The 72,089-nt window shown below is 40.9% G+C and overlaps 1 protein-coding gene, 1 long non-coding RNA gene and 1 other non-coding gene across 8 annotated transcripts; all 3 read right to left on the minus strand.

Annotated features, from left to right (window-relative positions):
- Positions 1 to 3,674: 3,674 nt before the first annotated feature.
- Positions 3,675 to 19,872, minus strand: EIF4G2 (eukaryotic translation initiation factor 4 gamma 2). 6 transcript variants are annotated; one of them, XM_065594847.1, is made up of 22 exons: positions 19,737 to 19,790; positions 17,454 to 17,560; positions 17,114 to 17,179; positions 16,448 to 16,573; positions 15,649 to 15,751; positions 14,501 to 14,632; positions 14,329 to 14,395; positions 14,088 to 14,239; positions 13,420 to 13,530; positions 12,742 to 12,825; positions 12,533 to 12,631; positions 12,188 to 12,329; positions 11,926 to 12,086; positions 11,320 to 11,433; positions 10,315 to 10,440; positions 9,977 to 10,081; positions 9,679 to 9,894; positions 8,966 to 9,224; positions 6,282 to 6,486; positions 5,355 to 5,566; positions 4,900 to 5,021; positions 3,675 to 4,500 (listed from the first exon to the last, which is right to left on the minus strand). In XM_065594847.1, exons 8-22 carry the CDS (start codon positions 14,169 to 14,171, stop codon positions 4,435 to 4,437), a joined length of 2,106 nt encoding a protein of 701 aa, XP_065450919.1. In that variant the 5' UTR covers positions 14,172 to 14,239; positions 14,329 to 14,395; positions 14,501 to 14,632; positions 15,649 to 15,751; positions 16,448 to 16,573; positions 17,114 to 17,179; positions 17,454 to 17,560; positions 19,737 to 19,790; the 3' UTR covers positions 3,675 to 4,434. The 6 variants fall into 6 exon arrangements, with proteins under 6 accessions (XP_065450919.1, XP_065450918.1, XP_065450920.1 ...); XM_065594846.1 differs by having other exon boundaries at positions 19,473 to 19,782; XM_065594848.1 differs by lacking the exon at positions 19,737 to 19,790 and adding an exon at positions 18,497 to 18,909.
- On the minus strand, positions 11,117 to 11,283 carry LOC112060212 (small nucleolar RNA SNORD97). The gene has a single exon (XR_002889522.1). It is a non-coding gene; the product is annotated as a small nucleolar RNA SNORD97 (small nucleolar RNA).
- A 3,654-nt stretch (positions 19,873 to 23,526) lies between the features above and the next one.
- LOC135983377 (uncharacterized) lies at positions 23,527 to 32,568 on the minus strand. The gene is made up of 4 exons (XR_010600968.1): positions 32,324 to 32,568; positions 28,759 to 28,882; positions 26,945 to 27,079; positions 23,527 to 24,340 (listed from the first exon to the last, which is right to left on the minus strand). It is a non-coding gene; the product is annotated as an uncharacterized LOC135983377 (long non-coding RNA).
- Between the last annotated feature and the right edge of the window lie 39,521 nt (positions 32,569 to 72,089).

The raw sequence follows: 72,089 nt of genomic DNA on the forward strand, positions 1-72,089 counted from the left end.
TCCAAAGCTTCTCTGTTTATGCTGTGCTTCCATTCCTGGAGCAGGAAGGCCTTGACAGCTGTCTTTGGATTTAAGGTCCTTCTTCTGATACAGATGTGATGGCTTGTTGGAGCTACATTTGTGGTGAAGCTCCATATCAATGTTTTGGAGAAAGAGCAACAGATGGAGCAGTTATTGGTGATCTGAGCTTCCCCCAGGCAGCAGAGACATTTGTTACACCAGTCTATCAGGGGCAACTGGATATCACACAAAAGGCAGAGAGCTTGGAATTGGTTGACTGAGGATTTTATTTTTGCATTTTGGAATTTCCAACTAAAATGAAGAATTTAGAAATTTATTATTTGTGAAAAAATACTCTTCACCTAAGTCTAAAGCTTAGGCCAAAGACTGAGTAAATTGGGCATAGGCCAGGTTCTATCTTGCTGCTGTGGGCTGTAAGAGAGAACTGAGGGAAGGTCAGAGCTACATGGCTATGCAGAAGATTCTGAACTTACATTCACACCTACAGCATGAACTATGCTGACACAGACACAAAGAATAATTTTTATTATTCCACTGATGCATCTCTAGTGTGGACAAATCCTCATGCTGCTCAGGGAATTTGAAGTAGGAAGACTTTTGGCTGCTCAGAAGGATCACACTCTCTCCAATTGTTAATTCATTCCAGATTCTTAGGAGGACTTGTACCTTTTGTGGAAGGTGGTCTTTGGTGGAGGGATTGCAAGGAACTCTGAGTTTGGGTCCCAAACTTCTGAAAAATTGTCCGCTGAAACTGAGCAGATACTGGCCTCATTCTGCCTGGCTACATCCCACAGGAAAGCAGAAGGCAGCTTGAATTGAGAAGTCTGTATTTGACCAATGGCATAGCTGGAAAGGCTAAATCTCTGTAATCCTTCCATGGATTGCTCTTCTTTACTGAAAATTCCGTGTTCTTAGTCCTATTTGAAGAAGAGCACAGACTGCTGAGATCCACTGTAGTCAGCAGCAGTTGCGGCCAGAGGATGTAAGGAAAAAGGCCCTTTGCAGGGTCCCATAATGCCATTCTAAGCTCCATTTGTGTGGTCCGGCTGGTGTATCAGGTAACTCCTCCTCTCCTGCCAGTTACTGCTATTGTAATTGTCTTTGATGCTTCATTTGCATACTTATTCTAGATGTCCCAAATTGGGCTGAGTAGAAATCTGATGCTTTAATCCCTTCACTACAATACTGCAGCACAGGACAGGGAAAAATGTGTGTAGCGGGATTTTTCCCTATGCTGTGAAGTTTAGGAAGCAGGTCTAAAAACTGCCCATCAGCTACACCAAGACAGCTCAAATTAGGCAATTTTCTAGAAGGAACTAGTATTGCAGTAGTACTTAGGACCTATGCTCCTGCACTTGGCCACCATTTTTGTAGGAACCATTTAGATAAAAAGATGCCTTTCTGCAGTTAAAAGTAATTGTTCCCCAGTCAGTCAATGATTGGTATATTGTCTATTACTACTGCAAGCCAGAGATAAACTCCTTGTGTGAGAAGAGGGAGCCATGTAAAGGGGTATTTTTTTTTTTACGCTCCTTTAATGCTAAGGAAGTTGTTCCCATGTTTGAGCCACCATCTGGAATGAGTCTGCCTGAGCTTCTAAGTTGTCTGCCACTGACTTAGATCAGTGGTCTCCAAAGTGGGGTGTGCAAGAGGATCCTGGGGGGTGCGCAGCAGGAGAGCAGCTTTTTTTTGGTGCATCGTCAGGCTGGAGTCTAAGCGGCCTTTTTTTTTTTTGCGCTTCAGCAGAGCAGGGGGTGCATGCTCAAAAATTTTTTACTGATGGGGTGCATGCTCAAAAGTTTGGAGACCCCTGACTTAATGGCAATCTCCCCCCCCACAAATCTTCAGTATATGATGAACAGTATCTGCTTCAATTTATGTCCAGCTGTACTGACATCAGGAAAGGGATGTTACTTAGACGAGCAAGGTTATAGTGAAGACAAAATCAACTTATGGTTGTCAGGTTTAAGTGCACTTTCACCATTAAAACAAATATTGGTAAAGCAGATTGGCAATGAGATGTGCAACTGTTGAAAACATTCCATAGATGCAATTTTGAGCCTGCAGTGATCAGTTTAATGATATTAAACTGCTCAAGTTTGTGGCCAATTGAATAGTCTAGAGTAGAAGAGAAAACTACAGTTGATGTTGCTCACTTTCTGCACTGATGGGAAGTAAGTATCTTTATATTTAGAGAAGACAACAATAAGGGGATACAGTTGAAGCTTCATTAGTAAAATGTTTTACAGAGTTTAAAATGTTAGTTATCCCTATGTACTGCTCATTATCCATATTACTATCATCAATGGGTCCCGGCACCTCCACTTGCCCGGTATCTAACCCAGGGGTTTTCAAACTGGGGGTCGGGAGCTGTCAGCCTCTACACCAAAGCTCCTTTACCTCCAGCATTTATAATGGTGTTTTATTTTTTTATATATATAAAAAGCGTTATTAATGTATAAGGGGGTTGCACTCAGAGGCTTGCCGTGTGAAAGGAGTCAGCAGTACAAAAGTCTGAGAACCCCTGATCTAACCTACATTATATTGCTATAGTTGCTAGACAAAGCTAAAGAGAATTAAGGATGTATGTATGGTGAAACTCCTCCCAAGAGATGTTTAACACACACACTCTGGCAATTGCTATTTTCAATACCAGCTTTTAGTCCATATTGCGCTACTTGAAGCCAGCCAGCCTCCACCCCCAATTTAAATGATATACTGAGCATGCTTCTAACCCTTGTGAGAACTGCACCCTCAGTACCAACCTAAAAATATACCTACTCATGGGATGAGCTACATTTGAGCAACATAATTCAGTAGAAGTGACATTTAGGCACTTGAACACTTTGTGTAGTCAGTTATATTCTTGCTTTCCTTAAGATCTCATCTACCAGAAAACGTATCAATTTAGTGCTTATGTAAAGTTCTCCTTTCATTAACATTTCATTTAAAAAGTTACATAAGCGTGTTTGCAAGCTTGTCAATACTATTTCTCTATTCTAGAGAAAGGCAATAGCTTGTCCTTCAAGTGAGGAAATCCTAAAATTTTAAATTGCTTGTAAAATACTATTACCATGATCATGCTGGATCAGGCCAGTGGTTCATCTAGTCCTCCTGTGTAGCTAGCATGAGACACTTCACAAAAAGATACAAGCAACCACACCACTACAAAATGCATTCACCCAGATTTCAGGAATTAGTAAAACTTGCCGTGATGAGGATTTCTTCACCCCCACCCCCTTCCCAGTATCTCATCTTTAAAAAAAAAAATTCCATTTAACAGTGTCTACATATTATGAAATTGCACTGATATTAAATAAGAGTTAATCTAAATTAAACTGACCTTAACCCATCAGTAGAATGGTAAAGGTGACATTTAAGCTAAACTGCTAAAATCAATAAGGAATATGTTTAGACAGCCACATAAACCACCCAAACTCCCTTGTAGACACTGTTAAATGTGTGTGTTTAAATCAACTTTTAAACTTGTAATAGTGCAACTTCCCTCATTTAGGAAGGCCTCAGATTTACCTCACCAGATCACCATCACATCTATACTTTGACTTCACTACATTTGGGTGAAATATTTTTAAGGAATCCAATTAGCTTTGGCTGTCAAGAGGTTCTGCTACTGGGAGACATTTGAAAACAAGTCAAGTATCACAATGTTTATTGATAGATACAAGTATATAAAATCAGGGCATGAACATGTCTTGATAAATTAAGTAGACTTAATTTCAATACTATAATAAGAGGGACCAATTCAATTTCTCACCATTTTATGTTTCACACCCACAAAAACCACTTCCAAGGGCATTTAACCACCTTTCCAAACTGATCAGTTTTTGTGCAAGTAAACCATGTTTCTTTTAAAAAGACTTGTGCACTTGCCCAGGCTCAAGGATATTAAAATCTAGCACATAAAGCCCATTACTAGAGGTAGAATTACAGGCAATATACTATTACGGCAACAACCATCGATTACAGTTAAGGATTCTCTGTAACAACCAAATGGATAATCAAATATTGCAACGACTCAAGTATTACACTGAGCAAAGTGCATTTCTACAGTATTCAGTGTTGCTATTCAGTTTTCTAACTTAACAGCCTATGATAACTGGCAGCAAAGAAAACCCTTGCAATAGACTGCTTCTGCTTGAGAACTTATGATGTAATTATTGCATGCTGCTAATACACTGTTATCTAAACATTAAAGATACTCTAAAATATTTTATGGTAGACTATGATTAAGACATACTACAAAAACCTTATGCAGAAGAACATCCTATTGACATGCTTCTGCTTTAAATATTGTGAAACATTACAGCGGAATGAATTTTCGCAGTGGTTAGGTCAAATGCAGTTACATCATAGCAACAGTGTTTGCACAAATTTAAGGCTTTGGCTGGTTCTTTAGTCAGCATCTTCTTCAGATTCTTCCTCTTCAGCAGTTTCCAGCCAGGTTAGCCACTGGTTTACCTGCAATCATATCAATGCATTTTCAGAAGCAGAAAAAGCTGACTGCATGTGCGCATATACAAAATTTCTACATCTCGTTCTTGTGGCTTTCCCCTAAAAATACTAGCATAAAAAGCATTTATTTTGGGTAGCATGCATGTCATCATTGACCTTTGCCCCTTTATTGTGTGTGGGGGGGGTGTGGGGGGAAGGAGGAGGGAAGAGGAGAGTGCTCCTTTATCCTGCCTCATATTCCCTGCCTCAGCCCAAATAAAGGTCACATAAGAGCATTTCTAAATTAAGCTAAGTACTTAATATTTTTACAATAGGGTTCCCTGAACTCATCAGCACAATGGAAGTAGGCAAATATATACTGAAAAAGATTTTTATAAATTTCTGCTCCATTATACACAGTTTTACCTGGAATAAAGCTTTGCCTTTCCCTGGAAACTCTTGAGTAATATCCTCTTTCCATGCCAAAAAGGCTTCCTCTTCAATAATTTCCATGTCATAGAAATGAACAAAAAAGCGCAGTAACATGCCTATAAAAAAAAACAGAGAGACCAGGTAAACCAATTCAATATTAGGCATATTGAATTCCTCAGAAGCAGTTTCCCAAACTATAGAAAGCTCCATGCAAGGCTGACAACTGCACGTTAAATGAAGTTTCATTAGGTAAGTACACTGTTGCACCCAGGTGGTAAACTTTGCTACATTTATAACTAGGATGTGCTTAGAGGCTGCTATTATAATAACAACAGAGTGCCCTTTGACAGACAGGTTTACTAAACACTTCAGAACATGGATGGTACTGACTAATACTTTGCCAATTTGCTACTGTATTTGAGGGAAATATGCAAATACATTATTCATACCTTTTGGAAAGTTGTTGTTGTAGCAGTGCACCTGAAGTGCATACAGAGCACTCACTTGTAGATCAACATGGTCATGAAGAAACTTCTGCATTACTGGCTTGAAGGAAAGAAGCAGTTGTTTTTCCTGTTCTAACTGCTCTTTAGAAGGAGCAGATGAAGAATCTGGTTCATCATTAGGCGGGCTCACTTCACTTGAAATATACTGCAAGAAACTGGAAATAAAAGTTGTATGAAAACATTTAGAAATTATATTTAAGACTAGTGAATTACTTTGACAATGTAAAAGTAGCTGTACAAACAAGCACTTTTGTCAGTTGGTTAAATTCACTATCAATTTTTTCCCCCACTTTCAACTGCTTAAAACTCCCCACGTTAAACCCAAGACCAACAAGGCCCTATTTGGGAAAGTACTCATTGTGGGAGGGATAGCTCAGTGGTTTGAGCATTGGCCTGCTAAACCCAGGGTTGAGAGTTCAATCCTTGAGGGGGCCACTTGGGGATTTGGGGCAAAAATCAGTACTTGGTCCTGCTAGAGAAGGCAGGGGGCTGGACTTAATGACCTTTCAGGGTCCCTTCCACCTCTATGAGATAGATAAGTTATTTGTGGGCCTGTTCATCTTCAGATGCAAGGAATCTGAATCTGTTTCCTTGGACTCTGTTAGAGCACTGAAGGATTTGAGAACAAGGTCATGATTTGCTATCTAGAGCATTCTTTCCTTCAGTTGTAGTGCTTTAAATAGCATTAAAAAGAAGTCATCATGAACCCCCTCCTTGTGTACAATCTTGTCTCTATATCCTCCTTCTGCAGGGTACACTTTATTCCAGCTATGTGGATACTGCATAAGCCATTAGTGAGCACAAGTCCATTTTTAACATGTCTGAACTACTAAAAAGTATGATAGGTTTGCTCTGAATTAATCATCTCACCTTGTCATCAAAATATTCACAAATCCCTTATCTACATGAAGTTTGGGTGAAATGTTGTCTTTAATCCATTTATAGATGGCTTGAGGGGATGGATCCAACTTTATTTGCTTTAACAGTTCCTTCTCCAGTTTCAGAAGTGGGAACAAGAAACTCAGTCCTTTCCCTTCCAAGATCTCCAGCATACGATCCTTATTCTGATCAATTTCTAAGAAAAATTGAATGAAAATTCTGAATAACTAAGACAACTTCTGAAGTCAAACAATGGACCAAACCAGCTTAGCTGAGAAGGAGAGGTTACTTACAATTACACAGTAACTGGAGTTCACAATATTTTGCTATGATGGGTGCTTCAGGTAACGATGTACACGCACCCATGCAGACTTGGAGATTTTTCTACTAATAGTGCCTATGGGTCTGCACCTGCACTATATGCCTCCTTGTGCTCTGGTATGAGAGCATACAGGGAGGAGCAGACTATGACACTCCAATTCCTTCAGAACCTCACAGCATAGTAAGACTCCAAAGCAAAAGGGAAAGGAGATAGTGGCAAAAAACATATAGGGCGAAGACATCAGGACGAATGCCAATTACTATATGAGTAGGTTTAAAGTAGTGTAAATGGTGGATTCTCTGCAACTTGAAGTCTTTAAAAACAGCTAGATGTTATGGGCCTCTTAAAAGGAATGGGTGGTCAAGGTTCTGTGGCCTGTAATGTGCAAGTCAGATTAGAGTGGGGATTCTGAACCGAGAGAGAGCGTGAGTAAAAAGAGTCACGAGCTGTTAGCCTCCACCCTCAAACCACACTTGCCTCCAGCATTTATAATAGTGTTAAATACAGTATATATAAAAAAAGGTGTTTTTAATGGGGGGGTTCACTCGGAGTCTTGCTGTGTGAAAGGGGTCACCAATTCAAAAGTTTGAGAACCCCTGGATTACAGGATCATGATGGTCCCTTCTGGAAGTCTCTGCATCTAAGTTAAGTAACCTCTTCAAGTTATTGTCCCTATGGATGTACCACATAAGTCCCAAGTACCTTAATGTGGAAGAGGGTCCTGTAAAGTCTGTGTCCACCCTGAAGGTATGGAATAAGGCATAATGCTATGAAAATGTATTAAGGGAGAGTCAGGTGGCTGACTTGCAAGTGTCCTTGGTGGGCACCTTCTTGAGGGCAATGGAATTAGATGAGCCCTCATTGAGTATGCAGTGACTCAAGGGGGTTCATCCCAGAGGGCAAAATGCACCGCCATAGCCACTTCAGTCGGAGAGGAGACTGAGTGACCCCCTCCAAAGGGCAGAGTTCAGGGAAAGCCCTTTGAAGGGCTTACTTTGATAAGGATAGAAAGCCAGGGCTCATTTTATATCCTAGGTATGAAGACTGGTTTTTGAACCTTATCCAAGTTCCACTTGTCTAGAGAAGACAGCTGAATGTCCTGACTGATGTGGAAGTGTGTGGTAGGCCTGTAACGTAACTTTGTCCGGGAAAAACAAACAAACAAACAAACAAACAAACAACATCCACCCCAGCATATGGTGGGCCTGCCATGAAGGCTTCCAGTCCCCCATTCCTTCTGGCTTAGGCAACTGCCACAAGGAATGAAGTGTTGAAGGACAGATGTAGTAGTAAGCAGGTTGCCCCATGTTCGAAGGTAGATCCTCTTACTGTATTAAGCATTAAGCTGAAGTTGTGGTCCAATAGAAGGAACCGATTAAGGAAGCCCTTAAGGAATCTTGCTGTAGGATATGCAAAGATAAGGGGTTTTTCTGAGTGCCAGATAGAAACTGGCAGCTAAATGAACCTTGACAGAGTTCAGGAACAAGCCCATCAATTTCGGGATTAGTACAAAAGCTGAAGATAGATTTCCTGCTATTTAAAAAGGACTTGCAAGAGTAGTAGTACTCACAAATCTGGTACACTCAGTATTATGTATCTTCTACCGATTCTCCCCCAGATATCTACCTACACATAGAACCAACAGAATTTCAGGAGAACATTCCTGCTCTAGGCCTGAGAAGCAGGGATGATAAGCTAGGGCAGGTTATGGAGCCCTACTACTGGGTCAGAAGGGCAGTCAGAAGAAGGTATAGAGACAGACCAGATGGGTCAGGAACCACACCAGTCTTGGCCACACTGCAGTTATGAAAGCAATCATGGCTCTCTCTCTCATTTCAGTTTGAGCAGGACTTTATGGATCAGTGAAATTGGAGGGAAGACATGTAAGAGACCCCAGGGACTAATGTGCCAGAAGACCATCTCCCAGGGAGTCACAACTGTATCTTCTACACACTCTGAGAAAACTAGCATCTTAAGTTGGAAGGCATGACAAAAAAGTCTACCTGGGGAAGGCCCCTGTTAAGGCTGACCTTTCAAAATAGCACATCTGTCTGCTCCCACTTATGATCTTGATGGCACTACTAGCCAATAAATAAATAAATAAATGGTATGCAAACATCCTCATCTCAGCATCTATATAGACAACTTGAGAACAGCATGGATACTATATTAAATATATAGTCAGTGGGGTAGAAAAAACCTGATCAATTTAAGAAATTCTGCTATGACAGTTATTTATTAACCGACATCCCCCTCCCCAAGAATGTTTCACAGCATTTTCCACCCAGTACACTTTACAGAAGTTGAAAGATAAAATGATTAATATGTCACAGTAAGTATTTTGATTGCTTACCTGGCAACATCTTCTGCATGTTGACTTTGCTTTGTTGGAAGAGTTCAGTTAGCCATTCCCGGTCTTGTAACTTAGCTAACTGCTGAAGGCAAAGCAAGAAGAGGGGGAAATGGGTGCCACTCTCCAGTGGTTGAGCCAGTTCTGAAATGCTCACCAGTTCTGAAATAATGGCACGGGCTGCAAACTGTGCTAAGTAGGATTTCACCAAAGGGATGTCTACCTCCAGTTTGGGACACTGGTCCAATACATTCAGGAATGCCTAAGAAAAAGGGAAGAATATTAAGTTGTCAGCAACATGATTAGTCTAGGGAACTACAAGATGAAAAAACCTTACACGCAAGGAATATTCTTTCTAAAGGACACTAACTACATGTCCAGTGAAAAGTGTCTATTATTCATAGTACCTATATTTACTATAGCAGTGGTTTTCAAACTTTTTGTATTGTGACCCCTTTCACATAGGGGGGGGGGGGGGAAGGGGAGACTTAAATTAATGGGGACTGGGAGTTGTCTGTCCCACAGAGCTGATAGCTTGCAATCCCCATGCAACCACCTTGCGACCCGAAGAATTATGACCCCCAGTTTGAGAACCTTTGTACTGTAGGGTATTGGGGGGGGGGGGGGGGGGGGGGGGGGGAGTGTTTTCCAGTTCCTAAGCATCAAAAAGAGAATCTTTAACTCAAAAAGAACTCCGAGGCTACAACATGGAGTACCTGCATGAAGTTGTCACTAGTGGCTATTCCTTCCTGTTTCAGTAAGCTGATCAAAGCACTTGCTTTCTCTTTATCTTCATCTGATCGGTCTAGGGATTGAATGATTACTTTGCTCAACATCTCAGGTAGGAAGGGCTTTGGAGCCCTCATTTCTCTCACACCATTGATAGCATCATTTGCATTTCCATTGTTCAGATAGTCAGTCACAACAGCTTCCTGAAATAGAAATGAATCTGAACTCCACTGATTTCTTGCAGTAGCTGTGTCCCATTTGGAACAGAGTACAACATTAACTTACAGTGAGTTTAAGCAATTCTTCCTTAGAAGGTGGCGGCTTTTTACTGATCTTTGCAGGCTTCTCTTGAATAAGTGGTGGATTTGTTTTGAGACCAAGCTGAGGAGGCTTGAAAATAAGTGATAAAGTTAGGGTAGTTTCAGAAATTAAATATTTGGTTACATTTATTCAAATCTTTTACTGAAACTACAGCCAGAAGAAAATCCTGTATTCTTTCCAACAGTTTTTTATATACGATTGTGATTTATCTTGATGCATGTGCAAGAGCTACTTTAGTTGTCAGCGCTTAAATTTTATACAGAGTTAAACAATAGTCACAGTTATCAAATTAGGATATTTACCTGTCCCAAAGGTGGTGTCTGAGTGCGTGGTGGTTGTGCACTGGGAGGAATCATAGTTATTTGGGGCTGAAGCTTTGGCACTTGGTTCTTATTCATTAGAAAAGATTGAGCAGGTCTCAGGCTAATCTGTAAGAAGACAAATCCTAGCCCATCAAATTGCTGAAGTTCCCTGGCAAGTCACTAAATAATCAGAGTATCTCACAAGCCCTGCTAATGTAGTGTAGTGACTCAGGACAAGTTTATTTTTGTAGGCCTGCTCTTGATCTCATGCCAGTTTTACACTAGTATATTCAGTGGGATTATTTCAGAATTTACACTGGTAAAACTGTAATCAGGATTAGGCCACGTGTGTAGTTCAACACCCAAGAACAACAGGATGAACTAAGGATAAAAGTTCCAATTTGAAACAAGATGCATTAATATAAGGTGCCTGTATATTTAAGTCTTGGCTGTTGGTTTATAGCATCAAAACACAATATTGCTAGTTTTAGCCTTGCTTTGGTATTTTGATGACTGCAATATAGACCCAAAGTGATCTGGTTTGGAAACAGATGCATGGCTATTAGAGAAGCCAAGATTTAAAGGAAAAATATGCAAGTTGACATCTCAGTGACTGTGTCAAATGCAGAGTAAACTTTGCATTATTGTACATGCATATCAGTTTTCACATGGACATAAACCACTCCCCAAAGCAGACAAAAAACAAACAAAAAAAAGCCTATATTGCAACCAGATGAAGAGCTCCTTTCTATGAAAGGTCAGAGGTATTGACCTTGCTTTAGGAAAGAAAAATCCTGAGAAATTGCCCTCATATCTCATAATCTTGCTCACAGGACGCTGGACACCCAAGGATAATGAGGGGTTAAAGTGAAAGTGGAGAAGGGACAAAGAAGAAAAGAGGAGGAGATAAGAAGCAGAGGTCCAGCATTAGTCCTCGTAATAACGCGTCTTGCTATAATCATTGGGCAATATATTAAGAATGCTGCAAGTAATGTAGGTATATACCTCATCTGCATTAAGCTGTCCTTTCTTAGAAAACCGAGGTGGCATATCCTTCGACTGTCCTTGTTGCTGGGATAACAGTCCCTGATTCTGGTTATGGTAGAGCTGGCTTTGCCCCTATTTCAGAAAGAGAGAGAGAGAGAGAAAGAAAGATAGAGAGAAAGAAGTGCAGATGACGGGGGTGCACAAAATATGGTAGTAGTACCAAAGGAACTAGAAGTTCAATAGAAAATATTTGCCAGGGAAGGAAGGAAGAGGAAAAAAAGTAGTGTATTCTATCCCTAAAACCAGGGCCATGGATTTAAAAGAAAAATTGACACATTACACACTTCTGACTCAAAGTCATAAAATGTGCACCTTCCCTGGCAATAAAGAAAGAAGTCTCCCTTGCATCAGTCTCTCTTCTCTCTTTTTTTTCCTTTTTTGGAGGAGTGGGGGGAAGAAACGACTGCAATGTGCAAGAAGTGCTTATTTTCCTACCAGCTGTAAGAATCTTATACAACACAGATGACCAGCATCCATCTGGAAGCCTGCACATCTGTCTCAGTGTAAAGAAGATTCCAAAACTAAGGTTTCAGATATACCTAATCACCAAAAGGTCTTCCTTACCTGATTTTTCAAAAAAGATTTGCCTAGATCTCCAAACTGGGATTGAGCAGGCGGAATGAGGTGTCCCCCATGGCCATTGAAAAGTTGATTTGAACGATGACGTCCCATGGTTGGTGAAAATCTATCCTGAATAACTCCTGGACCAGTACCAATTCCGCTACCTGTACATAGGAAGGTGAATGAGAAGGTAGACAGTCATGTACACACCTGACATTCAAGAGAATGCTGCTGCTGCCACAGCAGCTTTAGGATTTCAGTTTACCTGGCATTTGTCCAAACATATCAGCAAGCCCTCCAAGTGGGTCCCTGTCAAGTTTCATCCTGGGTGGCATAAACGGTCCCTCCAGAAAGAAGTCGCTTCTCATCCCTTGAGCCATAGGAGCAGGAATAAAGACTCCCAGATCCTTCAAAGACAGATTTAGAATCTTAGTCAATTCATATAGATAGTTCTGCAAGTCCAGAACATGTATTTACCAGTCTATTCAGATTCTAGGATTAAGATTTTAGTCGGAGTCCAGGAGTTTGACCAACCCCTTCACGCGAACATGCCGTAGATGACCAATAATACATCATTACAGTTGGTGCAAATGGACGTGGAAGTACTTACTTTTACTGCATCTTGACGGATTTGATTGATAGTCTTTGGTCCATTGTCAAGAAAAGCTTTGCGAGGAACCCAGTTGTGTTCTCTCAACTCCACAGTATCCTAAAAGGAAAAAAGCAAAAAAGTAATGGACCCCCCCCTCCAAAAAAAAAAGGGGGGGGGGGTTGAAGAGACAAAGAGGGCAAGAAACCAAACAGGACTGGCACTCTTACCTGCAGCAGGAAACGAATCCTTGCTGGCAATTCCTTACTTAACATCAAGGAGCGCATACGGGCAAAGTACTGATCCATTAAGGACTAAGAGGAGAAAGAGGCCAAGTTTAGCTTAGTTGCTTAAAGTTGCAGTTTCCCCCTCAATAGTCTCTCTTTTCAGTATCAGTATTACAAATTACATTTAAAATGTGGCAGTGTTCACATTATCTAAAAATGGTAAAGAGAAACAGGCTGTTGTCCTCCCCTTCTATTTCCCATTCCCTTAAAGGAATGGTTTGGACTGGACTGTAGCTGAATCCCTAGATTATCTTCTGCCCAAGACACTCTGAGGCAAAGGACAGAAAAATCAGTCAATACTATTTAGCTTTGTAAACATTCTGACAGTGACCAGCTACTAAAAATACCTATGAAGACAAGACAAGTCAACCTTAAGAGACATAGGGTAGGACAGTTATAGGCCACAAACATATCGTAAGACACATCATGTAACTAATTCCTTGCACTTAGAATACAATTCTACAGCATTTGTGATAAAAATTAGTATTCGGGTACATAATTGCTCAACTTTCTAGAGTGAAAATTGTGAACAAACAACGTATTTCTGTCCCCCCCCCCCCTTTTTTTTTTTTTGCAGGGAGCCATAAAGTGTTAGTACTTCAGTTTGAAAGAAAGACATACCTTGGCTTTTGCATGGTCTAGTCTAGGTCCCACTGTCCTCATTATCTGACAGAGGCACTCCAAATCCTCCCCCATATCCTTGAGTTGGACTCTCTTCTTCTTTTCCAAAAGCTAAAACATTAAAGAGGGATTATTTCCATTAAGAGGGGGATCTTTATGCAGACAGTTATGAGGTTAATTCAAAATACAGAATGCTCTCCCCTCTCTTATACAGGCCTGTCTCATCTTATGTGGGGGTTCCGTTCCACAGTTAGTGCGTAAAGCGAAAACCACGTATAGTCAAAATTACATGGAGTTGAATGGCGGGCAGAATTGCCCGCACTGTAAGTACAGTATTAAAGTTGTTATTTTCCTCTTTTTAGTGTTTTTGTCAACCGCGTAAAGCTAAAATCGCACATGTTAAATGCGCGTAAGATGCGACAGACCTGTATAGAGCCTTATCCTGCAAAATACCTGGACCAAATTAAAACCTCATCTTGGAGAATTCTTATAGAACTCTTAATAAAGCTATGTACTGCACTGTTATTAACTATTCAAATTTTCCTACATACACAGAAAAAAAATACATCTCTTAAAGCAGTATTGACTATTTTGCACTTTAATATTAGCTGTAAAGAACTATTTTACCGAGCTGGTACACACCAAATTTAGGAAGTCCTGACACTTACTGTTTTGATGCACTTATGAAGGATAGATTCATGAATAAGATCAAGCTTGCCAAGTTCTCCAATGAATTTGATGTTCCCCAGCATCTTGATCTTGGCAATAGCTCTCTGTTCCTCCTCCTCCGGGAGGAGGGGGCCATCACGCTTATCATAGACTGGACATAAGAGATGTTTGTCAACAATACTGTACAAATATACATAAAATATAAAGTCTAGATTTAATATAGAATAGTTTTAATCTTACTATCAACATTTCTGGTGCGGTTTTCAAATTCATCTTGAAGTTTAGAAATTAGGAGGCGTCTGAATGTCTACAAACATATGATTAGATATAATTAGGTTTCAGACCAATGCAGTTATCCACACAAGCAAAAGATTTAGATTTTCAGTGAGAGAGAGAGGAATAAGACACTCACTGTGCTTTGCTTCTGTCCTGGATGACACTCTGCTGATGGGCCATCAAAGTTGGGTGCATCTTCTGCCAGCCGCAGACATAGTTGAGCATACAGGGAGCTATACTTTGGCTCTTCAAGGGCTTTGTCTACGATCTAAAGAAAATAGTATGTTTCTAGTACACTAATTGATTAGAGTATCTTAAATTTTTATATTAAAATCTATCAGCATTAAGTAGTGAATATCTCCAACAGGACACTAATAGAGGGCATTTTTAAAACTGTTTTATTTGGGGCAAAGTACCCAATCAAAGTTACAAGAGTCACTCTTTATGTGTGACTATTGTTCCAGATGGACTCCTGGTATTTCCTAACCTCTTAGAGTTCTCTAAGGCTATAATGTCTTGTGTAATCATTCCAATGTTGGAAAATACCCTCCTCCTTCCCCTCCAACCATCTCGGAATCCATTACAGCCTTACAACATTGCTATGGAATTTAAGACAGTAGTTGTGTCTGAGCTCACACATCTTATTTCATGACAATGAGTGTATTTTGTTCTGCCTCAGCACCGGGGGGGGGGGTCACAGCATGGTGTATGTGTCTGTGGACTAGATATCTCTCAAAGTCCCTGCCAGCCCCACTTCAGTTCACCTGACTATATTTAAGTAATTTACATAAAGCACAAGGATGTGTAGTACAGTACAACTCTTATTTTTCACAGTATAACTACTACTAGTAGCAATGTTTCAAAAAAGCTACACTATCACTTGGCACTCAAAGTGTAACACAGAGTCCCAAGACCACCTACAGAAATATTGGAAGCGTTTGTGGCTAGTAAAGGCTTGCTTCAGATTAAAAGAAGCCTTCACATCCTGTACTACTGTAGAAATCTTTACCAGGAAGGGTTGTTTTAATATACAGAAAAAAGTTAAATGGTCATTAGTTAGGCTGCTGCTTCTCTTCAAGTTGTAATCCCAATATGTAATAAAATTAAGTTTTGGGCAATTTTCCTTCATCTATTTGGCCCTATTTTATATATCAGGAACAATTCGGAGACTTAAACCAAGATTATTCATCCTTTGTACTAAAACTAGGGTTTTTGTGTAATCAACCACTTAGATATTCTTATTGAATACTAAATTCATATGTACTTAAAATACACCTGACTTACCAGCAGTATGATCCCTTTTAGGATGAGCTTAGACTCTACACCCACATTGAGGAGCTCAAGGCATAGCTTGTCAAACTTTTCAGGAGTAAGTTTATTTAGTATGCTAGAGGAAGAAAAGTTAGAGGAACCAGTTATGTTTGTAAAATGGTCACATAGCCGATACAGTTTAATTTACGTGAGTTGGGGTTAAGATTTGAGTTGTCCTGGTTTTCTTCCAGTTATCACTTTAGACAAGAGCAATTTACTTTGTGTGTTTGTCAAATAGAGGAAGCTTTTTAGGGCACACAAGAAATGCACTCAGCAGCAAACAGAATATAGCAATCTTAAACCCTCCCCATTACAAGTTTTTTACATGATGCAGGGCAGACAATTCAGATTTTCTACTGCTCCTGCTCCACCAATCCCTTACAGGGGACAGCTACTCAGGAATCTCTGACCAGCTTCAGGAATACTCTCTTAAGTTTATGCACATGTATTTGCCCCTCCTTCTAACCCTTCCATTAGGAACCATGTATTTCAATTTTAACCATGCAAGACAGCGGTTTTCAACCTTTCATTTGTGGGACCCCCCACAAAAAACACACACAAACTTTTAACAGAGGTGTGGACCCCTTTGGAAATCTTGGATGTATAGTCTGCAGACCCCTGGCGGTCTGAAGACCACAGGTTGAAAACTACTGGTATAAAAGTACTTATACTACAGGTTGATAAAATAATATTGGGGGTGGGGGTGGAAGGTATTTTTTAGTACTCCACTTTGCCAATCGATATTAACCTTAAAAATAATAGACCAACTTACCCTCTTACTTTCCTGAAGATTGCATCATGTCGTTCTTTGTCATTTGCGGAGTCGTCATCTCGTCTAGTGCTTCGTGAAGGAATCCATTTCTGAGCGTTTTGCCCTGGGGTTTTCCCCAGGAACTCGCTATATTTATTGAAAAAATATAAATAAGGCAGTAAACTGAGAAAAGAAGTTTTTGCTCAAATGTTGTCATAAGCAGCATAAGTTTTGAATGTCACCTTAGATTTAGGTTATGAACCTGCAACTGGTTGTGCAATAGGCGCTCCCATAGCCTATGGGGACATTATGGAGACCCACATGCTTCTTTTGCGGGATTGGGTGTTCCCCAGTGTCCCCACCAACTCTTCTCCACACCCCCTTGACTTCATTTCAGTTAAATGAAATCTGCGTATCATATTAGCACTAACAAGTTAGTAATTGTCTACAGTTAGACATTTTCCTTTTTAATTAGACTGGTGGCTCTCTCTAGTATACAAAGCTGGAATAAGATTTGTCAATGTTATCTGTTAGGAAGTTAACAAAAGCTGACAAAAGTACAATCTCATGGTGTCTTAGAGAAGTCTACAGGTTTGAGATCAATAATTGCTGTTATGTATGTATGCATGCAGACTCCTTATTTACAGCTATATATGTTTTTACCACCAACATGGCAATATGACATACCTGTTGCTGGCAGTCTTGGGATAGTGCTGAGGTGCACCCCTACTACCTCCTCCGCCTGAAGAAGCACTGTTTCAGAGAAGAAAATACCCTTATTCAAGGCTTTTCAAAAGTACTCTCTCTAGCTCAGGCCTAGCTACACAATTTTTTTGTATATTTTATTTGAAAGTTTAGCTATACATCCTTCACAAACAGAAGTTAAAAGCAATACAATTAATCTGTCACTTAGCATATAAAACTAACTTAAAATTCTCATAGAGAGTTGAACATATATATTGCAGGTCATTTTGCTTTGAGTTATTTTACAATAGTCTGTCATTGAGGGGAAAAACAAACATCCTACCTGAAACGAGAAGCACCCCCTTCTGCAATCGCACTCTCCACTTTGGCGGCTTGACAACGAAGAATCTTCAAAAGAATAATAAATTGACAGGGTGGGGGGAAAAAAACCTAGAACGACAAATCAGAGTTCACATTACAATTATTCGCTTGTGCTTATAACAGTTCTTTTCTTCAGCAGGATGACATCTATCAACACAAACCACATTATTTGAGTTTAACTATGTGCTTTTATTAAAAAGGAGTCCCCCAGAGCTTAAATACACATTGAAAGTCAGTTTATTCCTTCACTTATGTGCAACACTTGATGACATCAGCAACATAAAGCAATGTAGGGACACCCTCAGAAAGCTCGATTATGTGACCATAATCGTCTCTCTTGGGGCCAAAAAAAAAGTGTCTAAATTCTTGTCTGAGACGCACCCTTTTCTTACAGGTTACTTTAACAAAAAATTCTACAGTCTGATGTCATATTCGCTTAAGAGTTTGTCTAGTTTTAAAATTAAGATTTATTTGTATTACTATGAAGTTTGGCAGGAACAGCCACGCAATAATGTCAAATCTAACAGGAATGCATCCTAAAAACTGTAGTGTGAACAGATGTGCCAGATCATAAAGTGTTTAATCCAGGCCTATTTAAGATTAGGTGAATATCTAATCCATATAAAAGATAGTCATTTAACTACAGAACCGCTTTAAGCCCCATTTGCCTCATCCCTACAAATGGTTAAGATTCAAAGATGGAGGTAGTTTGATCATGCCCGGAAACGTGGGTGGCCTTTAAAAGAAAAATCAGAGCAGTACTCATCATGGAGGTAGTCTGCTCTGAAGACAAAAGATGGAGCATCTGAACAGTTCTTTGTTACAAAATTTTGCTTCCATAACCTTTTCTACTGGCTCAACAATTTTAAAAAATTAAGTGATGAGATAAAGCATGATGGAGCCCAGAGTTCTCGTCACCAGAGGGTGAGACCATGAAAGGTGTTTCCTCCTGAGGAAGTTCCCCTCCCTCCTATGCGTGTTTGGCAGGTAAGCGCTAACACCTACTCTTTAGAGATACTTTCCGCTTGAGCAATACACCTTCTCATCCTGCCCCGGCAGCTCTTTCCCCCAGCAGCCTGCTCAGGCTGGGGGCAAGGGAAAGAATAAGAGGTGGCTGCAGCCAAACAAAAGGGCTGCGGGAAACGCAGGCGGCAGCAGCGGCGCCCCTGCAGGACACAGGCACTCCCCCCCCCGGCGCACGGAGCCCCGAGCGCCCCCTCCCCCCGGCGCCGCCCGTTCCTAGGCTCAGCAGGCCGGGCCGGCTCTTTGTTCTCGGCGAGGGAAGCAGGAAGCCCCCAGCCCGCCCTCTGCAAGGCGACGGGCCGCCCCCCCCGTTACGCGCAGCCCGCGAGGGCCTCGCGCCCAGACAAAGCGCTTCCCCCTTCGCTGGCGCAGGGAGGCACCCGGGGGAGAAAAAAAAAAAGGGGGGGGGGGGGAGTTCCTCCGGATCGAGAGGCTCATCCGCCCGCCCCCCGGGAGGGGACCCTATGGGGGCGATCAGGGTCCCGAAGGCGCGTCCCCCTCTTGGGCAGGTCGGGCTCAGGGACTCGCCCCTCCCCGGGGCAGATCAGGACCCCTCACCCTCCACCCCGATGTGCGCGAGGACAGGCAGCTTCTCCAGGGTTACCCGGGAGCCACGCTGCCTTCCCCGGAGGACTTGGTTCTCCGCTTCCCCTTTACCCCGCTGCGAGCGGGCTGAGGCGCCCTTCCAAGGGCTCCCAGTAACCAGCTCCCTCCGCCGCGCCTCCCCACGCCCGGCCCGCGGCCAGTCCCTCCCCACGGACTCTCATCCTAGCCGGACGGGCTGCGGTCTCTGCCCTTCGCCCACCGGCCGGGGAGAAGCCGGTCCCGGCGGCCGGGGCCGCCATTTTGTAGTGAAGAAAGAGGGGGAGGCGAAAAGAAGATGGCGGCCATTTTAGTGGCGGCCATTTTAGACAACAGTACCCCCCCCAGCGCTGTCCGCCGGCACCGGCTTCCTCACCTTCCCTGTGGCCTCGTCAGCTTCACGGGATCCCGGCGGCTACCAAGGGCGGGGGGAGAGGCGAGAGAAGGGAGGGGGAAAGAGGGAGCCGGGGACCGGGGTAGGGAGGGGGGGGAGCGTACGACGCAGGACGAGCCTCCGAATCACCCAAGCAGGAGCAGCCAAAAGCTTCCTTCGACCACCTCCATAGAGATCCAACTCGCAGCCGCTTCTAACGCGCACTGAGCCAGCCCCACTAACTTTATTACCCTGCGCGCAACCTACCTCGCCTCAGCACACCAACAGCCAATCGCCGCCGGAGACCCCGCCCACCCCCGCCAATCAGAGCAGAGGAAGGGGGCGGGGACAGAGCAAAGATGGGGAGGAGCGAGCAAGGGAAGCTTGGTTGAATAGCAGCACCTCCGCAGTGCAGCACCGGTATGCGCGAAGGCATTTACGCCGACGGGCTTGCGTAGCTGACTGGGTGAAAGGGGGGCGGTTGCGCAAGTGGCGCAACCATTCAATGGGGGCTGCCTGCCTGCCTCTCTTCTTTGCTGTGTGTTCCTATGTTTCTCCCATCAAGCAGGCTCCTGCTTCAGGAGGGTGAAGGAGCAGTCCCAGTGCCTTACATCGGGCTGCCCTGCTCACAGCGAGCAAGGGGAGGGGACGTTTTACCTACTACTATACTCATCCTCTCTGACCAGGTTGAAAACACACTTACATACTGTTGCCACCCACTACACCAGGGGTAGGCAATCTATGGCACTGGTGCCGAAGGCGGCACACGAGCTGATTTTTAGTGGCACTGGACGGGAGGCTCTGCATTTTAATTTAATTTTAAATGAAGTTTTCTAAACATTTTAAAAACCTTATTTACAACAATAGTTTAGTTATATTATAGACTTACAGAAAGAGACCTTCTAAAAACGTTAAAATGTATTACTGGCACGCGAAATCTTAAATTAGAGTGAATAAATGACGACTTGGCACACCACCTCTAAAAAGTTGCCGACCCCTGCACTACACGGTTATACATTGTGATCTGAGCCTGAAAACAGCTGCATGAAGGACCGTTGCCATGGGGGCTGAAGAGGTCTAGTCCCCTGCATCCAATTCTAGGGTACAGTAGATGGATTCAGCTGGTAGAGCTGTTCAGTCCATCGTATGGCATCATGCAACTGACATGGTTGACGATGATTTAGGAGGCTGATTCTGACTTGCATGGTTTATACTGTGTTTATCAATTGTTCTTGAACATGGTTGAAGCTATGATAGCACAGTTGGATGCTTTGCCAGGGAAGGACTTTTGCTACTGCTGTGATTGAGAGCACATGCACATTTCACAATGCAGCTACAAGGCAGATGAAAGATTTTCCTTAGATTATAAATCACAGTTCTTTCATCCTCTTAACTGATATTTTTGCACATTATTTTAGAGAACAGTCTTGTCAATAGTAACCGTCATTATCGGACATGCCAAACCTGCAAAAAAACAAACCCAAACCGCAGAAATTGGGCTTGTTTTTCGCTTAATTGGCTTGTGAGTCGCTTGTTGCCCAGTTTTTGTCTTGTTGCCCTTTAAAAAAATAAAACAAACAAACAAACAAACAAACACCAGCTGCTCCCGGCAAGCAGGGGGGAAAAGAGCCTAGGTGCACAGAGGGCCCATGCCAGTCCCAGACTGTACGCCAGGGGCAATCTAGGCACAGGTTTTTGCCCAGAACCGTGATTGTTCAGCTTCCAGGACACACTTCGAAATATAGCTATTCTCTCAAACTATTGTTTTTTCCCCCCCTCACTTTTCAGAGGGTGGTGGCAGAAATAAAGTGACAGGTTTGAATAAATATAAGGATGGTTATAGGAGAGTCTGTCCATAGTGTACATCATGGGCGGTGGGTGAGCCCCCATGGAAGGATAGCCCACCTACCTGGCCCCCTTCCCCACTTGCCCGCCAGAGCCCTGAGGGCCACCCCTCCCCCTGCAGCCAGAGAAGCCCTGGCCAAACCACCCCGACCCCTCAGCCATGGGCTTGCCCGAGCCACCCCTGGCTGCCAGCCAGCACGAGCCTGACTCCCCCCCGCCCCCAGGCTGCCAACTGGCTGAGTCACCCCTGGCCACCGGCACGCCTGAGGGCTGACCTAAGTTGCTCCTGGCCCTTGGCCTGGGGCAGCTCGGGCCAGCCTGAGGGTAGCATGAACACCAACAGCCAATTGAATTACTGCGGTGGCTGTAGGTCGACCTAAATTAAAATCAACCTAATTTTGTAGTGTAGACAAGCCATAAGACAATTATAGCTTGCAGTTCAGTGTTTTGGTGGGGATGAGGCTTTTAATTTGTATTGAGTAAAATTTACCCCTGCACTGAGTGCCCACCTCAGGCACTATGCATCATTTAAACCAGTCATAGGAAGGGCAGGAAGTCACATGCAGCTGGTTGAAGTCAATGGGAGTGTGCTTATACACTAGTTCAAATAATACTGCCACAGATGCAGCCATAGGTAGATTCCTAGGTCATACAGGATCCCTAGAAGCTACAGAATAAATGCTAGACTGACTTTAACCTCCTAAAGAATCAGGATCTCTTCCTTTTTAATCACAGCCCTGGATGGGTCATGCCAGAGGTTTCCTTAACACTAAACTTCCACAAACACCCACATTAGCTCTGGACAATCACCTACTGTGCCTTTTTTTTTAAATTAAAGCTGGCATGACAAGAAGCGTAGGGCAAGTGATTGAGAAAGTGACACACTAACTCTTGCACCCTGCAGCTGGGAGGTCCAAACAAATGGCTTTACTGGAGGCCTCTAATTTTCCAGAACCAATTCCTGTTCTTAATACTTTGTAGTAGGCTCTTAACACCTTATATCACTGTCCAAAAATTTATGTGAGGCCTACCATGATGCACTGATATAGGCCTTTGTGTGTTCCCTCTTCAGTAGGATGACATTAATCCAAAATATTTTCCTCTATCTAATAACAATAAGCATTAACAGTTTACCTATAAGATTCTAGATGAAAAAACCTGAACAGACTATTTAAAAAAAAAAAAAAAAAGTCATGCACAGACACATATGCTGTATGTAGGCAAACACATGTAGGGACTGTTTAAAAAAAAAAAAAAAAAAAAGAAAAAGAAAAAGAAACGAGGAAGCCCAAGATTTCTTTATGACTTAGGGTAGAGGAATATTCCCCCCCCCCCCCCCCCACTTGTGTTTTGTCAAAAGGCAGCCTCTCCAAGGAGCTTTACAGCAACAACCTGGGCCTTGAGCCTGCATGGGGTTCACACAGGCAGACCTCTGCACCTGTCCACAGCTCCAGTAATATCAGCAGGGTTCCCTGTGGATGTAGGGTCTGCGCACACAGAGGCGATTGTGAGATCAAGGCTTAAGATATTAATGCATAATTATTCAGGGTGGTACACCTCTACCTCGATATAACGCTGTCCTCGGGAGCCAAAAAAAAAAAAAAAAAAAAAAAAAAAAAATCTTACGGCATTATAGGTGAAACCACGTTATATTGAACTTGCTTTGATCCTCCGGAATGCACAGCCCTGCCCCCTCCTCCCCCCAAGCACTGCTTTACCGTGTTATATCTGAATTTGTGTTATATCAGGTCACGTTATATCGGGGTAGAGGTGTACCCAGCTTCAGTCAAGTAAAAGATTTTGAACAGTAGTACAGAACAGATCCAAAAATTTGTGTTCTTGGTGTTTAAAAAAAAAAAAAAAAAAAGAGTAAGTAGTACTCAGAATTTTGGAAAACAAAATTGAAATGAGGGATTGTGTTTTGCTTTCGATTACAGGACATTCCTCTACAGAGCTTGCAGCACAAATATTCCAGCACTGTGCTAGGGTACAGGATCCCAAAGTGGAAGTGAAGTAGAAGCTCAATCATTTGACTTTCTCTAATAAGTCTTTGTTGGGCAGAAACCACTATTTATTTATGTAAGCAAATTATGTGGGTGTTTATTAGCAGACCATTGTATCAACCTCATTAGTTTTTAAAAAAAAAAAACTACACTTCAAAATATTTACTTCTATATTATAAAAAAAGGAACATTGAACTACAATTGCTAAATAAACTAACAGAATACAGCTCATGGTGCATGATCCTTACTTTTTAAGTTGTGCTTGTTCTCTTAGGCCCTGACACTGCAAATGTGCATGTAAGTAGCTGCGTACATCAGTAATCCCATTGACTTGAAAGAAACTATACAGGCGCATAAGTGTTTGAAGAAGTGGGCCATTAATGTGAGCCTGCAAGGTGTTGAGTATCTCTGGAGAGTTGGTTTCTCTTCCTCTTTACTACTGCTAAAAATGTTGGCAGGACAAATTAGGCTTTGAAATACCAGTGTCACATATATTGCCCATCTTAATAGTACCACCAACCAACACGGAAGGCACACCATTACTCACATCTGAGAGCTGCATAGCCCAATCACTAGCACAGTATCCTGCACATATCTTACTTGAAGGGGTTTCTATATTATCCCACTTTGCTCCAGACAATCAGCCATACCTTAATCAGTTATCAGTTTCAGTACCCCCTTTGACCGGTCATCTGTGGTCCTGATGACTAATTTAGGATAAAGATTTCTCCAAACTACCTTATCCTCACCTCTTTCCTCCCCTTAAAATATCATCTTTTTTCATAAGGTCATTTATACTGAACACCAGCTACTCAATGTCCAGAAAAATCCAGAGCCAGGACTGATCTAGCTATACCTCTCCTCATCAGTTGCCTCTCTGTGGGTATGGAATAAGTTGCCTCTTTAACAAATCGTTATTATCTATAATCTTTGTTCCATGTTTTGTGCCATCTCTGACAGGTTTTCCTCTTGCTGCTGCTGTTCATTGGCACTTGGATTGTTCCTTAAGGTGGGGTCCACTGCCTTTTTTTGGTAAAGAAAGAAAAAAGGTTTAAAGAAGCCTCAACATCCTTTCTTCACCCTACATCAGAAACATGGTTTTCAACATGGACTGCTAACTCCGAAAGTAAAAACTCAGTCTGGTCCTCTAGAATCTAAATCCAATTTCAGTACCTGCACATTGTGACTAATCAGGAAAGCTAAGACCCTGAGAAATGCTTTATGTGGGTGTACCCTTACACTCATTCAGAACCCCACTAATGTCAGTGTACATCCCCATTGATTGACATAGAACAGTTGCAAGATTAGGGAAGTTTACAACCCATCACTGAACATTCAGGAATATCTTTTTATGTTATCAGAGTTTCAGGGTAACTGCATCTGTATTTCCCCCTCCATGGTCCCTCAAAGGGCACCTGCTGAAAGGTTTCTGGCTCCTAGCTGTCACCAAGCCTGGGTAGAGACCCATCTCACTCCCTTCTGACCGGGGTTTTAAGGCTGCACAACTCCCTGCACTATCTTCAGCAAGTTAGTTTGCCTGAAAGGCCAGTGCCTGTACTTCGCTTTCTCTGCAAAGGCTATGGATAGTGTATTGCCAGCACTGCAGTTCCAAGTTACCACACAACTCTTTCCAAGAATAAATGTGTTTCCTTAAGTAAAAGCATTATAGTGAAAACAATGAAAACTTTACCAGAGGTCACTGCTACTACAGCATAAGGCTCTGGTACTATCAGTCCTTCAAACTTCACAACTGTGGAATTACCCACTCCCCAGAAAATCCATTTAACATGTATGGTCCCAAAAATCTGTGCTTGTCTGGCACATTCAAAAATTTCTCGCAAGCCCCCTCTTCTGACCTTCAAACAACCCCTCCCCCCAACTTCACCAAGCTCATCATCATCCCACAGACCAGACCCTGTCAGAACAGATGAAAAACCAGTAAATACACCCCTCCCCCCACATACCTTTCAAGATCCCTCGGTCCTACATTCCTCTCACAACATGTGGTGTACCTCATCCAATGCATCAAATGCCACAACAACTATGTGGGAGACAATCATGCCGGTCTCAAATGAACTCACACAGAAAACTGATAAATGACGAAGACATTCTATCACCCAGAGATGAGCACATTTCACAAAGCAATCACTCCATAGCTGATCATTCATAACTTTAATGTTGCCTCAGTAAGTTCATAGTGTCCAACAGTTTTATGGTTCATCACTATGTGTAACACACCCTACTGCCTGCTAACCCTTAACTGCCCACTTCATTTTAAGTCCATGGTCTCCAACCTTTTTACACCCAAGATCACTTTTTGAATCTAGGGGCAACCCAGGATCTACCCCCCATTCCCCAAAGCTCCGCCCTGCTCTCTCCCCCACCCTCACTCATTTTCACCAGGCTGGGACAGGGGTTCGGGAGAGGATGTGGGCTCTGGACTCTGACCAAGGGGTTTGCTGTGTGGGAGGGGGATCTGCACTGAGCCTGGGACAGTGGGTTCAGGTGAAGGAGGGGGTGAGGGGTGCAAGCTCTAGGATGGAGTTAGGGTGCAGAAGGGGACTCTGGGCTGGAGCAGTGTTGGAGTGCAGGAGGAGGTACAGGCTCTGGGAGGGGGGAGGTCAGGGTTGGGGCTTGGGGTGCAGGAAGAGGTTCAGGGTGCAGAAGGGGGCATGGGGTGCTGACTCCAGGAGGGGGCTCAGGGTTGGGGTGCAGAAGGTGGTTTGGGGTGCTGGCTCTGGAAGGGGGTTCAGGGATGGGGTGCAGCATCCCGCTGGGCAGCACTTACCTCCGGCAGCTCCCAGTGGGCAGCGGGTGCAGTGAAGCTAAGGCAGGCTCCCTGCCTATCCTGGCCCCACACTGCTCCCGGAAAGGGCCAACATGCCCCTGCGGAGTGACAGGAGGCACGTGGCTCTGCGCACTCCCCTCTCTGCAAGTACCGCCCCCACAGCTCTCCCGGCCAATGGGAGCTGTAGGAGGGGATGCTTGCAGGCAAGAACAGTATACAGAGGGAGACTCCTGGCCCTGGGGCCACGCTGGCCACTTCCAGGAGCCATGTGAGGCTGGGGTAGGTAGGGCGTCTGCATTAGCGCCAGCCACACTGCACCACCGGAGATCGCGATCGACCATTTGGTGATCACTGTTTTAAGTGGTCTCCTACAGCATGCATGAATCTCTTACGGTTAACAATCTGTCCCTTCTTATATATAGCTTAGACACTTTGGTTACCTTCTCCCGACCTGAGGAATAACTTAGTAGAAGGGACAAGCTTTCAACCTTTACAAACAGAAGTTGGTCCAATAAAAGTGGACTAAACCTACCTTGTCTCTCATGTCCTGGAACCAACATGGCTACAACACTGCAAACAACATTTCAATATAGTAATTGGAACTCTTTACACTTCTCAAGTGTCACATCTACCCCAGATGTGTCTGAGCCATCAGAGTTTTGCTTTATCTAGTCAGCTTCTGAAAATCAAGCTCTATATAAATTAGATCAGCATCTGGATTTCCTGCTGCTGTTACCCAGCACCCCACTTAATTCTCTATCACATATATTGGCAGCATTCCTCCCCCCCCCCTCCCAATCACCCTCTTTTTATGCACTGGCCTATCAACAAATACTCACTGGATTCCTCGGATTTTACAGTCAGGATTGCGTGTGATTTTAGTGGGGTTCTTTGTAGAAATGTGGAACCAAAAAACATAAAATGTCATTGTTTACTCAGGAGCTTGCCATGCTTGTTAGGGTAAGTGCAACAACCTGACAAGAGACCAAAGAAGGCAAAAAAATTACCACCTCATAATTTCACTGGCTAATGATAAATTGTGGCCCAGCTTTACCACATGGGCAATCACTAGACCACCAAATATTAGGGGTATTGATGTTACAGCAATAACTGTTTGTGTGGATGACTGTGGGCTGCTATGGGTGAGCATTTGCTAGTTTGCTTAATGGTAGCAGAACTTGAGCCAGCCCTGCTTTAAATAGTACTGCACAAGATCTTATGCACAGTTTTGTCTATACAGTTCAATAGCCTACCAGTGTGCTCTTAGTTTCAACAATCCCATTTAAAAATTGTGCATATTCTGAGCCAAAACGCAACTATAGTAATACAAATATTTAAATATTCAAATCCTTTTTAAAAGCTAAAATAGTGCACATGTCCTCAGTATAGTTTGAGCTCTTGGGAGGAAAATGATGGCCCTTTATTAAATGTTGTCTATTGGTATACAGGACCCACAGAATGCTTAGATTCACCATCTTGTTAAAGTGACAGCATTTTTATAATATTTATGATCAGAGAAATTTCTATACTGGGGCAATTTAGTTCAGTATCCTGTTTCTGCCAATGGCCAGCACAAGATGTGATTTTAAAATTACACAGTACCTGCCTACAGAAGAAGCTTTTTTCCCCCCACCTTCAGTTAGTTAATGCTTGACTTATGCCCTAAAGCACAAGAGTACATGCACATGGGTGTATATCCCTCATCAGTTTGCATAATCCCTAATGCAATGGTAAATGTTATTTTCCATTTAAAATAAATAAATAAATCTATTTGAGACCCATTAAGCCTTTGGCCCCATACTATGTTTCAGTGAGTTCCACAGATTATGCATTGTATAAAATATTTCCTTTTATCAGTTTTAAATGGGTTGCATTTTAATTCTACTGAGTGTGCCCTTGCTAAAGCAGAATGGGTTTTGTGCTGAACCCTCCCTTTTGGAGCACTGCATATAGACCTACCCTCAATTTGTCTCTCTAGCATCTTCTTGTGGCCGTCTGGCCATCAACTCAAGCTCAACATGGCTAAAATAGAACTCTTAATCTAAACCCCACAAAACCATCCTCACTACCTCCTTTCTCAATCCTCGTGGACAACACTACCATTCTACATGTCCCTATAAGACCCATAACCTTAACCATAATCTTCAATTTGGACCTCTCTCCAGGTCCTCACATGGTCACATCCAACCAAGATCTAAGTCTTGCAGATTCTTTCTGCATAACATCTCTAAGATACAGCCTTTCCTAAAACAAAAATATTGTCTCATTGGTTCCACTTGTCTTATACTTAGATAGTAAGCTGTTTGGGGCAGATACCGTCTTCTTGTTCTGTATTTGTTTAGAGCCTAGCACAGTGGGGTCTTGGTCCACATCTGGGATGCCAATATACTATGATAAATATAAAAAACTAATAATCATACTGATCTCCTTTGTAAAGCACCTGGAGATCTCCCGATGAAAAAGAGCTAGGTATTATTATTATAGAAGTGTATTTTCCTGAGCTCTTTCAATCCAAGTGGTTTAGGGGTACATTGGTGGGGAAGTTTGCACTGTATTTGTTCTGCAAATTAAAAATACTTAATTTCTCAATGTTGGTAACCTGGTTTATTTCAGCAGCATGACACTTACTCAAATGAGAAGACTGTTTTCTTACCTTTCATGAATTGAAGTTTTTAACAACTGTAATAAAGGACCATAGGTGTGTATTTTAAGTTCTATGAATTGTTGGCCCACATTCTCTCCTGGGCTGTTTCCATTCAGCACGGGAGAGGGAGGACCTGAAAGGGAGATGGTTATAGTTACCTGATTCTCTGACCAGTTCTGAGCCAGCTAGGCTTTGCCAGCTGGCAACAGTCCCCCAAAACTATCCACCAGCCGCAGCTTGCAGGAGCACAGCACACTTCTCCACCCATAACACATTCCAATTCTGGGGCTGCAAATTGGGGTAAGAGGGCGAGGAAGGCCCTAGCTATATATGCCTACTGTGGCTTGCCTTACAGTGAGGGAATCTCTTGCTGGGGAACTGTCTAGTTTCTGTTCCCTTTGCCTTGCCTAAATTGTACAGAGAAAACAGAATTGGCTGCAAAATGTCTCCCCCTTTATTTATTTTAATCCAAGGAGCTGTACTAATTGCATAGCACACTAGTAGTTATTGTGGTTAATGCAAATGTTTTGTTGAAAGGGTTATAAAATTCAGGTTTTATGAGGCTTAGATTTTAGACCAGATGGGCCTTCACAGGAACCTCACATTTTGGGATTAGGCATGTGTTGTTTGTTTCACATTTGAGTACCTATTGGGTTCCGGAATTAGAGTTGGTTGCAGATTGAAGTCAAAACTGGAAGGAGCCTAATTTTCCAGATCCAACTAAAATGCAACTTAACTGACCTTGCAAGCTTTCAATTAATTGGGCTGATGTCTCTGAAGAGCTGCTCATAAAATTGTGTTACTGACATATTTGAATCTATGCACTGGCTTTTTTGAATAAGGTACCCGAACTCGAACCTTAAACCTAATCCAGATCCAAACAGACTCCTTAGCTCATCTCTACACATTTAACAGTGGGAAATTGTCTTCCCTTTGGTCCTCTCCTACTACATACTAATTATTTATATATATTTTATACACACACCCCTATATAGGAGGGTAAGACAGACCATATTCTTCTCCATTTAAGCTCTGAACACACAGGGCCAGATTCATCCCTTGTGTAACTACTGACTTCACTAGAGTTACACCAGGGATTAATTAGGATCACAGTACATTACACATACTATATACTTTATTGATTTACATTGACTTTATTGACTCATGAAACAGCAGTTCTCAAGTGGAAAATTAAATGAAAGTGGTGTAAAGAGAAACCTGATTGTTCAGAGTAAAGTGAAGCTGTTTCAAAAACCACAGTTGTATGGTTTATCTAGCTCCTTTAGAAGATAAATTGATGTTCCCTACTAACAGCATTTGGGGAAGATTTAGGATGATGACAGCAGGTGATTGGCATTAAAGTCCCATCAGATGAAAGGAGACAGTCTGGTTTGACCACTGCTGCAGTGAGTAAAATGACTAAATAGAACTGTCCACAATAGCATCCAGATTTCCACTTCTACCCTCCACCCAGTGGTTACAGCAATTAACTTGCTGTATATAGGTTACCTAAGTTAGTCCTGACTTGTGCTTACTATGCCCAATTAGGCAATTTGGAAAGGTCTTTCTGGAGTTCCTCACATTGGTCTCCCTAGTCTTGTCTTCCTTAAATAAGAGTTGTATGTCCTCAGCCAACTCACTATTTATTCCTCTTCCAGATTGTTACTATATTTAGAAGTCATTATAAGTCTGCCCTGGGAATTAGTACATCAACCTCTTTTCTCAATGAGAATTGGCTCATATATATATATATATATATATATATAAATAAAACACACACACACACACACACACAGTATTCCCCATCTTCTAACAGTTGTAGAACCATGACAGGACTTTACTTCTCAACTGGTTATCAATTTTCCTTAAGAGCAAGGCAGCGTGGCCCATCAGGTAAGGCACTAGACTGGGACTGAGAAGAGTTGAGTTCTAGTCCTAGTTCTGCCACTGATCTGTTAAGTGAACTTGGGGCAAGTCACTTCACTTAGCTGTGTCTCAGCTTGCTCATCTACCAAGTAGTGATGCTATTTTAAGTGCTCTAAAAGCTATGGGTAGAGTGCTGGAGTTTGGGTATTATTAATATTAAGGTCTTAGGAGAGTGGCATTATAAATCCTTCCTTTCCCCTTTTCAGCATTTCCCATCCCCATTTATGTCCTACCTTTTCATTTTTCCCCCGCTCATTGTTTTCTGCATCTGCTAGCCCATTGGAATACATCATGTTATTGTAGTTGACATAGTTTTGGAGCACCAAGTAGTGGTTTCCAGAGCCAGTTATTTTATTAGAGTTTAATAGAGTGGAGGCTGGAGATACTGATTTCAAGTAGAAACAGCTGTGGACAAAAAGTATTTATTTATTTATTTATTTTTAAATACTGTTTAATGTTCATGGGGGGGAGGGGAAAAGAGCAATTTTTCCTTGTATATACTCAACATGAATGACCTTATAGATTACAATGTTTAAATCTTACTACATTGAGAATGAAGAAGGTTGTTTCTATTTTAACTATAGCAGTCATTCTCCAACTGGGGGTCAGGACCCCTGAGAGGGTCACGAGGTTATTACATGGGGTGGGGGTGGGGGCGGGAAAGAGAAATCAAGATCTATCAGCCTCTACCCCAAACCCTGCTTTACCGCCAGCATTTATAATAGTGTTATAAATTAAACTATATTAAGGGGGTGGGGGTGTCACACTCAGATGCTTGTTATTGAAAGGGGTCATCTTTACAAAAGTTTGACAACCACTGAACTATAGATTTTCACTAGTTGTGTATTAATTTAATGTTGTGAGATACATTTCCTATGGTGTCCGCTGTTTCTCTTACTTAGCTTGTTACATTTTGCTAAAAAAATAAATAAAAAAAGTCTACAAAATGGCTACCCTATTTTTATGTTTTTGTCCTTAAAAACAAAGTGCTAAAGATCCTTCTTTCCATAACAGCAGTTTATATGGATACCTTTATCCATTCTGTTCTGATAACAAGATACATAGTACAATGGATTTCTTCTGTTCAAATGCCATTTTCAGGGAGCACAAATCAGGTTTGTTAGACAGCACACAACAGAGCTCAACTGAACAAAAGAAAGAAACTGACTTGGTACTTGGCTATCCTATCTATTGCTTCACCTTTTGTGGTTTCTAAAGGAGCAATAATATTCATATTTAAAAATACATAAAATTCTATAGGGGATACTTTGTACAGAGGGTCAACTCCAGAAAAGAAAATAGCCCCAGGAAGGATATGGTTTAAAAGACTGACCAATATTTAGTATCTTGCCAGGTTTTGTATGTTTTGGCAACCATACAAAAAAGAAGAGAAGAGTTTTTTCACCAGATATTCAGAGAAAAATGTGTGTGGTGGTGGGGAATTATATTCTCTGTATTGAAAAGAAATGAATTCTGTGTACAATATGTTCCCCTCCATCCTTTTTTCTTTGGTATGTTCTAAATTGGATTGCAAATTGGTAGAGAAAGTTAACTTGTGAAAGTGAGATCCCCCATCAAGCCTTGTGTCCAAGTTGAAAGAAATTGTTCCTCCTCAAACATATAGTATTCACAAACAGAAAAAACCTACCTGGAGTCATACCTCTGGCTGCTAGCATCTGGGCACTGGATACCATGCCTTCTCCAAAGGCCTCTCTCTCTCTCTCTCTCCTCTGACTACCAAGTTTGCATAAATTCTCCTGGGCTTCCTTAGAGTACCTTATTAGGCATCTAGGCCCCAATCCTGCCTTATAATTCCACTTTACAACACCTGTGTCAGATCAGAGCCAAGCATTAACTCTGCTTCCTAGAAATCAAATACAGCTTCTGTATCTCATCACAGGGATTATATGCACAAAGACTTTTAAACAGAGTTGTGATTTCATGCTCTGACCCTATTCCCAATAGGTTTACCAAAAATTCTGAGAATTTTACAGTGCCTCAAGTTCTGCTATTTGTGACTCTGATATATTTAACTAATTAGTGAGTCCTCCATGACTTTATCTCTCATTCCAGGGAATTTCTATTTGACAGATGTTTCACAAGAGATGATTGAGCTATTATACACACCAGGAAAATTTCAAACAAACATCACATACCATCCAGTTTTTAGAAGTTAGATTACTTGTGTAGCAGAGTTAATATTCCAGACCTATTCCAAATGTTATTTCACTGATTTAAATGTTTTTGGCAGCAAGAATTAAGTCTGGTCTTCAAACTTTTCTATTAAAAACAATCATTAGCACAGTTCCATGTTTCCAGATGTGAAGCCACATCCAGAATATTCTTTATCAGAGCTGCTAAATTAAACAGCGTGATAGTTCCAAAATAATATATATTGTTCATTAAAGTAGTGACAATTAATTTTTATGTCATAATTTAAAATCATTTTCACATGATCCATGCAAATAGGAACAAGGCATGTTATTTTCTTTGGGTCTATTTAGCTGTCGAGGGGGAGGAGAATCAATTAGTTTAGTAGCTGTGCTCTAGGCAGGTATGTCGTCAATCAGAACAGCAATTCAAAAAGATACCTTTGTGGCTTGAAGTTTTGTTGGATACTAAATATAAAACACAGCTATCAGAAAGTCCTACACCCATTACTTTTCTTTATCTATTTTTAGAGAGAGAGAGAGAGAGAGAGAGAGAGAGAGATAAAGATAAAATAGTCTTTTTACTGTTGGTACCACTGGATCTTAAAAAGCTTGGCACTGATGTTTCAAACTATTCTGCCCCTTGCCCCCCCCCTTTTTTTTAAAAAAAAAAACATAGAGGAGAAGCTGTCACTGCTGCTTGTCTCCCCTCAAAGTTGCTTCACTGCTGCTACTGAAGGGGATTCATTGCTAATAGCAACAGGGTTGGCCTGGATGAAACACTTTTGAGCAATTCTGTTGGCACCCTTTAGATGTTGAATGATGCAATCTAGCCTTAAAAGGTGCCATCTGTCAGATGCTACAACCTATTCATCATCAAATGACAAGTGACAATTGTAATTGCTACCAGTAAGAATTTATGATTAAGTGATTGTATTTGTCCATATTGGTGTACTTTTGCAGAGCTTCATGAAAGGGGCATGAGAACTCCCTCAAAAGGACCAAGGGTGCTCATTCTAGGCTCCTCAGCAATCACCTCTCTTGGTTAGAGATGTGTCTCTCTTGACTGTGTGTTTTTTCTGGCTGCATAGTTCCCTGCTTATACTGTGATATTCCCAGAAAGCCAGACTGCCTAAAGAGGCCAGCATCTGCATTTTGTTTTCTCTGAACGCTACATACAATGTCGTTGTCAGCAATGACGAGTTACCACACTGTTCTTTATAAGCAAGCACATTTATTCTTAAGGTGAAAGCATGATGGAGTAAATATATTAAAAACAATAAAAGGGCCTATACGCATGACAATAAACTTACCAAAGATCACCCTCCAACTCAAAGAAGGGCTCTGATTAGGAGTCAGTTCTTCAAACCCCACAAAGGGGTTTTTCTATGGTTACAACACACTCAGCTCAGAACCAGAATAACCATGAATAGTTCAGTCTTTCTTTTATACAGCTTGGGCCTTTGATCTTGGCCTCATGTAACAGGTGATCATCAGTCAAAGGCCCACTCCTCAGGTCGTACCTTTAAAAGGTTGGGCTTCTGCTTAATCTGGGGTGGGGAATTTGCATTCACTGCCCTTATATATTTCCCAAGAAATCCACTTTACACATATTGTCCCAAAAGACCATTGTTGTCTGCACATTGTTCAGTCTAGTCCTTTAATCATCCAGGGTCACAATAATACATAACTTTTGCATTTAATACAATTGATTCCAAAGATACTTAACTTAATTTGATAAGGTTTTTCAAGGATATTGCAGGAAATTGCCATATCCGTTACAGCTGAGACTAAAACGACTTTTAAAAAGAGGAATCAAAAACAGAGGAATGGGACAGAGGTGCCTTGCACATGATGAAAGAGGATATCCCCTGTAATTTTTAAATATGGTCATCTAGACTGTGAACACAGATCCCAAAGTTTGTACACACAAAATGGGCACATATGCAGAATGAGTAAGTGTGTACTGAAATTCCTGTGTGGATGTTCAAATGAAGGATTTGTGCAAGCATTTTATTTGAAAGGGGTCTCAAAGAATGAAATTATTTAGCCCAATGGAGAGAAGAAAAATAGAGGAAGAAGGGGAACACTTTACAAAGTAATGCACAATATGATGGAATCTGATCAGGGAAGGGGGTGTATATGTATCTTACCTATGGCACAGTAAGAATTAGGCACTTATTCAGTTTGCTGACTTTTAGTTTTAGGCCAGATAAGAAAACACTTATTTTCAGCAGTATATATTAAATCTGGGGAATATATTCACAGGATATTAGCAAGTTAAATAGCTTTCTGAATTTTTGCTCTTGCAAGATCTAAATCAAAAAGTTGCATTAGGTGTAAATTCTCTTGTATCAGGGCACAAGACGATTGCCTGCTGTAGAAGCAAACACACCTTCCCCTATGCAACCAGCCAAGTGCTCTGTGGAGGCTGGGCAGTGAAATGTTTTGCTTTCCTATGCTGCATCAAGTATTGACCAATGTCAGATGCAGTATACCTGGTGCATCATGACAACGAGTTGCTGTGATATGCTAAGTCTAAAAGCATGCCCACATCTAACTGCTGCACTGATTAAAAATGCTAAGGGAATATTTCTGTTTGCAAGGAAAATTGCTTTTAAAAGACTAGCAATTTTGGGAGTATTAATGTTTGACAGATTCCCTTTCTTATAAAGTGATATTAAAACTATTTTATTATTCTGTCATCATTGTCAGGTTTTTCAGGCTCCTCAGCCAGTTAATGGCAAGAGAATAGGAGATTTATATTGAATTTCACCAGTTCAATCTTTAATCTGAATAAATCACCTGAAGCCTGGCTCACGTGGCTCAGCATGAGGCAAAATGGGCGGGGGGGGGAGGGGAAATAAAACTATGGATTCTGCCTGTATTAATGAGTTATTGGGCCCAGTCACCACCACCCTGCCCTCCAAAAGGAGAAAGCTGTGGGAGAGGAAATCTTTGAGGTTTCACCTCATATTGTTCCCTTTGGGAGAGTCTGCTCCTAAATCATGCACATCCCCTAGACATATGTAGAACCTATGTTATGGGAATCAGTAGGAGGCAAGCGCAATCTGTGCAAAGGCTGTGTGCATTTGTCAGGGCTGGCCCACAACATTCTGGCACGTGAGGCGGGGAGCTCAAATGACGCCCCCAAACCCCCTCTCTTGGGCCAAAACTTTGAAAGGTTTCAGTTCTGCCTTCTTCCTGTTCTATTCCTCTCATGTTACTGCTCTGCTACCTACCCCAATAGAGGAGAATTAACAACTTAAAATGCCTTGTTAAAAATTTTTAAGTAACACTTAACTTTCAAACACCTGAACAGCAAATGTAACTTTTCTTGTCTGCATAGTAAACACTGGCATTTTTATCTGTTTGAATAATCAAAGTGGTGATTTCCGTGCCTTCTTGAAAAGGCAAAGATTTGAACTGCTTCCTGAAGGTCCGAGGTCTGGGCCAGCTCATGCTCTATTGAGATGGTTGCAAGGCCGACCAGCCTCTCCTGTGTCATTGTGGAGCGTAGATGTGTTTTTATTAACTTCAGCTTGGAGAAGTCTCCACTGGCAACTGTTACAGGAAGTGTTAGAAGTATGCGCAGAGCAACAAAAGCTGAAATGTATCTTGAAAGGGCTTTCAGTTCATCACCTAAATCACGCGCATCAATATTGCGCATGTCATCATGTGTCAGCACTATTTCTAGTGCCCTGCATTGGTTGTGTAGGTCTTCTTCAGGTGTAGTGAGGAGTTTTGGAATATCATACAACATCCCAAATATACTACTGTGTTCCTTGAGCTGCATGAAACGTTCAACTGACTGTATTGCACAATCTAGCGCCTGGTTAAAGAATTCAACTTTGAATTGTTGTTTGGGGTCTCTTATGGGATTATCCTGTGCCTTGTAATCAAAATGTCGTCTTCTTCGGTGACTCTTGTATTCTTGAATGGCTGGGAAAATAGCTTCAGTGTGAAGTTCCTCTGCCAACTTCTGTGCACTCTTCAGAATGTTTTGAAATCCCTCATCTGACCGGTAAGACTGTAGGTATGACTTTGCTTTGTCCAGTTGTTCCATTGTTCCAGATATATCAAGGTCAACACCTTGGAGTCTCTTGCTTACAACATTTATTTCAAACAGTATGTCATGCCACAACACTAAGCCACACAGAAGTCTGAAGTTATGTATGTTTCTGGTGATTCCATTTCCCTCTGCCATTGTTCTCCCACGAACAGTTCCTGTCATAGCATTATCCTCAATTATGGCATCTATGGCATCCTCTATCTTCCCAATTTGGTGTTTGATAGGCTTTATTGCCTCCACTCGACTTTCCCATCGTGTGGCACTCAGTGGTTTCAGTGTCAGAGATGTCGCTTCAAAATTTGCCATTGATGAGTTGATGCAGAGAAAAATACACAGATGCTCTGAATTACATTAAAAAGTCCAGCAGTCTCACTAGAAGCTGATGCTGCATCACTGACCACCAAGTTCAATGAATGAGAACTGCATGGGACAAAAAAAGCTCGAGGGTTTAACTCTCGGATCTGTGTCTACATTCCTCTGTTCTTTCCTCTCATGTTGGCACCATTATCGTAGCCCTGACCTCTCATGTCAGCTATCGCAATTCCTGTATCTTCCAGCTTTTTAAGAAGCACGTTTGTCATATCAGCTCCTGTAGTATCATCAATGTCAATACATTCTAGAAAATGCTCGCTGACAGTCACCATTGCAGGGACATTTTCATTAGGTTTTGTTGTTGTTACAAAATGCACCATTAAAGTCATTTGTTCCAGATGGCTGATGTCAGGTGTGCAGTTCAGAATAACAGAGTAATATCTTGCTGACTTCAGATCTGCCACAATCTTCTGTTTGACTTTTGTTGCCAGTAACAGTATGATCTCATTTTGAATTGTTTTTCCAAGATAGTGGTGGGTGTACATTTCTTGGGTGATGACTCTTCTTAGATGCTCCTGGAGTACAGCATCAAACTCAGCCATCAGCTCCACAATTTTAAGGAAGTTTAAGTAAGTTTGGCACATATAGCTGATCTGAAGTGACACACAGTGCTAGGTTTTCGGTAGCAAGCATTCTCACAATGGCAATAAGCCTTTTCAGAACATTTTGCCAGTAAAGAGACTCTGATGCAATCTTCTCTTGATACTGATCATCTATGGTGGTCTTTAACCTTAGTCTCATCTCAAGCTCTTTCCACCTATGGAATGCTCTTTGGTGATTTGCTGCCTTCTCATGGCATGCCAGATTTCTAGCCAGATTTTTCCAGTCCTTTGTTCCTGTAGAACCCAATGTGGCTGGAACATTAGACTGGAAGAGTTTGCAACAAAAACAGTCTGTAGCAATCTGGGTTTTTGCATACATAAGCCATAGCCTCTCCACTTTTTCACCATTGGGGATTTCACACCAGTAACGTGTTGGATGGAAATTTCATGTTCCCCAAAGACAATGAAAATAGAAGTGTTTCACTTGCTGTGGCCCATGCAGTACAAGGAAGTCCCTCAGACTACTGCTCAAGTGGGTCCACAGTCCTGGATCATCTAGACTTAAGGAACTAAACTCAACAGCAGCTGTTTCTTGCCCCTCCACCACACTCTTCTCTGATCTACACTTTTCTTCAGGAATGTGCATGGTTACATCCATTTGAGATGGAGATATGGATGCTGCAGTAGCTGCCAGGTCACCTGCACTCTGACTAACTGGAAGATCAGGCATCTTCTCACCACTCACATCTTCACTGGGGCTGGAAGGTTCACTGTGAACATTTGTGTCTATGTATCTCAGGAGAGCTCCTTCCTGCTTAGATAGAAAAGCTTCCTTTGCTTTCTTTCTTTTTCTGAATGCTGCCCCAGAAGGACGTTTTCTTCTTTCACTCATGACTGCTGTTCTGTGCCAGCTATAGTGGCTCTCAACACTCAATTGAAGGGGACAAAAAAGCAGGCTGGTAGCAGGGCCTGAGTGAGGGAAGATATCAGCGTCTTAAGGGCCTAACTGGCTCCTACTACTTCAGTTGACTGCTTGTTCTCCTCGAGTGGGCTCAGGGAAGCAGCAGGAAACAGGAAGCTCTCGGAGAATCTGGTGTTAATCAGTCCAGGCTCCTGGGGGTGCTAGAAAGTACATAATAGGCTGCTCCCCCTCTCTCTCCCTGCAGCTTTCTGTTATTCCCTCTCACCTTTTCTCCTGCCGGCCTGTTATGTCTCTTGTGCCCTCCTTCCTCCAGCACAGGACTCCATCATCTCTGTGCATCTAGAGCAGAGAGAATACATATGCACCAGCAGCAGACACAATTTTCTACTGGCACCTCCCCCGCCCAGTCTGGCACTTGAGGCGGCCACCTCAGTTCGCCTCATGGTAAGGCCAGCCCTTGCATTTGTGCCAGTTGTGTGTTCCCAGTCCCTCCATGTTTTCTGACAACTTGGAGCCAATGGGGCCAATATGCTAGGGTTTCCCCAGCCTGCAGCTGCCTTGGGGGAAATTTATGCCAGGGGTGAGTGTGTAGAAAATTGATACAACTTAGGGCCATATTAGCTTTTCTGTGGAATTTCCATGGGGCAAGTGTGAGTGGGGACAAGGCACTTGACCCCAGCCCACCCATTCCCTGGTTAGATCCCTGGGTACATGAAGTGCCCTCTGCAGGGACTAAGGACTCTGGTTGAATGTGTGTGTAAATACTGTTACAGTGAGTCAACACACAGATAATAGGACCAGCTGTGCTCCCACTATTAGGGGTAAGTAAATTAGTGACTATTATGAAATAAGTAGTATAGTAAAATAGGAATGAAAACTACTGCCATTATATTTATATTGCAACACACAAAAGCAAGTTAATTTATTTACCATGACTTAGATCTCAGAGTCCTTACTCAGGTCTACTCTATCCTAATCTTCTATCATTGTAGGTAATTATATAGCCTCTATTATTATAGTATCTAAGCAACTCACAAACAGTGACCTGACATCCCAGGTCCTTTTACATTGTAAGTTACATTTACACCCAATGTAAAGCCCCTTTACACTGCTCTTAGTGTATATGAAAATCAGGCCCAAATGTAATTATCCACAGAACACCCTTGTGAGGAAGAGACTGAGGACTAATCTACCCTTAAAATTTTAGATCAACCTAGCTAGGTAATTCAGGGATATGAAAAATTCATACCCTGTTAACACATACTTAAGCCAAACTAACCCAGGGAGTAGAGGTGACTAGAATTCTTCTGTCAACCTACCTACTGCTGCTCAAGGAAGTTAATTAGCTACATACATGGAAAACCCCCTTCTACTGATGTACAAAGAGTCTACACTATGGGTGCTAAAGTGGCATAACTGCAGTTGTGCTGCTGTAGTGTCCATAGTATAGACATGGCCGTATTATTTTCCATTTAACAAATGTGAAATGGAGGCACAGAAAGATTAAGTGAATTGCCCATGGTCACACAGGAAGTCTGTGGAGTTACTCTGGATTTACACTGTTACAGCTGAGGATAATCTGACCCAAGGTGTCTGCTCCATGAATATTAATAAAATACTATATAATAGACAAGAGTTCAAATATGGACAGGAGCAGATGTTGGTAGTGATGAGGTCAGTTTTGGAAGAGGGTCACTGTTGGAAGACTTTGTGAAAGAAGAGTGGTTTAAGGAAGGACTGGACGAGGGCACGAGAGGGGTTGCTGACTTTACTTTTGGAATAAACAGTCCAGGGGTAGACTAGCCCAGGGTGCTTGTGATGTTGACAGACTATCATGAAAATGGCGTTTCTTCTTGCCTGGCTGGACCCACTTTCTACCCAGTCAGGCAAGAATACAGGCTATTTACAATGGGATAATAAAAAGGCCAATGCAGGTTCTGCTCCGAAAAGGCGACTTCACTACTGTGACTTATTCTTGTAGCATAGGATCCTGGCTTGTGATCTTGCCAGACCAGCCCTTAAACAGTGAAGAAAAAGCACTTTGTTCTACCAGAATGACACTGACAGAAGAGACCTTAAATACATTAAAAGGCATCAGTGAAATTAAAAAAAAGTTTATATTAAATAAAGAAAAAAAAATCAACCCAAAGTTCTCCTCCCTCAGCAGCACAGTGAATGCTAGCTGAACATTCCATTATATGATGCAATATTTTCCAAGGAAAGACATGCCAGAATGTTCAGCCAGTTTAATTTTCTTATTTGTATATATAGCACCCAAGCTGTGGGGCTGTACAAAGTTAAAAACAACAATTAAAATAAAGCCAGGACAGTTGGCCAAGAGAGACACAGCCACTCTACTAATAGGAGAGGGATAAAGAAAAAATGTAATCATTTGACTGAACAGACTTAGGCGCTTTGTAATATTATGTACTATATTTGCTTTGCATCACACACACTCTGGATAGACTTTGCTGGACATGGTTGACTTATGCTGGCCTTACATTACCTGCTCTATACTAGTCTCCATTATATCTTTTTTGGTATAGTACAGAAGGTTGTGCACTATTTTGTTTTTAAGTAGCTTATATTCCATTCCCGTAACAGTGTCTGTCTGCTGGCTTGCAGGAGTCATATTGTATTGCTAAGCAACGAAACAACAACAAAAAAAAATCATTGTATTGCTCATTTATTGTATCCATGCCTGACCCTGCAGTCACCAGCTTCATAAACTACAAATGTAGATGTATTGTATATTAGTACAATGTATATTATATTGTATATTAATATTTTCAATGTGTCTTGAAAACTGAATTGTCAAACAGTCCATCGGCTTGGAAAAATAGTACTGAATCCTTTCAGTATTTAGGGGCCCCATTCATCTATCAAGGCCTCACTATGCTTAGTCCTGTGCAAACACATAACAAAGACAGTTTCTACCCTGAATAGCTTGGAATCCAAGTATAAAATGGGAGATAACAGGTGGATACAACAAACAGATGATGGAGCACAAGGTAACAATGAGACAAGTAATCAGTGTGTTAAGCAGTGGTCATAGCATGCTAATTGCCTAATCATTGTCAAGTTTTTGTAGGCATCAGGCAGAAGCACTGCAATAGGTGGTGCTTGGAATATGCAAGAAATGGAGAACTGGGCCCAGAATAGATGCACTATCACTACATGTTTTGTAAGCTTCTCCATACTGCTCTGCCAGTCCTGAGTTGGAGGGAGCACTTCTATGGAGGAGTTGATAGTTCTGTCCCAAATGCCCATCCAGACCTTGACCTCTTTGTTGAGACTGAACAAAAGTTGACAGCTAATGCAGCTATGATAGAGGACTGTTTTAATGATGTGGACTGGACTGACACCACCAGCTACATCTGACATAGGCCACTGAAAAGGTTTGAGTAATACCAGCTAAGCCTGGATTCAGACACGCAATATGAGTGAAAGGCTCTTCTTTCCATTACTAATCACCCAAGCTGTCCAGTCCTCCACAAAACAAAGTTAATTAATATTATGAAATGTAATAAGTTAGAAATTGTAAGGGAAAATCCCTGAGTGCTTTATGGGATTTGGATAGATCTCCTGTAAATATTAAGGAGATGAGAAATATCCTCTTATTAATTCTAGTCAGTCTCTCACACTTTTACAGTAGATGTTTTCTGCCATAGAGAACTGTTTTTAAGTTATTTCACAGATGAAAGGATATTGAAAAATCAATAGTTTATCAAATAAACACAAGAGACAGAAGCAGCATTAATATTTACAGGAGAATTAAGTGTTTATGCTGTGCAGAATCCTACAATTTGCTGAGCTAGGCCTGGTTTCACTGAACCTACTAAGCTTTGTGCAAGACAATTTTCTCCCTAGTCATCACAGCATCCTCTAGATTGTAAATATTGGTATCTATTCTTTATATGGCTAAAGAATCTAGAGCAGTATGCTATTCAAGTTTGGACATTTCTAGTTCAGTCTAGTTTAACACAAGAAACAAGTGTATTCATTATAGCGTTAACAGATAGCAACTGTGGGGAAAAAAAGGGACAGGGAGTGGGAGGTAATAGGCACCTATACAAGAAAAAGTCCCCAAAAACGGGACTGTCCCTTTAAAAATGGGATATCCGGTCACCCTAATGCATTACCTTACAGAAAGCACTTCAGGTCTTTCAATATGTGACCATCCAGTCCTTTCCATATCCTTTCCCCTGACAGTGCTTTAAAAGGAATAGCAATCAAGAGTTTTACATCCAAGCCAGGGAGGTGTTTTATATTAAGCCACCACAGCGCGCGCACACGCCCACATGCCCACACACACACACACACACACCTGTGCCCCACCAAACACGTCATCCTTATATTCCTGCCCCATACCACCATATAGGGAGACTGGGTATTGTTTTGGGTGAAGATGAAGTTGAGTGGGTGGGTGGGGAAACCTCAGCAACACGACACCAGAGAATCTGAGAAAAGCAGCAGAAACCAAGACGACAGCCAGAACAAGCATTGGGAACATGGTTCTGAGTAAAAGACAAGAGAAACCTTTTTGGATAGAATGATGCTGAAACTGTATTGGAACTTTGAGCAAAAAAACCATCTCCTCTTTGTAAATAAATAGGATTACATCAAAGTATTACCTGACTCCATCATCAATTTATCCCCCCCGTGCAAACAACCCACAAGACTCTGAATATTGGTGAACCACTCTGGTCAAAAAGGGCACAATACCATCTCTGTCTAAATTAAATATCCCTAACTTCACTTACGTACAAAAGGATTTATGCAACTGCATATATTAGGCCCTAGGTGCACACAGAAGGGGAGATCATGCAGAATGTGGGTGCTCACAATCCAGGTTGCCTTACTCATGCAAGTGATCCTATTCACTTAAAAGAGACTACTCGCATAAGTAAATTAAACAGAATTTGGTTCATGACCATTAGGGAGATAACACAAACAACATATTTTAAACTAAAAGACCACCATCAATCATTTCCTTTTTAAAAAGCTATAATTACAGGGAGTGAATATATGGAGAAGTATGGATTTTAAACTGAGTTTAGACAGATTTCAAATTTCCCTGTACTTCCCACACTCCATAATATGGAACAGTGAACACTAGGTAAGGTTTAAGACCTTGTGGGCTCTCCTTTTAACGCAGACTACGTAATCCTACAGCATCGGTTGCAAACAATGTAATAACACTATTGTTAGCTGAAATTTTTGAATAATTATTGTAGAATGTAAATGTTTATAAGTATGGTAGGCCTGCAATAAATAGATGGTTCTGAAGCAATCTTGAGGATCCAAATGCTGATGAAATTACAATCTCTCTCAAAAAGGCGTGTCTTTCGATACTGCTGCTGCCGACTATAGATTAGCAGACTCCAGTAGGAATGGCCAGCGCCTGGGAGCCTAATTCTGCAACTTTTACTCAGCTTGAGTAGGACTTACACACACACACACACACACACACACACCACAAGACCCCCTGACTTCCCTGGGACATCTTGATAATTAATTACTATTAAACAGGAGTGACATTTACAGAACTGAGCCCTTCTCTCTCAACATTCAAACTCACTTTAGATTAACCAAATTCATGGTACTCTGGTGTGCTCACATTTGATTCTGTCTTCAACCGGTTCTCAAGGCAAGTTCATGGCATACTGTGGAAGCATGGAAAAAGCAAACAAACAGTCATCCCGTATTAGTGAGAGAAGATCTAATTAGAAGATGTTCATGTTTGTATAATGCCAAGCATATTAGCAGCACTCAAACAATAAGGCTACACAGTTATTCCAAAAGGTGCAGGCAGACAGCTCAGCCTGAGATTGTTTTAATACTGGTCTTCAGAAGGATACTGAATGCCTTTTAATTCAGATAAAAGCAAGATCAGGAACTTAATCCTGTAGTTTTTAGGCAGCAAAATTCCATGGCAATTTGTTTCAATAGGAGTTCTACGTGCATAGGGATTGCAGAATGAGGCCACATATATTTTCTGTTTACGGTGCATACTATCATTGCTACCATAATATTTAATGCACAGGTAAATGAAAGAGCAAGGTCAGGCCATCTTGCTTTTTTACCCAGACTTTTGATAAAACTAGACCAATCAAGATAATTGAGATAGTGAAGCATGAGGAAATCTTATCAGAGTTCTCACAGGCATTCCCAGATACCTGTACTGTGTATTTCACATTAAAAATAAGGGCTATCTGCTTTGCACTAGTGTAATCAGTCAATCTCTGAAACCTTCCATCCATTTGTAGAAATCACTTTCTCCAAGCACAAGGTTATCTCACCCAATACAGAACCAGTGTAGGTGTACTGGTATAACCCACGTGGTACTGCATGGGCCAGTTCTGCAGTCCTTAGTCAAAATTCCTACTCAGGTCACTGTGAATTTTGCTAGAGAAAGCCTGTAGTATTTGAACTCTAAGCATCTTACTGTAAACACCTAGTTTAATCATGCTTTTGGCCTTACTTTAATTCTAACCATTGTCTGATTACTAGCTACCAGCCAGTTCCACAAGGTGTTTGTAAAGGGGAGAAGAAAAAAAAAAAAAGCTTACAGTGTATCTAAGAGTTTAATTAATTCCCTGCAGTTCTTTGCACTCTCATCAACTCCCAGTCTGATTTCCTGTATCTTTCCACATGTTTGTTATATCACATATATTCAGCAGCTAAGCAGTTACATTTAACATGTCTTTGTCAAAACAAAACCAAAACACTAGCTAACTGCAAGGTAAAAGGAGATTCACTCTCACAATAAAAGATTTTTACTATAAAATAAGGCCGGTTGAAACAAATATTCAACTTATTTGTCTCATGTTAGCTTTGTACATTATTACTGGTTGGAATGAAGGTTAAACTAATATTGCTAAAGGAGCCTCTTTTGACGTACAATAGGCAAGAACCACTATTAAGCAGAATGTTAAAATCCCTGGAAATTGGTGCATATAAGACTGGAACAACACTGCTTTTAAAGGTGGAGATTAAATTCTGCTGAAAATAGGTGGATCTCCTATGAGAGTCTGTGGGCCAAGTTTGCTAGTGAAGTCAGTGATGGTTTAATTTGCATTTTGAATGCAAGTGGTAAAGCAACATGGCATTCGGTTAGTGAGCAAAAATGAGTGAAAAGAGCTTTTGACAAGAAAAGAAACTAAGAAGAGAGCATGACATAATATAAATAGGACCCAGCCATGCAAATACTTACTCATGTAAGTTTACTCATTAAGCGGGTCCATAGAATTCATTGTGATACTTGGATGAGTGAAGTTACTCCTGTGTATAAGTGTTAACTGGACCAACTCCAGAGTCATGTTCTACTAATTTACATCCATGAAACCCCTATTGACTTCAAAAGTCTGTTGCATGAGTATAGGTAGATACAGTCTTTAATTACATGATCACATGCTATTTTTCCCCACAGGATTTGACTTTTCAACCTTAACATTCTTTTAACATTGTGTTTTGGATGTAATTTCATATGTTTTTAAGAATCAAAACAAAAATGTAATCTTATGTAATCATAGTGATGTCCACATGGGTCATTGGTAGGGTAGGGATCATTAGATATATGGTACAGTCTTCCACCATTTAAGCTAACAGAGAAACTGGTAGCAGTAGAAGGCTCTGTGGTTCTGCTGCTAGAGGGGGATAGACACACACTTTGCCAATGGGGTTCACAGATATTTGCTAGGCAGCAAAGGAATGTTGAGACTCAGGAATAATGGATTTATTCCAGGTTCTTTAGAGGATTGTTCTCTATAATTATATATATATACACACACACTTCTGCCCCGCTCCAGCCTCTCCCTGTCCCCTTCTGCTCCTATACTCCCCTCCCCAGCTCCTGTCATTGTCCTCCTCCAGTTTAGATCCTAATCCTTCCCCAGTTCCTGCCCCCAGCTCCCTCCCTCTACTCCTAACCCCTCCCATCTCTCTCCCCCCACCCCAAATCCTGCCCCTGCCTCTCCACTCTTGGCTCTTGCATCTAAATTAACATTTTCCCTTAATCTCATTCTGAGAAGCAGCAGAACTGTTTTAGCTGAAACTTAAAATCAGCCTGTGGAAGATACAAGGGCATGAAAAATTTCAGCCCTAATGGTTTAAATTTAATGGAAAGTGTCAGATAATTTATAGGAGGTATCCGCAAAAAGAACAATGCGGATACAGACTAACACGGCTGCTACTCTGAAACCTGTCATTTATAGGAGGGATACCTATAGTTATGCAGCGTGCATTGTTCTACCCTCAGATATGCATGCAATATGAAATGACATCAGTGATTGCATGGATGTATCCAAGGCAAAACGGAGTCATATGAAATATACATAGATAGTGTGGGCAAGTTAAAATTGCTGTAAAAGAGAAAGCATTTTATTGCTAGGGTTGGGGCTTTATGAGAGCTGGGTTCTGTTTCTCTCTATGCTTTTTCTTCCTGGTGTGACTTTGGGCAAGTTACAAAATAGCCACCGATTTTGGGTGCCCAAACTCGAACATGTCTCAGCCTGATATTTAGAAGTGCTGAGCAGCCACAACACCATCTAAAGTCAGCAGGAGCTGCAGGCGCTCAGCAATTCTGGAAATCAGGCCACTGATTGTTAGGCTCTTACATCCACGTTTAAACTCCTAATCCATGTTTGAAAATGTTAGCACAAGCTAATAAGTACTTTTATTGAAGTTTTACAAAAATGACTGGAGGCTACAGTCATGGAAGGAAACGTTCTGATGGAAAAAATGCGAAGAGCAAAAATTTTGTTTGTTTGATTGCTTACTCTGAAAATAATGTCATTTCTCTCTCTCCCCTACCCAAGGTGGTATATGCCATTTGTCAAATCGAAGAGCCTGCACAAAAATTAATTTTGCAAAAAATCTAAACAATAAAAATAATTTTCAAAGTGCACAATCAATAATGGTTTATAAGAGTTCTTTAGCAAATATTTTTAAAAAGTGGTGGTCCAGAAGATGGCAGTGTATATTTTAAATATTTAACATAGACAGACTTGTGTGTGATAATATACACAATTATACACCCAGACAGAATCAGTGAAAAAAAATAATAATAATCCTCCCCGCCCCGAGAAAACTAATAGAACAAAATCTTTTGACATACATATGGCCTAATAATACCACTGTGGATTTATAGAGTGTTTTTTGTGACCTTGATCTCTCAAAAATAATTGACAAAAGGCTCTCCAAGGCCAAAATGCCAGGTCCTCCCCAACATGACTTGTGATAAAATTGGACTATTATAATTTAAGTCTGACCATAAGTTTTGTCTTAAAAAAAAGAATGTATTATTCCAACATAATATCAAGGGGGGAAAGAATCCATGCCAAAATTGGTTAAGAACTGGTTAAAGAACATTTAGATAAATGAGATGCAGTCAAGTCAGCAGCACCTGATAAAATTCATCCTTGGGTACTTAGCTTAAGAAATCTCAGAACAGTTAGCAATTATTTCTGAGAACTCATGGAGTACAGTAGAGGTCCCAGAGAACTGGAAAAGGGCACACATATTACCCATCTTAAAAGGGGGAACAAAAATGACCCAGAGAATTATAGACCAGTCAATGTAACTTTGATACCTGCAAAGATATTGGAACAAATTATTAAACAATCTACAACAACCCCCAGTTCCTTTTCAGCAATACTAACCTAGCCAGTTATTATCAATTTTGTATCTCTCTCTCTCTATATAATTTTTCCTTCCTAGGTGTAGTACTTTGCATTTGTCTTTATCAAATTTAATCTTGTTGATTTCAGATCACTCCTCCAATTTGTCTCAATCTGCTTTGGGCTTAACTATCTTGAGTGATTTTCTATCATCTGATACAGATTTTATTTAATGTTTAGATTAGATTGTAAGGGTAGTTAAGCGTCTGGAATCCCTACCAGTGGAGGTTAAGAACAGGTTGGACAAACAGCTTTCAGGGATGGTCTACATCAGTGATATTCTGACTGTGGTTCTCGAGCTGCATGTGGCTCTTTAATGTGTCTCCTGCAGCTCTTTGCAGCACATATTAAAACAACCTGTGATTTAATTATTAACCGATTTAAGTTATTAACCAATCAGGATGCTTCTACTAGGTTATTAACCAATTATAGTTGATAAAATAATAATACATGCTGTGAGAATAATATAAACTAAATATTTCCTATGTCATACTGTTTAAATATGACTATATAGTACTATAGTAAATGAATCAAATACATTCACATTACTGTGGCTCTTTTGGGTAATGTTGATTGCTAGTTTGGCTCCTGAACCACTGAAGTCTGAGTATCACTGGTCTAGATTTACTTGGTCCTGCCTCAGCACAGGGGGCTGGACTTGCTGACTCTCAAGGTGACTTCCAGCCCTACATAGCTATGATTCAACATGCCCAGAATTTTCTTCAACTCAGGCTTTAGTATCATTATTAATTGTGACACTAAAGAATGTAATGAAGGGAATTAATGGGGACATCCACTTGCATACAGTCAGGCAGAGCAGGTCATATTTATGAAACAAAGAATTGGTGTAATTGTTTTTTTCTCATTTTCTAACACTGTAACACCTCTTTTTAATTACAGACATCATAGCGATAAACCTGAACTGCAAAGTTTAGATCCAGATCTGAATGTGAAAGTTTGGCAGAGTTTATATCAGAGACTTCTGTTTGTTTCCTATCATTATAACAGGCTGCCATGAAATTCAAATTTTAGTGAGAACTTCTCTAAAGTTTGGAGGTATTTATTCTTTTTCTTTCAAACAAATATAATTTTGAACTCATATTTTGTATAAATAATTCCACCAAAGGATTATATTTTCCAAATTGCTTATGTCATTCTATACAAGCATAAAGTAGTGTATGTGTGGAGAACATAAAGGACAGAGGAGGATGCGGACATTTTCCTCACTGGTGTGCAATGAGTCCTTTGAAATGGTGACCATTGGTCAGCAGATAGAGAAGTCATCCATGAAATGTTAAGGCAGTCTGCTTACTTTATAGATGCCAGTATAATGTTTCCATTTGTGGGGTAGATATTGACTAAATGTAAACCCCCTAATACATACCACCCCAGACACTTCAGAAATATTACCTGATCACCAAACAAACTTTAAAAAAGAACTGTGATGAGGTGGTGGAGAAACCCTACAATATATCTGCCTAGCAACACCCACCCAAACTCTCATGCAGTCACTAACAAAACACACACACATAGGAGTACCCACACATTTACCCTACAGTGAAACTAGGTATCTTTCTAAACAAGATGATCTAGCTGTCACAAGATATGGGCTTGCTACAAGAATCACTAGGTGAAATTCTCTGGCCTGTGGTATGCAGGAGGTCAGATTAGTTGATCATAATAGTCCCTTCTGGCCTTTAAATCTATGACCCTATTTAGGCTGTTTATACTAAGCCTTGCTGTGTCTACTGTTGATGAAGTCTAGAGCTCCAAGGTGTTTTTAATATTGCAAATAAAATAAAAAGGTGACTTTTCTTCTCCCATTAAAAAAAAAAAAGGGGGGGGGGACAGGGGGAGAACAGTAAAATCCTGTTTCAGGCAGCCAGGCCCCTTCAAGATACTGCTGAGATTATAGAGGACAGCAGTCTTCTGAGGTTTTGGACCCCCATACCCCAGAAATTACAACAGGTGTTCCTTGGGGCAATGTTAACAAGTCTAATTGGCAGCAGGCACATAATAAAGCAGATGGGGGATGTAAATCAGTAGCCTGGAGGAAATCAGGAGATCTAAGAATGGCAGAAGGGTGTCTTGTCTCTAATGCCTGCCTTATGTAACTGGGTTTGAAGAAACCTGATCTTGGTTTATTTTGGATGTTGGCTGATAGAAGCCTTTTCCCTGCTGTCTGGGCAGCGTGGTGAAGAAATTTGTTTCTTCTTTTTGCTGGACCAGACAGGATCAATTTCTTAAGTGAGAATGAAAACCCATTCAGCAAACTCCTTTTTCCCCCTGGCACGCAGAGTAGTCCCTCACAGGAAATCTTTTGTTGCTCGGCTTGGTGACAAACGTCCTCAAGGTTCTAAAAACTTGTTTGTTCCTTAAACTCCCCACCCCCACTCGCTGTTGGGGAAAGTTACACTCACCAGAGGTCTCCTGTGTGCCCTGAGGGTCTTGGGTGAGTTCGGGGGTTACTGGTTCCAGGTCCAGGGTCACAAACATATCCTCGCTGTTGGGGAAAACGGTTTCTCCGCTTCCTTGCTGCTGTGAGCTACCTACAGTACCTCCATCGTCATCTTCCTCGTTCCCCGAACCGTCTTCCCTGTGTGTTTCTCCAGTGAGAGAGTCATAGCACACGGTTGGGGTAGTGGTGGCTGCACCCCCTAGGATCGCATGCAGCTCCGCGTAGTAGCGGCAAGTTTGCGGCTCTGCCCCGGACCTTCCGTTTGCTTCTCTGGCTTTGTGGTAGGCTTGCCGTAGCTCCTTAATTTTCACGCGGCACTGCTGTGTGTCCCTGTTATGGCCTCGGTCCTTCATGGCCTTGGAGATCTTTTCTAATACTTTTCCATTTCTTTTACTGCTACGGAGTTCAGCTATCACTGCTTCATCTCCCCATATGGCGAGCAGATCTCGTACCTCCCGTTCGGTCCATGCTGGAGCTCTTTTGCGATCCTGGGAGGACTCCATGACGGTTACCTGTGCTGATGAGCTCTGCGTGGTCACCTGTGCTCTCCACGCTGGGCAAACAGGAAATGAAATTCAAACCTTCGCGGGTCTTTTCCTGTCTACCTGGTCAGTGCATCTGAGTTGAGAGCGCTGTCCAGAGCGGTCACAATGAAGCACTGTGGGATAGCTCCCGGAGGCCAATAACATCGAATTCCGTCCACACTACCCCAATTCCGACCCGCAAAGGCCGGTTTTATCGCTAATCCCCTCGTCGGAGGTGGTGTAAAGAAACCGGTTTAAAGGGCCCTTTAAGTCGAAAGAAAGGGCCTCGTTGTGTGGACGTGTCCAGGCTTAATTCGGTTTAACGCTGCTAAAGTCGACCTAAACCCGTAGTGTAGACCAGGCCTGAGATTAAAATGTTAATATATTGCTTGCAGTATTTTTGTGCTGTTGCAGATAGGACTGGCTCTAGGGGGTTCTGTTGCCCAAGGCAGCAGTCTGCCCCTACTGTAACATCCTGTAGTCATTCACACAGTTACTGTTTTGTTGTTTGTTTGTTTTTTGCTGCCTCTTGATGTTCTTACCTGGGAAATGGATGGGCAAAGGTCTGAGACAATGTGCTGAGGTCAAAGAGAGACTGGATGCACAAATGATTAGTTTTCATCAAACTTCCATTTTTTGTTTTGATTCAGTTGTTAGGTTTGTTTTGCTATGGCCATTAGGCGGTTCAGTGATCACTTGGTCCAGTACATCCTTACATACACTTCATGTTTTGCTCTTTTGACAGTCTATTTTGCTTCAGTCTTCACCAAAAAAGCTAATGGGGACCAGATACTTAACATAATTAGTGTTAATAGTAATAACAAAGGCAGTGATGGATTAGCCACTGGGCCAATGGGGCCCATGCCTAGGGGCCCCAGCTAATTGGGGAGCCCCTGGAAAAATGGGTGCCCCCATGCCCTAACCCCGCTCCCTGGCAGAGGCACCGGAGAGGGGGAGGACTGCAGGCAGATGGGGTGGGGCATCCCACTTGCTCTGTCCCAGGGCCCCCACAAAATCCACCTCTGAACAAGGAGAAAGGGCACAAGCCAAAATAGGGAAACAACATTTTGTCTTGTATTCCTTCCACCTTGTTGCTATTAATTATGTTTGAACATAAATTTGTTAGTCTCTAAGGTGCCACAAGTACTCCTGTTCTTTTTGCGGATACAGACTAATAGGGCTGCTACATTGAGTACCTTGTTAGTGAAGACTGACGCAAAACAGTAAGCACCTCAACTTTCTTGATATCAATTACTAGCTCTCCTTCTCTGCTAAGTAGAGGACCTATACTTCCCTTCAACTTTCTCTTGCTTTTAATGTATTTGCAGAAAATATTACTGTCTTTTATGTCCCATGCTAGGTGTAACTCACTGTGCCTTAGTCTTTCTGATTTTGTCCCTACAAACGTATGCTAATCTTTTGTACTCCTCCTTAGCAATGTGTTCATGTTTCCAGGTTTTGTACTCCTCCTTAGCAATGTGTCCATGTTTCCAGGTTTTCTAGGATTCCTTTTAGATTTTTAGGTAAAGAGAGCCTGATAGAGCCATACTGGCCTCTTACGATGCCTCCTATCTTTCCTTTGCATCGGTATAGTTTGCAGTTTTGCCTTAACATTAATCTCCTTGAGAAGCTGTCAGCTCTCCTGAACTCCTTTGTACCTGACACTTCCTCTCCCACCTGCCCCCATTTACCTACCAGTTCTCAGTTTGCTAAAGTCTGCTTTTTTGAAGTCCATTGTCCTTATTCTAATGATTTCATTCCTTAGAATAATGAAATCTATCATTTCATGATCACTTTAACCCAAATTGCCTTCCACCTTCTGATTCACAACCAATTCCTCCCTGTTGCTCAGAGTCAAGTCTAAAATTTCTGCCCCCCAGTTACTTCCGCTACTTTCTGGAACAAAGTTGTCCCCTAATATATTTCAAGAAATTACTAGAAATTGTGTTTTGCCATATTACTTTAACTACCCAGACATCTGTTGGAAAAGTCCCTCATTATCCCAAACGAGTTCTGGTAATATTTCTGCTACTTGTTCTAGAAATGCTTCATTCACTTTCTCTTCCTGACTTGGTGGTCTCTCCCATGATGTACCGTTATTCCCTCCCCCAGCCTTATCTTTGCCCAGAGACTTTCAACTGGTTTCCTGCTCAGCTCCTTCTGAGCCTCAGAACACGTGTATATACTTTTGATGTATAATGCAACATCTCCTTCCTTTTTTCCCTGCCTCTCCTTCCTGATCAAGCGTATTAAAAAAATAATAAAAAAAAAGTCTTGCAAAATTCTACTTACCCCAAAGGAGAATTTTTTTTTTGTTTTCTTTTCCCTTTAAAAAAAAAAAAGTGTGTGTGTGGGGAAAATAGTGTTCTTTTTCATTGAGTTAGTAGAGCTGTAATACTGCAAGAAAAACTGTTCACGGTATTTCCTATCAGATCAGAAAAAGGAAGCAGGGAAAAGTCTTATGACTTATTTTGGGGGAGATTTTCAGCTCAATGAACTTTAGGTAGCCTGGATAAGATTCAGATAAGCATTCTAATTCTTCAGTGATTATCTTAAATGAACCTCCAAATGTTTAGAGGTTTGTCCATCACTAGCAGCTTTACCAAATTGCTCTCATTTAAATTCTAGCTACTCTCTTAGATTGGTACCCAAACAAGAACATTAATCTATCAAAAAATTTGTAACAGTGGCAGTTGCAGCCCTGCTCACAGGTAGAGGGGGGGGGGATGAATTCCATTTTTACTGCTACTGTCACTCAGATCTTGTTTAGACTGTGTATTTGCCTCAGTTACAGCCAGCTAATAGTAAGCAGGGGTAAACTGCGCTAGTACATATCATATCAGATGCTTTGTCTATCCTAATGCAGTTAGGATTGGTGATTGGTCACCACTGTCTGAAATCCCCAGTGGAGATCAGTACGCTGCACAAAACTAAGTTTGGCTCCCTTGAGGGGAGAGGTAAATTTCACCCTCAAAGAGGAACAGCCTTTGTAATAATAAAATAATTATTTTCAGAAGTGTTAGGTTATGTTCGTTTACATATGCTTCTTTTGACTTAGTAGTTCGTTCACACACTTCTGCGACAGAATTTAAGATCACTAATATGCCTGTTCCTTAATCTAACATTATATAATCAGCAGCATTAAATATCTTTATCTGTTAGAGTTAACAGCTATGAAAGTGTTATTCTCTTAAACCTTGATTTCCCCCCTGCCCGCCAAGTTGGGGAATTTTTGAAAAGGGCCTATCATTAATTTTTCTGGTCATATATTATTCTGCCACATGATGTCCTCCTAACCCAGGTTAAAGTCAGAGTGAATATACTTGATTCACCTCAGTCATGCAGGCAGAACCATCTCATGTACTGCAGATTTTATATGAAAAAGCATTGATCTTTTATTGAATGTTTACTTAACTTCATCTGCCAACACAGACTTCTGTTTCTTTAGAGAGTGAGTCACCTGTGTAATTTTTGTTCTTACTGTAGGTTAAATCTAAACATCCCCTCTAAGGCTGAGCATTCTAAACAAGGTTCTGAAATATCTGCAGTGGAATTCAAAAGCCTAAAAAGCAGATGCATTCCTATTTCATGCTGCTTTAGTTAACTTGTGCCAATTTCCCAAAAACTGGCACTTTGTACAAACATAGCACCATTCTAGACTTTGCAAAAATTTATAACAAATAAAATTTCATCAACCCACCATTTTAATGTAACATGGTTTAATGTGAAATTTTGCAACAATGTAATAAAAATGAAATTTGAGACAAGAAATGGCCTTGAACACAATTACAATTTTGTTAATACTTTGTTTTGATACAGCCCTAATTTTTAAATGTGACAATAATTGCATTTAAATTTGTTCTGGGGTGTGTTTCTTTACAAGTCATCTTTCTGTCAAGAATGATTACTCTTTGGAATGCTGCCATAACAAATCCAATCACACCTAGGACTTTATGGTGATTATTATGTTGCCATCTCAGGAATGTAGTAATAGGGATTAAACTCAGTGCTGCTTGTTTGAAACAGAAGCAACTATCACTTAAGCTAAAGGAAAATCTTCATTATCTCTCAGTAGGATAAGGTCTATGGTACAGTTGAATAATTCCTTCACTAGGACAGTAAAGCTCAGTGATAGTGTTGTGCATGTGATGACTAATCATTAAAAACATACAACAATTTACTCATCAGGATAAACATTTCCAAAACGTTGTGGTTCAGAACATCTTACAAAAATAGAACCAGAACTATGTTTACTAATCTGTTTTGGCTGTAACAATCCCTTGCAGACATCAGACTAGTTTCTCTCTTCTCAAGTCCCCTTCACACACTTTATGTATTGCCACCTATAAACCAAAAGAGAGATAGCCGGAGCTTCCTCCTCCCTGTCCATCTGGTCCACCATTGTGGTGACAATGTACATAGTGCATGGACTATGTACAGTGTCATACACTTAAATTGTGGTTAGATAATGGCAAAGGGAGGAAATTAATGCTACAAAATACCTGAATGTATTTGGAGCGATCATCTGCAAATCAGGTTTTGATCATGTTCATTGAATAAAGGCTCCCTGACTATTAAGCATCTGACACCGTAGAACTATTTCTCCGAGGGGGGAAATATGATTTTGAATTTTAAGAAGATCCCATCCCTAAATTGTCTTCCACCAAAATAAAAACAAGAGAGTAGTGAGACTGCGTTGTAGAGGCCATTAATTTGAAAGACCCAGCCCCAGTGAGCTGTTGAAGAATGCAGTTCAATATGGACAAAAATAGAATGAAAGGACTGGAGAAAAATGGGCTAATGGAAAGGGATTACATGGAGTAATATTTAAAATGAAACAGATAACTCTTTTCTCCTGAAGATTTAGTAATTAAAAAAAACAAAAACAAAAAAAAACACACCACACTTCAGTGTTATCTAAGGTATTTATCCCTATCACCACAATATCTGGGAACAAGTTATATCCTGGAAAAAATAGCACTGTTCTAAAATGTTCATGAAATCTGTTTTGACAAGTCCATGAAGCATCTCCTTAAATAGTAATAAAAAATTCTAATTGCACCCTAAGATTCCTACTGCAATCCCCCAACCAAGCAAAAAAACCAACAGGCCATGCTATTGTGACCCAAAGCACTCCTATATTCACCCCCTAAACACTATTGTAAGCATCTTTGTACAAATATGGCTAGTGAGGCATCATTTGAAAACTAATAACTCTCTGGTAAATAATATCATGGTGAAATGTATGTAGCAACATTGTATGTAAATATATGAATTCACTCCGTACGATGTTATTAGCACATATTCAAAACCAGACAGTTGTGCCTAGGCAAAAATTCTTAATCAGATCTATCCTAGACAAAGGAATGTATGTTTACCCCAATTTACATATAGGTAGTAAACAGGATCATCTAGACAGCAGGGAGAGGAGATGGCAAGAAACAGAACAATATGCATTTTAACAAACAAGTGAGGGAAGAAAGCATGAAGCTTCCTTTACCACCAGACTCCATGTTGCCTTCCTCAGAGCTTGAATAAACTTTACTTTGAGGGGTATCCTTCAGAAGAATGCTCTTCAAAGATTCAATAGACTATAAAAGAAAGGGGCAGAGAACCCCAAGTTCTCTCTTTAACCTAAGACAAAGGCACCAGCACCTTTGAGCCTCTGGAAAATATCCTGACTGAGGAGAGGGTCAGTCACCATCTTGCTGGAAGGCCGTGGGTGAGAAAGGCTATCTTGAACAAGAACTTGCTAGATTAAGTTTTAGACGTTTAGATATGTGTTTTCACTTTTATTTGCTTGTAACCATTTCTAACATTCTCTTATACTTGAACTTACTTAATCCTATTTTTTGTTAATAAACTTGTTTTACTTTAATGTAAGCCAACAGTGCTGTGTTCACACTAAAGTGAATGTCAACTCCAGTTGATGTGGCAAACGGATGTGTTTTGTCTCATTAAAGCAGCAAATATCTTATTCCTCTGAACATTGCAGGAAACAGCACATGGGACTGGGGAAGTTCAGGACTTGGGGTGTGTTCAAGTTGCACCTACTAACATTAACCAAGTCTGGTAAAGACAAAAAGGTGTGTCTGTGATAACTGTTGGGAGGCTGTTGAATCACAGCTGCACGGTATACAGAACATGGAGTGCAGGATGGCTGTGTGTATGTCCCAGGCAGGGAGCCATAAGTAGCAGAAGCATTTTGGGGGCACCCAAATACAAGCAGTGAATTGCACCCCAGAACAGGATAGTTATCTGTCAAGCAATGATGTAAATGCCTTGAGCACAACCCAAGAGCTAATTAATCCTGTGTTCTATAAATTAATAAAAGGAATTGATCTGCATTGTGCACAGATGTAAACAGTTAATCATTTATTCTCTTTCTATTTGAAGCTGAAGCAAAGAAGGAAAAAAAATAATGAAAAACAAACCAATTTTGCCTCAGAGGAATGTTAATCAGCCTCCTAATGCAGGCTATAAACACCAAGTACTAATTAGTTTTAGATGATATTAGTAATGAGTCTCTAGTTCCTTGGAGGCAATAGACTAAGTTGGACTCAGATTTATTCCGATATTTATCAAGAGAGTTATTGTGACATGCAGTGTCAGCAGCTTGATTGAACATTATTAATGCCAGATATTCCCCATGAACTTCATGAGAGACAGAAATAACAGCTGGTTTAACACATCTGAGCACTAAGCAAGGATATCATCGTCAGTCTCCTCAGGACAAACAGTCTTATTTTGTGGTTACTTTCTCATATGCTTTTACCATTTCTGAGGCAGTTATCTGGGAGTCTCAGGTAAGACACCAATTGGGGGAGCTTTTTAAATGAATTTGGTGGAGGGAATTGGACTGATATTCCTGGAGATTATGAACCTGACCTAAAGCCCAGTGAAGACTTTCCATTGACTCTAGATGACCTTTGAACCAGGCCCCCAGTCCTCTAATTTACTGCACAACAGGTACAGCACAGACAAGAGGATAATGTGTGTATGTGCAAGCTTCCCCGACCTGAAAGAGCCAATTGAATGATTAAGAGAAAGTAGTTTAGTCTCCACTCCCATGTACTCTTTCTTCCTGCTGGGACTGCCAGAGGGTGGTAGCATTTTGTGTGATATATTCAGTAGGCACCGTATGAGTTCAATTCAGGTTAGCCCACCATTCTCCACCAACTTTTGGCTTATACTAAGATGGGCTGGATTTAAACTAGCAATTTAGGGGTTAAAGGATTGGTATTCTTTACCAATCCTTTGAGGCATCTAGTTACTACCACAGGATTAGTGATGGAGGATTGTAGCATACTGGAATAATCTGTTTTTCCTCTATTACATATCTTTCAATATCCTTCCTCTTTAACTGTTCAGTAAAATTACTCTTCAGCAAGTTTTTAGTTGTTCCACTTGGCCCCTCTTGAATCTTCTCACAGCTACCATTGGGTTGTTGCTTCCTTCCATTGTATCATCATTTCCAAAAGCAGTGCTTCCTCACAAGCAGACACTGTTCAAACTGTGAGAAGCTGCAAAGAGGTAGCACAGAGCCCTCCGATTCACAAACTCTGGGCCGCTTAACACAGGGTGTGCTTGTTTTAAATCAAAGGTGAAATAAATGTCACAGTGAGTCCTGAACTCCTAATCCACTGGTGCCAAGATGATTAAAATGAAGCTTTCATAAATTAAACAAAATTTGAAGCAATATTAATAATGCTCTGTTGCTATTCCCTTTATGGAAATTCAGCCATTCCTTTATTTGTTAAGTACAGTAAGTCATCAGTGTTATAACTCTGCAAATGTTTATACAAAAAGAACTATAAACCTTTTCTAAATATATTAAATAGCCATCTTTTCAACTTTAGGATAAACAGTTCAATCCTCTCTCTTTCGGAAGGAAGTGCAAATAACAAAAGCTTAAAAAAAGTCACTGATACTAAAGGACTTTATCAGCTCTAGTCCACAGTTAGTATCATACTAATATTAAGATGTAAATGACTGAACTTTCCAATTCTTCATTAGTTAAATATGACTTAGAAGAACTGCCCTTCCAAACCAACATCTGTTGGAAGTACACTCTAAACCTTGTAGCCCTATAATTGTAAAGAATAGGGAATTCACGAGCAGCTTCATAACTCCTAAAAATATTGAAGTCACGAGCCCTGCTACAGGCTAAAGACCAGTATATACCAATTGCATACACTACTCCAGATCTAATGTAGGTTATACATGGTGAATAAGACAGAGCAACAACATTGTATAGTTTACTAGGTTTTTATTCCAGACATTTTTAAGACACCAAGGATTGTACTGCAAATACTGGTCCAATGATTAGGGACCCAGCCTAGGAGTGGGGAGACCTGGGTTTGAGTATCTACTCCACCACAGATCTCCTTTGTGACCTTAGGAAAGTCACTTATCCTCATCAACAGCCTGTGAGAGAAGGAAGTTCTATTATTCCCATTTTAAAGATGGAGAATGGAGTTACAGAGAGGTTAACTACATTAAAAATGGCAAGGCACTTAAATAGTATGACAATGGGGGCCATGCAACTACCATAGATAGAAATAACTGCATCAGTAATTCCTCTCACTCAGGTACAATGCACCTATGTTCCCATCATATACCCATAAGTACCCTGCTTTGGCAGGGGAAACCAAAACTGCAACTAGCAGACTACTACAGGTTTGAATTTTAAAAATAATACAAGATGTTGAATAACCAGATTAAACTGAAATTTATTAGTCAAAGATCAATATAGCACAGTCCAGAAAGGAAGGTTATACATACCAAACTAATTCCAGAGAAGCAACTTTGCAGCTCAATTCACTCCCAACTAACAACCAGCAACTCTCCCCCCTTATATACCATGCATTTTCTTTGTCTCTTTTTTTGTGTAAATGACCTGTTGACCTGTGTAGCTTTTCAAGTTATCTGGCCTACCTAGTTGATAAGCTAAAGACACCTGTAACCAAGTCATTTTGACAGAAAATATCTGTGAGTAGTTCCTGATAATGATCTAGTGGAAGATGCTTTGAGCGTCTCAATCACAGAAGCCGTTTACCCCTCATGAATCACAAGTAGTCCCTTTCTGGCCATCTGGACACATTTCCTAAGGGCCAATAGTTCAGATTAAGAGGACACCCAATCCACCATTGATAAGAAGCTAAAGCTCAGCCTAACTTCATCTTATTGATAACACAGTAGTTTCAGCTGAAGCTCAGTTAAGGTTCATCTTAAATATAAAGATTTATAGACACAAGGCATTGTGGGACTTTGTCTTACCTACTAATAATCATGGAAGTCTGGTTCACCAACTAACAAAGTCAAAAGTTTCAGATCACAGCCAGCATGGACTTTCAAGCGATCTCAGCAATCTTAACCATGAACAAGAAACCTTGGACGTGGGCCCATTTCTGAAAATCCTTCAGCTATACACTCCATTCTCCAGTCCCTAGCTTTCAAACATAAGACGGATGTAATTTTCCTTCAGGAGACACCTGTTGACTCCCTCTCTGCCAGCTGCTTATGACCTTGTTATTCTCTGCATAGCAAATATAGCCATGCTTCCTATGTTACAGCAGATCTTGTTGGCACAAAGCCACTCCCACCTAATACATCTGTGATGCAGGGCTGGCTCCAGGCACCAGCCTGGAAAGCAGGTGCTTGGGGCGGCCCCTCCGGAGAGGGGCAGCAGGTCCTGCTATTCGGCGGCAATTCGGCAGACGGCCCCTCACTCCGGCTTGGAGCGAAGGACCTCCCGCTTAATTGCCGCCGCAGATCACGATCGCAGCTTTTTTTTTTTTTTTTTTTTTGGCTGCTTGGGGCGGCCAAAACCCTGGAGCCAGCCCTGCTGTGATGTTGTGAGAGTTGGACATTTTAGAGTGGCAAATGAGTACAAGCCCCATACCTAGTCCAGATATTCTTCCTCAACTCACACATCCTGCCACCTATGTTCGAGAATATAGCAGTCACCACAACACCCGGAGATACAGAGAGTCAGATCAAAATGGAGTTCAGCTTTTGGACTGGGTCTCACTCTATGACCTTCAACTCATTCATGATCCAAAACAACAGGGTACTTTTCATTCTGCCAGATGAAAGCAAGACCGCTCCCCTGACCTCTCCTAGACCACTAGCACAGGCAATCATCCACTTCAGGCTATACTGTATTGAAAAACTTCCCACATAGTCATCATCATCCAATCTTTTCCAAAGTTGGAGTAACCATACCTATTGTGAACACCAATAAAACACTCACTGGAGCTATCGGAAAGCAAATTGGGAGTCCATCAACTGCTACATCACTCATATCCCACACCATTTCTATTGATGAAGCTTGCATGTGGTTCACAAAAGCTATTTACAAACCTGCCACCAAGTCAATTCCCAGAGGTCTCTATAAGACCTATAGTCCCTGTCTAGATGAGCTGTATACAGAACTCCTCAAGGAATATGAAGAGAGTGGGAATCCAGACATTGCCAGACATCTTTTAAGTAACTTGAATGCTTCTAGAAGGGCAAGATGGGAGCAGGTCACCAAGGAACTAAACATGCAGAGATCCAGCCACAAAGCCTGGGCACTAATCAGAAAACTTGGTGCTGCTCGGAAGCCTCCAGCATAGTGCCACTACCCAATCTTTCCAAACAGTATTGCTACCCACCTGATAAATGTTGCAAAAGTGGATAGGGACAAAACATTTGAAAGAGAAGTGAAGAAGAAAGGCAGTAATACACGAAGTGCATACCTGAAACCAAAGAAGGCTTCCAGCCTTTCACCTCAGATGAAATAGAAAGGGTGATCAAAACACTGAAAACAGATAAAGCCTGTGGGCTTCATAATATCTCCCCCAAATTCTCGAAGAACCTGGGGAAAAACTAGCAAACAATATGTAGCCATCTTTCTATCTGAAATAATCCATAAGTTAAAGTACTTCTGCTATACATCAAATCTTAGGGAATAGCCTTGCCAAAGCCTGAGACCACCAACTTGCAAAAAGTTACTGACACATCTCTTTGTTAAGCTGAATGTGTAAATTATTTGAAAGGCTTATCCTTAAAACAAATGCCCCCATTGTTGATGATATCCTGGGTATAGATCAAGCAGGTTTCAGATCAAACTGCCACACCTTTGATCAACTGCTGGCACTTACCACCTACATCAAGTGCCTTCCAGACCAGGCAGAAGACAGCACAGTATTTCTAGATCTCACTATTGCCAATGGCATGATTTGGCATACAGGCTTACTGTACAAAGTGTCATTGGTCCTACTGCAATGGGTTGTCATGGCTGTGGATCTGTTACATAACATAAGAACGGCTGTACTGGGTCAGACCAAAGGTCCATCTAGCCCAGTATCCTGTCTACCGTCAGTGTCCAATGCCAGGTGCCCCAGAGGGAGTGAACCCAACAGGCAATGATCAAGTGATCTCTCTCCTGCCATCCATCTCCACCCTCTGACAAGCAGAGGCTAGGGACACCCTTCCTTACCCATCCTGGCTAATATCCATTAACGGACTTAACCTCCATGAATTTATCCAGTTCTCTTTTAAACGCTGTTATAGTCCTAGCCTTCACAACCTCCTCTAGCAAGGAGTTCCACAAGTTGACTGGCTGCTTGTTTTACTTGGACAAAAAAACAAAAACAAAACAAAACAAAAACCCAGCTCCCAGAGGTCCCAAACAATGATGTACCTCAGGGCTGGCATCAACACTTCAACTTCTTCACAAGTGACCTTCGCAACACCACTAGCAGGTGTTTTATTAATGCAGATGACAATCAGCTGACAGAACAGGACCAGGATTTCAGGTACCTAGAAGAAGTCCTGAATGCTGCCATGAAAGAGATGTTCCCCTATTGCGGTGGTTCTCAAACTTTTGTATTGGTGACCTCTTTCATACAACAAGACTGAGTGCGACCCCCCTTATAAATTAAAAACACATTTTAAAATATTTAACACTATTATAAATGCTAGCGGCAAAGCGGGGTTTGGGGGTGGAGGCTGACAGCTTGCAATCCTCCCCCCCATAATAACCTCGCAACCCCCTGAGGGATCACAACCCCCAGTTTGAGAACTCCAGCCCTATTGTAAAAGATGGAGTCTTAAGCCAAGTACCATTTTTACCATATAATTATAAAATAAAATATAAATATTGTACTTACATTTCAATGTATAGTATATAGAACAGTATAAACAAATCATTGTATGAAATTTTTTTCACCACTGCTTTTTATGTAGCGTGTTGTAAAACTAGGTAAATATCTAGATAGGCTGATGTACCTGCTGGAAACCTATGCGTACCCACAGGGGTACACATATCCCTGGTTGAGAATCACTGATGTAAAGAGTTAATATATCAGGCAAAGGTCATAATGTATCTGTTTCAACACATACTAACCTGAGGAACCTCAACTGCCCTATTTCCAGATTATTTTCATAGCTTCTGATTTTTTATGAGTCTTATGAGTAGAGGAGCTGAATGGGAGAAAAGTCTCTTCATTTTTGAACTGGAGCTCAGTGTGGTTTTTCCAAAGAAAGAGTCAAGGGACAGGGGAAAAGAAGTGGGAAGTACTAAAGAATGAGAAGATGGCAATAGAATGAAAGAGAATAAATTGAAACGATATGAGAAGAGATGGTGAAGAAAAGCAGTTTGGTTCAGCTTCCAAGGATCAGACAGCTTCCTTTTTCTGCTTGGGACTGTATAATTCATGTGGACATTTTGCCCATTTATGCCATACCAATTTGCTGCTTCCTTTTATCAAAGAAATGTGAACTGATTGCAGCTTACCAAGGTGACAATAAGCGTATATTTGTTCAGTTGAGAGCTGATGTTTCATCATTTAGGCATTTCTGTGTCACTCAAATGTTATGATATGCCCGAATGACAAATGCAGCTAGCTTTCTTGCCAAACTCTTCACGCCATGAACTCTTATATTTATTTGGCAAAAATTCTAATAGTGATTTATATATCTGTGTTTTCTGTCAGCTTCAATTCTCTTCTGCTACCTGCCTGCTACATACAAATATAGTTCTTGAACTCCTCCATCAGCCAAAGGGAAGAACATCTTACATCCTATAGTTATTTTATAAAGGAGGACTAAATAATTTTCTATATAGACATTTATCCAAAGAATAAGTAACTTTTGAGAAAAATTATCTACAGACATTGAAAAGGTGGAAAAGACTGATGGTTATGCAAGTTAGAATGGTTGCTACTCTGAAAAATCCCATATTTCTTATGCACCCATAACTGCATACAGTTCACCACCACCACCAGCATGCTAGTCCGTCCATCATTTCTGTTATTAAAAATGGTTTAAAATACCTGGAAATGAAACTAGATTTGTAAACTTTTTCCAAATTCACTACAAATTCAAAAAAAAAAATTGGTTTCTGTTTGATCCCACCCAATTTCTACCTCACTCCCAATTTTTTTTTAGAACTGCCTGTGAACTGAAAAATTCACCCAGCTCCAGTCCCAACAGCTGTTTACATTAGGTAGTTAACAATATGGAGAGGATTTTCCCTGGGTCTGTACTGGACCATATATGTCAGATTCATAAACCTTACAAAATTTGTTATTTTTATGGTGTTTCACTAAATGCACAAAAATTGATGGAATGAATTAAGGTTCTGCAGATCATGCAAGCTGACGCACCATGGTTGAACACCATTGATATCAGTGTAACTTTGCCTATAGCTAACTTTGCCTAAGTAATTTTGCCTAAGTTTCAAGAGAAAACTATAATAAAGAGTGAATATACACTCACATCTAAATTCTGGAATATATTTTCTCAGTGAGAGCCAGACTTGAAGCAGGGAAGCAATGGTTGTACTGATCATATAAGGAAACCACTCACTATCTAAAAATCTAAACAAAGATTACTATTACTGCTGCTCCAAAACAGAGCTGGTAGGGACAAATTCCATGTCCTATGCAATGGAACATGCAGGCTTGAATTCCTCATCACAAACCCATATGTCACAACCCCATAGCTGCCCACTGCCTCTCACTCACATATTGGTAATTGCATCTCAGACAATGCTTAACTTACTGTTTCTGCTAAAATAACCAGCAATGAACTAGTTAATGTTGACATTTTAATTTTCTCAAGGCTCCAGCATTGGCCCATTGAAATGATTGAGGCAGTTCATACCTCAGAACTGTTTCATGCTATCTGAAGACTCAGGCATTATTTTATATTCCTTCACATTTTGAAAATTACTTTTGCACCATAAAGGCTTGAAACAATTTTAAAATAAATAAATCATAGCCGTAATTGAAGAGCACAATTTTGTGGCAACTTGAATAACTAAAAAAGGTAATTATGCAGTCACAAGTCGTATTGTAAAAATGTCCTGTTAATTACATGCAATAAAAAAAGGAATAGAAATTGACCTACTAAACTAAACTGCTTTTTAAAAAAGATTTATTTAAATTTAATTTGAATCAAAGACTTTTTCTTATCTCATCTCTCCCCAAATTCCTGCATGAGACATTAATACTCTGACTCCTCCCACTAATTATTAATGTACATACTACCTTTATGCATGCATTGCTTTGTAAACCAAAGTGTTCATACTTGGTTGTTGTAATCAGTCTTCATTCACTTGCGTTACCATGGTTATTGCTGAATGGTGCAGCAATATTTTCTCTGAGTATTTCTAGGGGCCTGATTCAAAGTCTGGTGAAGTCAGCATGAGTCTTTCCCACTCTCAGAGACCAAGAACATCCACTGTACCACGTGCTTGCCTTTGTTGGTCCAAGTTCAGGCACACACTAGGATTTCCACTCCTGTTGCATGTCATGAAGTCAGCTAAGACACCAACTCCCCCCCCCCCCAGATTCTATGTCATTAGTTGATTTATTCTCCTGTATACCCACTGAGGGTTCAAGAAAAGGCAATGCCTCTCTAGATGACATACTGCCACCACTGTGATCAGCAGAAGTACTCAATCTGGAGCTCATGTGATGTAAGAAAGACAGGGCATTCTCCCAGAAGGGGCCACAACATTGAACTTGCTTTCCACCTGGGTTCAAAATAGCCCAAATTTGTCTACTTTCAGGGCATGTTTTTAGGGGGGGGGAATGGGAGGGAAAGGAGAGAGAGAGAATTAGGAAGGTAGTTAATGATGTGAAAGGAGACTGCTTTAATTTGTCTGGTTCTGAGTTAGATAAATTGCTGAGGTTATAATGAAGGGGATTCTGATAATGGTGTTTTAATTAATGTCACATGCACTTAGATCAAATTGATAGATGCCCTTTCCTTCTCTTTACAAATTGACATAAATAAATGGGGACCTGTAGGGGATTAATATAATTTGTGAATTCATTTTTTCATGTAAACTTTTGTATAGCAGCTGCCCTACAGCACATTTTGAAATAGGCTAAAATCTCTTTAGGCCACATCCAAGATAACGAAATTATTCCCACACACGCACAGGCTAATGGAATCCACTTTTGCCATTTGCTGTATGAGCTAATGTAAATTCCCTGTGGTGTGAAATGGCTGAGTTAATAATGACTGAATACAGGATTTCTATCAATATTCTCCCATTTTGTGTGGTGTTTGCGTCACATTATGATGGCCAGTATGTTAACACAATAATAGGGTGAGATTAGGCAATAGTATCGTGTCTTTTGTCAGAGTTTTCAACCTCCAGAGCTATTAGAACTCAAAACTCTCCAGGGGTAGCATGATCCTTTTTTAATTACAGCACAATTTTACATCTCCTTCTTGCTTTAGTGTGTGCATAAAATAGCTTTTTGCAATATATTTTCTAAAAAGGTTGGCACGAGATAGTTACTAGAATGAGCCTGAAAATAGATCTGCTTCTGAATTTGACAGTTGGTCCCTTTCTCTAATCTCAGATCCAAACACACCTGAACTTTTGGGATCTGGATTTCAAGATAGAAACCCATCTTTGCCAGTAACTGGAGGCCCAATCCTGCAAACCCTTACTCGTGTGAAGAATTCTTACTCATAAATCCATGGGACTAAATTCCTTGAGCTAAGGGTTTGCAGGATCAGGTTCTGGGTTTGAAATATTTTCTTCTTGAAACAATGTATATTACTAGGTTAAAGGAAAGGCTTGTTCTGACAAAATAAACATGGAAACCAAGGAGCTTTGAAGGAAAATTAAGCCACTGCTATTCACATATTTTATTTCTTAATTAAAAACCCCCACAAACACCCTTTCAAATGATTCAGACCTAGCAATATGAACAGCTTCATAGCTGCATGGACTTTTTTACTATTACTCTCTTCCTTCCTCACCTCCTGCTATTCATTCTACCAATTTATTACATCTTGTCTTAAATTATATTGTAAGATCTTTGGGACTGAGACTGGAACTGGTTGAAATTTGAAACTTTTTTGGTTGAAAAATGGCTTTCATAAAAATTAAAATAGCGACAACACATTTCTTCCATGAAGTGTTTCATATTATTGTCAAAATATTTCAGCCAAAAAAAATTTCTTTTTCATTTTGGGGGTGTTTGATGAAAACCTGAAAACTTAAAAAAACCCAACTGAATAAACTTTTGCTTTCAACAACATTTTTCACAAATGCCAAAATAACAACAACCCATTTTCCAAATAGCTCTAGTAGGAACCATTTCTTCTTGTGTGTACATATAGTGCCCATCATAATGGAGCTCTGAGCCCTAATAGCACTTTTGGGTGCTACCACAATATAGACAGTATAAAAACCTCCAGCATTTGCTGAGGGATTGATGCTCATCTCAAAGTGCATTAACCCTACTCTGTTAATTGTAAGGCAAGTGCACTGGACCAAGCTTGTTATTACTATTGAATTCATTTGATTTTTCTTCAGCAAAAAATAATCCAAAATGACTTTTCCTGTGGCGATTTTTTTCCCCAAAGTGCCTCTGGGACAAGTGCTTTGATTGGCATTGTTGTTCTACTAGGCACTTCTAGGGAATTCATGCCTCTTACAACAGCCACTCAATGTCATTATTTAATGCGCAGTATGCTATTGGGACTATGATTTTCAGTGAATTGAATGGATTTTCCCCTCCCTTCCATTTAATGACAGTACCATTATTAGAAGGTTAGTGTCCTGGGTTTTTGTTGTTGATGAGCCTTCCCTTGTACTAGTGGCTGATTAGTCTTGTTTCTTCTGTGTTTAATCATAATCCTGATAGAATGCTCGATATAAATGAATAACTGATCAGCATTCTCTGTGAGGTTGTTTTGACAAGACAGACAATAACTTTCTGTGTGGTGTCACTCAGTTGTTTCAGGCCACTTTTCTGATGCACAGAAAAAATGGCTATGGGAGGAAAGACATATTTTAAGTGTTCTTCCTCTCATTCTTATGCAGAACAGTTACAGGGTCAGTATTAAGCTTTGTCTGTCCTGCAGCAAAAATCACTCCAGAAGCCTTGATCTCAGAATGTAATGTCTGTGCCACCTAAGGTGACCAGACATCCCGATATTCGGGGCTTTGTCTTATATAAGTGCCTATAACCCCCCACACACACACACACCCCCACCCCTTATCCTGATTTTTCACCCTTGCTATCTAGTGCCACCCTCAGATCTTCAAAGGAGCAGGTTTGAGTGTGGAGCTGAGGACATGAACACTATCAATTGTGTTCACCCAGCACTTGGAACAACAACAATATCATAAAACTTTCTTTTTTGAGACCTGCATTCTATTTTCTATTCCATTTTCTCTTTGTGTGTGTCTTGAATCTCAGTACCCTATTTCCTTTTATTATTGTAGAAACATGGGCTGATAGTTTCATAGAATTGCCCACAATAAGCCTCTAATAGTTTTGTGTAAAGTGGTCAGTACAATTGCTCCATTTACTCCATAATCTCTTCCTTTGGTTTGTCCCCAGACATATAATGTATTTTACATGGAATATATTAAATTGTGTATTCCTTTTACCATCCAAAGCTACTAAAATGCAAATTCCTTTTAGTCTGGTTATGTAGTATCCTCAGAATTAATGCCCTGCTTCACCCCCCACCAAATGTAGGCGCCAATCCTGGTATGGAGCTTTGTATTTGCAGGCCCCTGTGCTTATGCAGAGCAAAATGAAGATGATGGGAATCCTTGCAGGACTGGAACCTCTTACAACTTATTTTTGTTGCTACTTCTCACAGAGGGACAATTCCAAGTTCAGAAGCTTCCTTTCCCCAACCTTAGCCCCTTCGGACCTCTCACACAGGACCTTTGTAAGCCTCTCATCTCCCCTGATTGCCTTCAGTATTACTCTGGTCCTCTCAGATCTTTCCTCATCTCACATGCCCTCACTCATTATTCCATGTCATTCTGATTCTTAAGTTCTCATTGAATCTCAGGGGGAGGGATAGCTCAGTGGTTTGAGCATTGGCTGCCTAAGGCCAGGGTTGTGAGTTCAATCACTTAGGGATCTGGGGCAAAAATCAGTACTTGGCCCTGCTAGTGAAGGCAGGGGGCTGGACTTGATGATCTTTCAAGGTCCCTTCCAGTTCTAGGAGATAAGATATCTCCATTAATATAATTTATTTATTTATAAATTTAGTTTCATGTCACTTATACACTGATTTTACACCAGAGTAATTCCTTTGAGTTACTCCTGAATCACACTGGCACCAGATCAAAACTGGCCATTATTTTTGTTGCTCCAGCCCTCTCTAATCTGGTCTGATCCGTGAAGCTACCCAAGTGTCTCTGATTCCCAGAATGCACTTAGATACTCGGGCATTTCCCAATTAGTCCCCTCCACTGTAATAAAACTTGTGACCTACTAAAGAAGGGCTTTCATAGACCGTCTATCTTTTTCCTAAGTAGGTCAGATCACTGGCTGGTGTAAATTGTCACAGGTCCATTGAGTTCCGGTGAGCTATGTTGATGTTCACCATCTGAGGACCTGGTCTCAATTTTTGCTTGTTTATGATTAAATGGAATTTAATTACAGGCTGAAATTGACAAATCTCTTAAATACAAAGCTAGCTGTGATCATGTAAAGAGTTATACATGTGTTTTACTTTATATACTAGGAGTTACCCTGTTGGAGTCTATGGGATTACTCACAATGTACAAAGTTGTGCATGTGGTTAATATTTGCAGGGTCAAGGCTATCGTCTGTGTTCATTTTTCTGTAAAAACACTCGCCCTGTTATAGAATGTCAATCACAGTTCATTGGTGGAATTCGTATTTCCTCAACATTACCTTTCCTGAAGTCACTGTATTGTATTCTACCCTCTCCAACTTTTATTTTCTTTTGAATTATGTTGTAACTCAGGGTCAAAAGATTTTTCTCAAACTTAAAGAAAAAATCCACCTCAGAGCAAAAACAAACATTGACATTTTCAGTCTCACAAGAGACTTTTGGAAAAAGCTGCAGCAAATGAAAACAGGGGATTAGAGTGGGAATAATTTTACAACTTTAACTCACTGCTCACTACCATCATACAATATAATACTTGCATTATTTTTTAGAAGTAGGTCTCCAAGCTGAATCAGAAGGCTCTAGCTTTACCAGCTGTGTCTATACCAAAGTTTTTCTGAACGTCTGCTACCGATTGCTATCCCTAGAGAGACTATACTCCTTTAGTTGTTGCATAGATGTTCAAATGCTGACATCACAAATTCTCCATGATCAGAGTTTTATGCCTTTTTTAGCCTTGCTTCTGCAATGACTTTCAGACAAGCCATGAAAAGTTGCAATGAAGTCAATGGTGTCCAAAAATATGCAGGAGCCCACCTGTGCAAATCCAGTTGCAGGATTGGGGCATAAGTGGGTAAAAGGGAAAAAAAGGTCCCAATCTACTTTCACAAGCTACAGTAACCAACAGAGGGTACTGTGGCACCTTTAAGACTAACAGAAGTATTGGGAGCATAAGCTTTCGTGAGTAAGAACCTCACTTCTTCAGATGCAAGTAACCAAGAATCACATGAGTGTCTTCAGGGGCAAATTCTACTCTCAGCTATGCCACACAAAACCCAATGTGGCACATCATCTTTTACGTAGATCCATATTATCTCTGATGTATCAACCAAAACATTTCTCTGAAGATTTAATATCATCCTTAATTAATACTGGCACTACAATTGAGGCTTTATTTTACCTGTCCCATGACAAAAGTTCTGCATTCTGGTACTTTAAATTTCCAATCATTTTCCTGGCTTACCCAGGCCCCTCTTCTCCAGTACAGTAATTAGAAGATTATGTGTTTTTCATTTGCAATGAAAGGGTATTTTACTGGTTTGTTTCATTTGTATTCTCCTGTCCTCTTTATCTCTTATTATGTGATGTTATTCAATAAATACACTGCCTGGGCCAAACCTCCTTGTAATCCTTCATTTATCACTAATGTAAAAATCGGCCAAGATAATTTTCCATTTTTAGCAACCAGTCTCCTAGCTTTCACATCACTCGGAAATGCAGCTTATTTTTCACAACACTTTGCTTTGTTATGATTATCCACAATTCCCACCGCCAGTTTATAGCTAACCAGCTAGTGCCAGTTAGCGATATTCATTCACATCCTGAAGATTTGGTTGATAAACATGAAGGGTCCAATTTTTCCTCAACACCAGGAGTCTTGGGCCATGTTAAAGAAGTTCATGAAACTCTGCTAATTTGCATGCTCAATTACGACACTTCCCCCCACAGCTGGCCAATTAGAGGCCTATTTGCATAATAATGTAAATTATAATTCAAATTAGGCATGAG

The sequence above is a fragment of the Chrysemys picta genome, chromosome 4, assembly GCF_011386835.1.
Source record: "Chrysemys picta bellii isolate R12L10 chromosome 4, ASM1138683v2, whole genome shotgun sequence".
Lineage (NCBI taxonomy): Eukaryota > Metazoa > Chordata > Testudines > Emydidae > Chrysemys > Chrysemys picta.

Coding starts and splice junctions, on each gene's coding strand:
- EIF4G2 (XM_065594847.1), bottom strand. CDS start 14,171: ATGCTGGGGAACATCAAATTCATTGGAGAACTTGGCAAGCTTGATCTT. Junction 12,632..12,741: donor GGATTCGTTTCCTGCTGCAG/GTAAGAGTGCCA, acceptor TTTTCCTTTTAG/GATACTGTGGAGTTGAGAGA. Junction 9,225..9,678: donor CTAGTGACAACTTCATGCAG/GTACTCCATGTT, acceptor CCTTTTTCTTAG/GCATTCCTGAATGTATTGGA.